The sequence below is a fragment of the Crassostrea angulata genome, chromosome 7 (assembly GCF_025612915.1).
Source record: "Crassostrea angulata isolate pt1a10 chromosome 7, ASM2561291v2, whole genome shotgun sequence".
Lineage (NCBI taxonomy): Eukaryota > Metazoa > Mollusca > Bivalvia > Ostreida > Ostreidae > Magallana > Magallana angulata.
Window position 1 is genome coordinate 29,339,944 of NC_069117.1, and position 72,089 is coordinate 29,412,032.

General features: G+C 32.5%; 3 protein-coding genes and 3 pseudogenes across 3 annotated transcripts; 3 read left to right on the forward strand and 3 right to left on the reverse strand.

Moving 5' to 3' along the window:
* Positions 1–4,817: 4,817 nt before the first annotated feature.
* Positions 4,818–9,638, reverse strand: LOC128156952 (uncharacterized; annotated as a pseudogene).
* A 15,594-nt stretch (positions 9,639–25,232) lies between these two features.
* Positions 25,233–25,995, reverse strand: LOC128191287 (uncharacterized). The gene has a single exon (XM_052863370.1). It carries the CDS (start codon positions 25,980–25,982, stop codon positions 25,233–25,235), a length of 750 nt encoding a protein of 249 aa, XP_052719330.1. The 5' UTR covers positions 25,983–25,995.
* Positions 25,996–25,997: 2 nt separating this feature from the next.
* LOC128156951 (nucleolar protein 58-like) lies at positions 25,998–26,894 on the reverse strand (annotated as a pseudogene).
* A 7,723-nt stretch (positions 26,895–34,617) lies between these two features.
* On the forward strand, positions 34,618–40,667 carry LOC128156949 (uncharacterized). Its single transcript, XM_052819292.1, has 6 exons — positions 34,618–34,702; positions 35,875–36,128; positions 36,614–36,694; positions 38,810–38,932; positions 39,015–39,136; positions 39,566–40,667. The coding sequence occupies exons 2-6, from the start codon at positions 35,880–35,882 to the stop codon at positions 40,362–40,364; spliced, it is 1,374 nt and encodes a 457-aa protein (XP_052675252.1). The 5' UTR covers positions 34,618–34,702; positions 35,875–35,879; the 3' UTR covers positions 40,365–40,667.
* Positions 40,668–42,890: 2,223 nt separating this feature from the next.
* On the forward strand, positions 42,891–55,246 carry LOC128156950 (lysosomal thioesterase PPT2-A-like). The gene is made up of 9 exons (XM_052819293.1): positions 42,891–43,071; positions 48,214–48,367; positions 48,659–48,751; positions 48,878–48,932; positions 49,036–49,088; positions 49,885–49,968; positions 50,070–50,154; positions 54,663–54,717; positions 54,827–55,246. The coding sequence occupies exons 1-9, from the start codon at positions 42,910–42,912 to the stop codon at positions 54,968–54,970; spliced, it is 885 nt and encodes a 294-aa protein (XP_052675253.1). The 5' UTR covers positions 42,891–42,909; the 3' UTR covers positions 54,971–55,246.
* A 9,612-nt stretch (positions 55,247–64,858) lies between these two features.
* LOC128155806 (lysosomal thioesterase PPT2-A-like) lies at positions 64,859–70,580 on the forward strand (annotated as a pseudogene).
* The last annotated feature ends 1,509 nt before the right edge of the window (positions 70,581–72,089 follow it).

Here is a 72,089-nt window from a genome sequence, read left to right on the forward strand (position 1 = left end):
TTCACTTAAGTGTATTACATGTACATGCTTGGATAAATCGATTTTCGATAATTTCATTCTTTGAAATGCATATTCTAGAAATAAGTAATTAAAACACACTTTTGGTGGGATATAGTGATTTGTTTAGATAATGGGTTCAGGTAAAGGTGAGAAAGGTAAGTATATAGTATCTGAAATTCAAATCCAATATTTTGCCGCTGTTTAGACATTTGATAAGTGACTCTGGTCATTGATAAAGGCAAACCTCGAGCTCATATTCACCCCTTTTCAAACTTTTTAACCGGGTCTTTCATGCAAATTTATAAATATCCCCTTCCACCTTTGACAGTGAGAGTTTGTTTCTCACCAAAACACTTTACTATCAGAAAGTTTATGCAATTTTACTAAAACTTTTCAAATGTGGTCTTATTGTTCCGGAATATAAAAAAAATATTTTTATAAACGCCACCATTCCCGGCTAAATCACCTTGGAAGAAACTGTTTCTGTAAGGTTTTCATGACTTCTTTCGATTCAAAAGATTTTTGTTCATTCCGAATCATTATATCTAGAAACTGTTATCTCTTTAGGTGCAAAATCATTTAATTAATTTTATCAAATACCAACACACAGAATTATTCTACTTAAGTTGTGACCACACCTATCCCCATGGAAATGAGGAAAATTACACCATATCTCCTTGCAGTCATCTTCAGTGCATCGAAATGCAGGTTTTATCAAAGGAAAAAAAACTCTATTGGTACTTAAAAACTACTTCCTTCACACTGTTTTTTCTTGATGAGGGATGGGTACCCAGGAAATAGCAATCCATTGAGTCATTTCCACACTATGCTAAAAGGATGATGATGATGATGATGATGATGATGATGGAACCTAATTTTCCTAGGTTTTTTCTTTAAGCAATGCCAAATATCTTTTTGTAGATTTTTTGGTTTAGGGTTCTTCACCATTTTTTTTTTAGAAATAGTTAAACATTCAAGCCGAAACTATATTCTTTGGAAATATGGAATTTTAGCATGTGTTCAAATTGAAAATGACAAAAAATCAATTTTTGGGAAACAATCTACTTTTAATATTAGATCGACATTCATAAAAACTTCTGGGTCAGTTGTGCTACAGAGAGATACAATCAAATTTGGCGATATAAACAGTTTCTTTACAACGAGTTGGAAATTGTCGTGTTGTGGCGTACTGTCATAAAAAGTAAAAGTCACGGGGTGTCGAAGCCCTTAAGATAACTGAATAACATGCTTTACATACAATGAAATACGTACATGTACCAATGTTCCTTAGCAGATTAATTTTTCCTGTTTCATTCAAAAAGCCATGAATTCCTAAATCATCAACAAATTTGGCATTTCATATACAGTACACTGGCGTCGGAAGCAAATTGAAAGTGTGTGGGGGGGGGGGGGGGGGGCTACACTAATCCTCAGAAATATTGACAAAAAAGTAATTCCCAAAATCATGGAAATGCTTTTGAATCAAACTTCTCATTCTTTCAAGGTAAATTTAGGAACAATAATCTTTCCTGCGAGAAAAAGTGGGGGGGGGGCTGAACCCTCTGTCATGGTATGTTTCTAATGGTTAGGTATAACTTTGCAAAAAAAGTGGGGGGGGGGGGGGGCTAAGCCCCCCCTAGCCCCACGGTTCCGAAGCCTATGCAGTATAAAAGTGTATCTAACATTTGATCATATTTGAAATTATGAACATTTAAGCCTTTACTGTATTTAAGTTTACACTGTTAAACTTCTTCATGAACTTGTTTCTGCAATAAAATTTCACTATAGTATAATCATGATAACAACTTACTGTAAAGGTTGAACTTTAAAATGTATTACATTAAAAAAGTGCCAGTGTAATAAAGCTCATAGCTAGGGATTATTGAAAACAATATGTACAAAGTAAATGCATTTCATAAATTGTAATTAGGGTGTTAAACTTTAAAAAGACCCTTTGAATTGTTACTCTGTTAATTAAGTATAGCTGGTAACTATGAAGTACATCATCGTCTTATAATAAGACCATAGAATCAAAAGGTATTTACAAGAAATAAATTCTTTTAAGTTATGTTTACTAAACTGATTCTCGACATCGAAAATTAGGTCCTCGGAAAACCAGCAACACAAACAAATTAAAGGCACTTATAAGACTTTGACAGGTATAAACACGCAATCGGGGAAACCAATACACGATTTCAACTTTTTGTAGTTATTCCATGTTAATGAATGAACTCATTCCCACATGGGCATCAGAACAGCAGCAGTGGTCGTCGTCGTAATAAGAAATTTGTTTTACATAAATATAAGATATTTTACAACGACAAGTAACTGTGAAACTGTGGTAAATGAAGCAGAGAAGTGTAGCCATGAATTTTTGAATACATAAGCTCGAGGTGGGGGTAAAGATACAATTACATACGAGGCTAGCGTATGTTGAAAAATTAACATCCTATTTCAGCAAAGATATATCTTTGCTGTAACTGGAAATAAACACGATTCTGTAATTTGATCAGTCAGTCGGATTCTCTTTTTACAGCTTTATAAATGAGTTAAACTTATTTTTCTCTTACTAATAGAAAAGGTAAAACACAAAAACACATTTTAAAGCAAATTTTATTTTATATTATTTATATACTTCTCAAGGTAAGTACATTTTTTTCAAAGGCAAAGGAAAAGAGAAAAAAACCTACCCCAAAACCCCAACCCATCCCATTTTTGTGCTTATTCCTTAGAAATGGTTTGCAACCCCCCACCCCCCACCCCCCCCCCCCCCGGGAAGATCTTTCTAATTAGCTGCTACATGTACTAGATTTCACCCCTCAATTCTGAATACTTTTAGACCCCAGATTGATAATTGTGCATTATTAAAGTAGTCCGAGTATCGCACTACGACATAATACGGATTTTACAATATTGGTTCGACTTTTACAAAGCGTTTTTGATACCCGGTATTGATTTTGCTCTACATCGCTGTTGTAAACAATGGCAATAATAAGCAATTACAACGGTAATTTATGTATTCTACGAGAGGTAGAAATGATTCATGTTGGGAAACTCGATTCTGTTAAAGTAAAATGAAAAAACGAAGTTTCTGATTTATAACCAGGATCTCAGGTATACTTATATCTTCTTTGTTTTGATCCCCCCCCCCCAAAAAATTTCTTTTTCTTTTACTAAAACCGGTTTAAATTTAGAGACAGAAGCTATTTCGAATTTAATCAATCGTCAATTAATAAATGTTTAAACGATACTTAACATTGTTGCCAGATCTAGGCAGAAAACTGTAGCAATATGTGATTTTTACGGATTTTTCCGTCAGGGTCTACTTGGTTTAGAGCTTATAGCGTGAAAAGTAATCCGTCAACATATAATTTATTTTACCAAATATTTTTTATATGATGTCAATCTATAGAATAAACACCATGAATTTAAGTTTAAGTCCATAGAATAGTAAAAAAAATTACCAAACGCGATACTAGCATTGAATTTTTTGTATTCTGTGTTGATACATCAGGTCCATAAAGCGTACTTACTTACAAAAATTTGCCCAAAATTATTGATGAGATATGGCTTAAATAAATATTTATACTCTATTTTGTATGTTCAGTTCTAATTTTCCCAAAATTAGTAATTATTTTTAGGTCTGGCAAATTTCATAATTGTCAATAATTTTCGCAAGGGGGTACACCCGTCTGATAGGTGATAACAAACAAACTAGCATGTAAACATACATATTTTCTTTTATATATGTAATGCTAGAATATATATTTATCATTTAAAGCTAAGCTTTTAATGATTGAGCCCATTTAGTGCCGAGTATAGGACGACCTTAAAATAAACAAAATTTTGACAGTGTATCAAAAAAACATGTCGCGAATGATACATTAATAATTATATTAAGTAAGAATATTTCCATAATTTCCCTTTAGATTTATTGGATTTACTGATTCTAATAAGAGATTGTCGAATCTCACGACCGCGTATAACTTGCTCTCGTAGTTCATACTTACAATTTCATGGGTTCTTTATTTTGACGGACACAGACAGAACCCATGACATTGTGTGTATGCTGTAGTTTGACATTGCATAATTGACCCAGTTTCGTTTTGCTTGATACGGTTTTTTTTCAAAATTGTTTTGCTGTTGAAATATAGTATTCATTGTTTGAAAATTTCATTTCATAATGCAAGCACATATATGTATATTTTGATTGCAACATTACAGACTATATGTACTCAAACCATTTTATTATAATAAATACATTAGATATATACTGTCCTTGGGCCATGACTTAATAAGTTCCACTTCTGGTCATTGGAATTTATCTAACTTAAGAAATTAAGTAGTACTGAGAATTCTATATACTTGTCAAGAATCAGTATTTAGCTAATTAAGTTTTCATCCTCGAAGCTATATAATTTCATTGATTCTATCAACGTATTTTTTTTTTAATTAAGTTAAAGATAAGCAATTATAAAGCTATAAAGGTCCATCATTTACAAGTATGTGTTGAATAGATAAAACTATGTGTTTAAGTTGCCTAATTATCTGTTAGGCACATGTATCATCTATTCAACTCTGCCTAATAAATGTATATATTACTTCATTTCAGATTAATTTTCTTTCTTTTTGAGGGGATGGGGGATCATTATCATGATTGTACGAAAGTACAGGAATAAAGTCCCTAATCAGCATTATATATGGGGGTCTAAAGATCATTTGATGGGATTTTCTGTTCCAGGGGCTAATAAAAAAGCCCAATAGGGTTTTATACGGGAAAATTAACCAAATAAGCATTAACCCCCCACCCCCCCCCCCCCCCCCCCACACACACACACAAAGTTTGGTCTAAACTTTTTTTTGATAATTTGTTTGGAAAGGGGTACGCATCCCCGGAAAATGTTAATTTCCAAGTTGTCCGTCCCTCTGTTCATACAAAATGTTTGAAATTGTGTTGTACTTCGTGCAAACGTCGCCAATAAACATAGCAACAGTTGATATCCATTATGGATACTCAAACAAAACTTTCACTTTATCATAATGCTTCATACTTCCAGCCTTTTTCTGAACCGCATCAAAAGTATCGTTTTGAACATTAAACTTAATCTCAACGGCTGTTATGTCTTCGTGTTATTTCATAAAGAAAGTACATGTATTTGAAACCTTCACATTCTCAATAATCTATCATCTTGGCTTTGTGTCAGTAGTGATGTATAAAATGGCGAAGCATGCATTTCTTTCTTTACATTTTGAAACGTCCAACTATTGAAGTTGGATTTAATCAATCAAACTAATTGTTCTAATTAGGGTGGGAGGAATAACATCAGGTCCGAATGTATCATCAAGTTTCCTCTTGAATGTCCAGGCGCTTTGTTTTAAGGGTACTGGTACATCTGCTCCTCTTCTCAGGTAAGATATTATTTTATCGTAATACCACGCTTGCATTTTGAACCCATTTTCCTTTTCTATTAACTTCTTACAGTTATTGTTAATATCATCTTCAGCTAAAAGCCAATACAATCTAACAACGCGTTGTGAAAACTGCTGATTATTGGTACCGTTCAGATTCAAAGACCTTAGCACATCCTTCTCGCACTTTGTTAAGTGTTTTAAATTAGTCTCAGTGGTGTATTTAACATAAATTTCTTGTAGAATAACACTTTTGAGCTTTTGTTTGACATTTTTTGCTAGTTTTGATACCGTTTTTTTTGGATGGTCAATGATACTGGAAAGTAACGAAAATGTGATCCATTTCACCCCGTAATCTTTTTCATCTTTGGAAAGTTAACGTTTATCATCCAGTTCTTTCAAATCAGACAAGATGCTCTCTGCTTTAAGCCGATCTATAAATGGTGATTTTATACACGCATCTCTTAAGTCAATCCTTTTTAAAGCCTCATATTCATCGCTGTCCTCTGGAAAGTCTGAACAAATCGTACGTGCATCCCATTTTTCGTTTATGGTATCAATAATTTGATTCACTATGAGGAACTTTCTTTTAAATCTATGTTTTCTGACTTCGTCGTCAATGTAAAATTTGATTGTCTCTGATACCCGTTCTCGAAATTTTTCCTGCAGTCTACTTTTCCAGATGAATCTGAAACATTGCAAAACATTTCTTTACAGTAAATTTTTGTCCAGTTTGTTATCAAAACATTTTTTGAACCTTGTTTACTTACCGTTTTTGAGTCTCAAAGACCTCCGGTATTAGAGCTCTGACGTCACCTACTGCAACGGACTTCATCTCGTCTGTAAAAGGACGTTTTGCCTAAAACTCGCCCTCTTTTTTACTGTACTGTATCTACAAGAAAAAAAAGTATTTTATATGAGAAATGCGTTTCAACAAATATTGGTTAATTGTTACCATAAGAAATAATAAACCTTGAGCTGTTCTTTGTAATCTGACACTTTTTTGCTAGAAGAATATTTTTGGCAGAGTTCTTGTAAATCCAATGATGAGACAAGCAAGCGTCCGTTATGCTCTTCTAAGACAGTATCAGCAACCTATATAGAAAACTAAAATGCAGTTTACCGAGTATATAAAGTAAAAAAAAAATACTTGGAATGGTTTTCAGCAACGAATTTTTTGAAATGAAAGGTTCCTCAACCCTTTAGCAATGTTTTTCACATAGAATGGATGAACGCAATACCAATTATCTCCTGTGACATATTTTCGTCTGCTTTTGTACATAATAAAGAGGTTTAGCGGACCAACGTGTACGCGTACTTGTACGTGTAGAATACAAGTTAGAACTACGCGTACCGGCTCCCATTATTTTTCTTGTTAAGCATGCGCAGTTGTAACTTGTACATGTACGTGTAAATGTTTTAATGTATTTCTAGATATCCTCTTCTACTAAGCTGAGAAGTTTAGTCGCAGCCGAAAAATTAAAAATTCAGTATTAATATTTGTTAATTTTATTACAGTATACATCATTGTTTATATATATATATTTTTATTAATCACAGATGAATAAAAAATCAGAGCAATTGCATGATTTGGAGGAAGAGAGACGTGTATTAAAATTCCAATAACATACTGTGAAATCATCATTGTTCGTGGGGAATCAATGTTCGTGGATAACCTTTGCCCACGAATTTACATGTACATCCCCACGAACTTAATATATACACTTATATCTTTTATATTTATTAAAATTATCCCGATTTTACAACCAACGAAATAACATCCCCATGAATCAAGTAAATTTTGGCTACCCATGAACATTGACCCCCACGAAGAAAAATGATTCCGCAGTAATAAGTTTTAATGAATTGTTTTTTTGTTAATATCAGTATTCGCATTAAATATTCAGGCTTAAGAAAAATAAAAACATTTGTTAAAACAAAAAGCCAACAGCTAAGAAACAGAAGCTGCAAGTTCGACCTTACGGGTACTTTGCAATTTACACGTATGTTCATTCGGGTACATACGTGTAGAAATTCGTCATTACACAAACTGATGACGTTATACACATATTTTCCTTTCTACACGTACACTAACGCGCAAACGTTGGTTTGCAAAATATCTCTAATATTAAATTGACGACATAATTAAAAATTTATTCGTATATTCCACAAAATGACATAAGTTATTTTGATGGGAAAATTGTAGCACAGTTAGAAATTTAAACAAACATCATTTATCTCAATGCTGTACTTCTGATTTGATCACAATATCATCATATCATAAAGAATATGAAATAGTAAACATCTTTTTGTGAATGTAATGTAGATCTTTGAAACCAGTGGATAATGGTTACCCACATTTTAAAATATGAATAACTATGCTAAAAAAGAAGTTAATGGCTCAATAGCAAATATTGTCATTAGCCGGAGCTTTATTTTAGCAACATTTTATTAATCATAATCCTACATCAGTGAGTTTTGTCGCCATATAATGGTACCTGGGTGTCAAAAACGTTCTGAAGAGTGACTCCGAACTGGTGATATAAAGCAGCGCTGTCGTACGAACATGCATGTATCACCTACCGGTAAATAAAGAGGTCAACAAATCATAATTTGCTTTAACATGACTCTAGAAATGTTACATAAACATACTTAAGGCTGCTTTGTCCGATTTTATTGTTTCTACAGTTTCAATTTTTCCCCATACAAACCATTTATCTTAGGAAGTTAAGGACTTTCTCCTATTTACACCAGCAGAATCGGTCTCCTTTCAAAGTTTCACATTTTTAAAGTAAATAATAATTTCTTTTTGAGCGAACGAAAAAACAAACCAAAATGCATAATCAAAATATTGAGAAAAGGAAACCGTTTGGGTTCGCCTCCCGAATGATTGGGGTAATTCAAACCGCATGCTATGCTAGGCATCGATTGTAAACAAAGCAAATTTCAGAAATATTAGCGAACAAAACGTACACAGGTTTATTTGTAATATGCCTGAACATTAGACCTTTTTTTATAGCAATGTCAAAGTCGTAATACAACCATATCCGTCTCGATGTAAGGGATGAATTTTAACATGAGGCGGGAAAATACGATACCCTTTTATGTCATTTGTTTTCTTAACAAATTTTGTACATATTATTTTCATTGAAATTTGGCTTAATTGACTCGGAAAACTACTGCAATGTCTATCATTATACATATAGATAGCATAACCATCGTTTAAAAACGTGCACAACATTATATATAAAATCGGACCAAGCAGCTTTAATAAATCTTAACATATGTTCTTTACAAACCATTATATTCATTCCATATTTTGAAATTGTACAATTACATAACTTTAGAATTTCATCGGATTCCAGCACAATTTTTAGGTGCCCTTCAGAAAACAGTTCCCGGTTTTCTTGTACATCAAACAGGTACACGTCACCGCTGTAGGTACAAATTTGTAGAAGAGTCATTGGACCTTCGACCCCAAGCGCAATTCCTTCACAGTCTACCGCCAAGACTGACTCACTTGACAAGATGGAGACAATCTGGCGACATCGACTTGTTTAAACGACAATTTCAACCGCTTGATTTGCCATCTTCATGAACCAAAAATATAATGATTGATATTATAAACTTAATGAAAAATGTATGCATTTTATTTATGAAACATGGTGATAAAGATAAATTTTTACAAGCTTACAATATTAAGTAATTTGTGAAAATGGACAGAATAACAGTAATTTACACAAAAAATACAATAATAATTTACTATAAGTATAACTTTCGCTTTCTCTTTAGTTTCGAGGTTAAAAAAGAACTTTCGTTTTGAAATTGTACGTTTTGTTTCACAGTATGAAGCGAACCTACCATCTGAATGATAATAATGAGGGGTAATAATAACAATTACATTTAACAATGCAAATAGCGATAATATATTTTTCTTCCAATAAAGCTAAGTTAAAGCTACAATATATATTAACAGTGTGAAATAAAAAGTACATGTTTTTTTTATCATAATCCATATATCAATGTTCATGTCTGCAAATTACAACCCCCTTATTTTTTTTATAAAAGGATTTAAAGAACTTTAAAAAGAAGAATAATAAATACTTACATCTTGATTCATTCAATGCGTATATAACTATACTTACTGGCACTTGAGATAGCGTTGATAAAAAAGGAGATAAAAAAGATATTATCACTCCATTTATATATAACCCAGATCTAGTGATCATTGACTGTAATGCATCAAATATCTACGTCGCGTGGTTGCATATGCATGCATAAATGTTTTCATGTAAGGGCACATGTCACAGTGCCTGAAAATAAAAAAGCTTGCGTTATATTGGTTTCTAAATATTATCACCTGCTCTCAGAGATTGCAAGAAAAAAAAGAGGCTTTATAAACTATTTATTGGCGATTATGGGCACGGCTGATATATACATATATGTATATTACAATGTGAGAAAATCTGACCTTGACCCTGGGAGGTGCAGCAGTCAAGGCCAAAGTTTCAAACAACAACAACAACTGTAAGTTAAACAAATGACAGCAATGTGACCTTGTTCCTGTGAGGTGCAAGACTCAAGGTCAAAGTTCAACTCATATACAATTTCAGCATATATAACCTTGACCCAGGGAGGTGCAGCGGTCAAGGCCAAAGTTTTCAAAAAGAACAACTGGGCATATAACAAGTATAAGAGAAGAGCCACTCGATATGCTTCAGGTTTTTAGCCGTCCGATCATGCGTTTAATCGTACGAATGTTCGTACGAGTCAGAGGAGGTATATACAACGCCCTTTTTGACGCCCAAGAGTCAGTAGAAATAGTTGAATGCAGGAGAAGATAGAGCCCAAGAAGATTTCAATAGCAACAGTCTAAATCAAGGTCATTTTGGCATGAAACAGATATTTATTTACAGTGTGTACTGTATAAAGGAATTATTCGCTCTTGTTTTATTTTCGCCATTTCGCTCTATTTGTCAGTAAGCAGATAAAGACTTGGCGAATTTCAATGTCTTATATTAGTATGACGTTACAGGATTACATGAGACATATGTTGAGCAACAAACTCATGGTCGCACAACATATGCATGAACAGCTGAATTTATCTTACGATCTTTACAAATCGTGCATCGCTCTTGTTGGTACACAAAACGTTCGTACTATTATTCGTGCGTTGCATTGCAATAATTTGGATCGAAAAATTGGGAACGGATTGTACCAAAAACAATGGTAGTTCCGCAATGATAAAAATACGATGAGATACGATGACTAAAGCAATAATGCAGATAAATCAATTAATCAAAGTACTGAAAGTACTGTTAGACGGTGGCGTCGTTTGAATGTGGCATATTACATGTATGATAATTATTGTCGTCAAAAATCCGCGGCCTGTATCGCACACATGTCCTTATACTTAACACTTACATGCACAAATGGTCGTGAGTTTCCTAAATGAATAATTATGTGGAAATCGTAGTTGTAATCTCAATCCACACTTTACAAAAGCTACGTCTCTTGGCCGTCATCTTTGGGAGTAGCCTTTGTAGCATAGAAGTTTGTAACTATATGTTTGTGTCAATATCATTTGACATTAAAATCCGTTTTCGGTGTGCATTTTGTTTTCCCCGGAATGCATCGTTTAATATGTTGGTTGGCACCAGATAGTGAATAAATAAATAAAAATCAAAGCGATTTCATCACAGAACGCCCAAATATTTGATTGTATAAAGAAGGGAAATTTGGTTTTTTTTCCTTTTGATTTTTGGGTTGACCCCGCAAAGGGGAATAACTTTTGAAAAGTGTGGATTTGATTATTGTGCTTTAAAGATATAATTGTAGATTTCTGAAAGTAACGACAACAAATAAAGCTTTGGTATGATAAAATACTTATCAGGATTTTACTAGCTATTTGGTCATACAGGTAGTATGTTTATTGTCCCTCTTGACAACAATTTCCCTAAATTTCTTCACGGTGAAAAAGTTGCAGTCTCGTGGTCCTCATAGCCAGTAAATACATGTAGGTGTATAGAAAACGGAATGAGTTTACAGGACCCTGTTAGACAAAACTGGAAAATGCTTTTGGAATACACGTCATCATGAAGCCTTTTCGAGAAACGGGCCCCTTATATATATATTTTAGAATATATTCTACGTTACAATGTACCATACATGTAAAATCACATGAGTTGAACCGATTGTTTTCCCCCACAAAAAGCTAGCTTTGCTGCCAAATGGAGATACACGGGTTGACACTCCGTCAAATTCACAAGACGTTTTACGGCATTTGTCTTCGATTCCTTCTTTGCTTACAACAAATCTGTACTGAAAATCTTTAAAACATCGTCACAAGGTCCGTAATATGACGAAATGAGGTTTGTTTACATACATGTAAAACTGTAAAATGGCGACTCGATTTGCACGTGAATTTTACAATCCGAGGTCGATTAGCGTGTTTGAGACACAATCAGTGTAAGCGTCAATTTCAGAAACCAAATACATTGTATGTGATAATTAAATGCATTGTAGATGATATTGGGGCACAATCAACATATTAATTGAAGAAAGAAATTAACTTCAATGTTCGTGTAAACTTCAAATATTTATAGAATACAAAGACAGGGTACAGTATATATGCCCCAATACGTCTGCAGAATGAGAAGCATGCTTCATATACACTGTAGATTTTTAGACACTTTCAGATGCTGGGATAAGGCTTGATTCTTTTTATCAATTAACTATATTAGTTATAGAAAATAATATGACCATGGGTATAACAGCAACCAACTAAAATCGAAAATATCTACTGTATAAATAACGTTACATGAATCTTGTCCATCCTCTGTTCCAATGTTGAAAGGACGGAAACGATTCTTGATTTTCTGCGATTCAAATAAAAATAGTTTTGAAAGATATTAAGAGGGAATGCCACGAACGATCAAGCTTCATCCCTAAAATTAATTGAAACTACATTTTTTGAAAAACCAATTTCTACACCAGTTGTGGGTCAAGTAAAACAATGCTAATATATCAGACCATTTTTTTGCAATATTGCGCTCCATTCCCATGGTAACCAATAGGGGAAAAAGGGGGGTTGAAATTTGGTGAAAAGTGAAATTTTCTCAAATTTAAGATGTTGCATAATGAAAAGTATGAAAAAAATCAATAGATATACAACTGTTTGCCTCAATTCATTAATTTTCACCTTTTTTCCCATATTTTTTTTTACTGACTATCAGTTTCAAACGGTATAATAACGAATTTTTTTATCTCAATTTTCCCCAATTTCAATGCTATTTTTCTTAAATCTGCAACAACATAATTGATCAAACAGAATATATCCAGAAAGTGCCACACCTAAACAATATAAATCAAAAGATTTATTGAGAAGCCTTTGGACAGAGGCCACGGTGACAGTGATTCTCTGCATGAACTTTCTCAATTGCACCATAGAATTACCTCCCTTGAATCAGCTCTTTAATAGTAAGTGCACAAAAGATAGTACATGTAGCAGAAGACACTTGTCAACAAATCAATGATATGCAGTATCTTCTTTAATGTGGTTTAAGTGTTTTCATGATGTTATTGATGGAGTGCTCTTTTTCCCAGTATTCAAGGATTACTTGTAACACTAACTTTAACACCAAACCATCATCTCAGATATGTTCATTCAATTCTTGTCGTGACAACATTGACGCACATCTTTCTCAAAACAGAATCAACCCATCTTCACTTTGTAATGAACAAGAACTTGTTAAATTTCGTGCTGGACTTTTTGAACATGAGACTGACCAATTCACAATTTGTCCAAACCACCGCTACTATTTGGGGAAAGGATGGAAGGCATCAAAGCTGTGTATGCTGAAACCCCCACTTCAAACTTGTAATGGAAAGAGAAAAATAGAGAAAGCAACTGTTACAGTTCAGCAGTCAAGAGATATTCTTGAACTGGAATTCTTATTCCTGTAAGAGCAGGTAAATGTATTTGATTTATTATTTCATATTTTTATCAGCTGTTTATTTCGTTATAGTACAAGGCCAAAAGTAAAAAATGTATGTCTCACCTGCCTTTTTTTTTTTGGCTATATTTTTTATTATTCTGCCTGGTTAGCTTTTCTAAAGATGCAAAATTGTCTAAAGAAAATTTGTGTATTTGGTCAAAGTTTTGTCTTCAGTTGCTTTTGTTTATGTGAACATTGATAATTTTAGGATAATTTAATTTGTCTGAAAATCATATAGCATATTTCTAAACAAAAAATGATATTTATTTTTATCTGGTGAGAAAATGAAAATGATAAAAAAAACATACATGTATACTAGACCGTTGGTTTTCCCGTTTGAATGGTTTTACAGTAGTAATTTTGGGGCCTTTTATAGCTTGTTATTCGGTATGAGCCAATTAAGGCTCTTTGTTGAAGGCCGTACATTGACCTATAATGTATAAAAAAAGAAGATGTAGTATGATTGCCAATGAGACAACTGTCCACAAGAGACTAAAATGACACAAAATTAACAACTATAGGTCACTGTACAGCCTTCAACAGTGAGCAAAGCCCATACCGCATAGTCAGCTATAAAAGGCCCCGATAAGACAATGTAAAACAATTCAAACGAGAAAACTAACAGCCTTATTTATATATTTAAAAAAATGAGCGGAAAACAAACATGTAACACATAAACAAACGAATTACAGGCTCCTGACTTCGGACAGGCACATACTTAAATAATGTGGCGGGGTTAAACATGTTAGCGGGTTCCCAACCCTCCCCCTAACCTCGGAAAGTGGTATAACAGTACAACATAAAGAACAAACTATAAAAATCAGTTGAAAAAGAAAACTCATCAGATGGACAAAAATACAAGTGGACGTGGCTGGGTACTTGTACATTCCGACATAAAAAGACACTAGGAACAGATCTGAGAGTACTCACAGTTATCTGACTGCTAGTTCAAAGCCACTAATAACTAATAAAAAAATAATGCATCTAAGACTAAATGGTTTACTTTTATCAATTGTTATTTGGATGGAGAGTTGTCTCATTGGCACTAACACCACATCTTCCTATATCTAATAACCAAATAAACCTGTGACAAGCCTGCATCTATTGGTAACACATTGCTTGTACATAATCAAACCACAATTGGTCCAAATGGCCCCAAAATATTTTGTAAAAATGTAGTTTAATTTGTATGAAATATATAGGGAAAATCTCAAGTGACAAATACTTATAATGGCCTGACAATATATGTATGTCAGTATGAATCTATAAATAATATGAAAACACTGAAAATACAACACAGTTCAATGAAAGAATAGATAGTAAACATAGGGGGTTCAAAAAGGGGGGCTGGGGTTCTGGGTCCCCCCTTTGAAGGGAAGAAATTTTGTTAATTATATGGGGAATCAATGAAGCATGACTAGAGCAGTCCCCCTTATGAAAAGTTCTGGATCCCCCACTGGTAAAGAACTATTTTCATGGAAACAGTCCCTAATCAGCTCAAGTGGCAGTATATTAGGTTCAAGTTTGGAATTTGAAATTTTGCAAGTCTTCGTTTGGAATTGGCCTTTTCAGAATCTAAAGGACTCGTTGTTCGTACACCAAAATAAAAATAATGTCATGAATGTTATGTCATTGGTTGCATTTTATTGTTTATCACGTTTTAAACCAATCACAGCGTTTGGGGTACACTTTTCGAAATATTACCTAGAATGAATTACATTCTGAAACCATGAATTAAAAAAAATCAACATGCATGCATGTCAACTTAATATTTGGTCAGTTTGGCGTCCATAGTTAAAGTCAAATCGAAATATACACGTGTGTATATATATATATATATATATATATATATATATATATATAATATATATATATATATATATATATATATATATATATATATATATATATATATATATATATATATATATCTATGACTATAAATAATGAAATATACATGTGCAGTAACAATTCGATTGAAAATATTTTTTAAAAAAGGGAACAAACGAAGACCCTTATTGCATTTTTTTACTTTCGAAACATAATGATAATTATGGTGCTAAATGACTGATGAGTGCTGTCCCCTGTCTTAATACCCACGCTTTACATGTACATTGACCAGATTTGAGACATATTTATCAGTCTACCAAAATAAGTATCCCTGGGGCGGGCTTTAAACCAGGTCGACCAAGTGCCGAATCCAGGGGGCGATATGACCAGGTATATATATATACACAGTATTATTTGTGTAAATTGTATTTGCATGTTCCACAGACTGTCTCTGAAAAATACAAACATATCCACAGAGGAAGACTCAAAACAAATAAGTGTGTTTGTGTATGGGGTTTGTTTTGTCCTAGTGTATAACATGAAACTATCATTTCTATTTTTATTTTCAACCTTCATAAAAGATTTTTGCATTGTCAGTTGAAAAGCAAACTTTAAAAATCAAAAGAAATGAACTGTTGGAATTTTGTACTTTTACAGTTCTGTTGTTTATTTATCTGTACATGTTGTTTTAGTCATATAAACATGTATATATATATAGGCATGATAAAACCTTTGCACTATTAAGCTTGATAAGGGGGGGGGGGGGGGGCATGCATGCAGTTCAAGATCACTTTTACTAAATAGTAAAAAGGGGGGACCTTTAATTATACCTATCAATGCATGTATTTGTGTACCTGCAATTTGTACAATAGTTGAATAGTTAGCTTGTTGCAGGATGAATTAATGCATGTAATGTATGGTTACAGTCAGTCCTATATAATCTAGAGGAAGACCATTCAGTAGTACCTACTTCAGTAGCTCAACCTTTTCTCCAATTAATATATGTGCATATTATATTAAAAATGTCTATAATCTGATGATGAAATTGTATTTTTATTTTGTCATCATAGGAGTCTGTCGAAAATGTAGAAGTGACATGGTACATGCCATCCTGGTCAAAGATAATCCTATAGAAAGCCTACATGCACATGTAAATACATATTCTGAAGATACTACCATTACTACTGTCTCAGAGGAGGTAGGAACTCTTTTACAATAACCATAATAACAGATATGATTGAAATATTACTGCGAGATGTTTGTGAAGGTGAAAACATATATGATAAGAATTTACTTTTGGGAAAGTCAGTACAAATTGTTTTTTAAAATGAGTATTGCAAAGTAGTCATTTCCAAGAAACTGTTTATCTGAAGAACATGTATGCTAACTATAAGATGCAATTGATTTATAGAGAAAAAAGATATAAAAAAAATAATTGTATTACACATTAGCATGGTTATGGAAGAAATATTTTCTAATTTCCTACAATGAAAGTATAAACAGGCTTTTGCAAAAGATATTACCAATTTCAAGTATTTGACCAATTTTAACATCCCTTATAATTGTTTTAGCTATAAATAAGGGATAAACAAGTTGCATCCTTCTGAATACTACTGTCATGACTGTTAAAACTTATATCTAGCAGAAGGAGCAATTTATTTATTGAAGTATTTACTTATAGTTTCTAGTTTATAATTTATTTTGAGTCCTATCTGCAATGTCTGTGTTACATTTCAGCTTGGTCTAAAGTACAAAAAAGCCACATGAGGTCAATAGTACATGTATGTGAAATATTGTAAATTCATTTATATATATAAGTTGATTTGATGTATACAATCTATTTCTTCTATTTTGATACAGAGAGCAAGCCTCGACAAGATACCCTGTGATTTCCAACATAACAAAAATTGTGAATATCAGGAAGAATATGCTGCAAGCTGTAGCACACAGGTAAAATGAAAACATTATATTTCCTAGTTTATCTTTAACGGCAAAATACAAGGATTCTCTTGTTTGTCGAAGGCGAAGGGAACTTTAGGTTTGCACTCTGGTCTGAGTACACAGTTATAGCCCCTAGTGTACATTTGTCCATATTGTGAGTTAGAGCCGATGAAGTTTTATTTAATTTTGTTATGATTTGTCCGAAAAGTAAAACAACACACTGTAAAAATATTATTGAAAAAGCACAGGTGGGATTTTTAATTTATTGTTTAAGAATATGCACTACTAAATAACTGTGCACTCAGACCCTCTGCATGTCCATCTGTCAGTCCAGCAAATCAGTTTTCCACACTTTTTTCTTCATGCTTCAAGATATTGATTCGATATTTGTCGTATCATCCCGAGACACCAATGGGATGACACCAATATCAGCCCAAGGGCCTTTAGGCCCGAGGGATGATATTGGTCGAGGGTGATACGGCATGTGATACGGATTTTGCCATGTTTTATACGCTTTATCATATATTTCAACAGGCGAGTTATATTATATGAACTGTTAACTGGGTTACCTTCAGTTCTACTTTTGTCTTGTTTTAAAAGCCTTAAAAGAACTGCTCAATTACTTATCCAAAGCACCTCGGTTACCTTACAATTTGCGTGCTGTTGTTTTAAAAATATTTTGTTTATTATTGCATTTTTTTGTGTGTTTTGAATTTTTTATAGTTGCAGTTAGTGTGCCAAAAAATATGAAAACTTGACGTTCGTGACGTCACATGTATATACCAAACAATGACGTCATTCAATAAATTGCGTCACACCCGAATGACCGCACCTATTTTGAGGACATTTTTTTCTTAAGCTTACATAAATAAAATCTGACTATGTAAAAAAAAAAAGTAGGGGTGTGATAAAGGGTATGCGATAAAGGGTAGGGGTGTGATAAAGGGTATGCGATAAAGGATGCGCATCAAAGTTGCGCGATATGGATTAAACAGCAGGCTATTTATCAAATATTTAAAACTACTGCATTTACTACTAAACATATGATAAATTGTTTTATCATGACAAGTTACAGGTCAGTTATGATTTTTGTTCTGATCTGATAGTTTTGTGCAGAATTATAATTGGTCTTCAAAAAATTCACTTGAATTTTCAGTTTTCAACATTTTTTTCATCACAACTGATTATATTGACTTGATATTTATTATATGTTGTAAACATGTTAAAAAAAATTGCACTTTTAATTTCAAAATATGCATTATACCATGCAAGGTTGGGCGGTACCTCCCCCTGTATTTACCAGTGCTATTTACCGGTATTTACAGCTCTGGACAATACTCCTCAAGTGGTCAATACTGACAAATACTGGTCGATTGAAATTTTCATGGTTGTTTTCGCTATAAGCATACATTTATTGATGTAAAAGTCAAATCTATTTTAAACTTTTATCTTTATCTTCCTTTTTAAACCCAAAAATATTTTAATTTTTTGCCGAAATTAAATTCTTTAAAATCACAGTTACAGGAACTTTTCTCCTGAACGATTTCAGATATTGGGCTGATTTGTTTTTTGTGAGTTAACCATGATGAGTTACAGATCAAGTATAAGTTTCATTCAGCTTGGCTTATTTTTGCCGAAATTACAGACTTTGATAAATTGTTAAAAATCACAGTTATACAGACCTTTTTTTCTAAACGCTCTCAGATATTGGGCTGATTTTATGTATGTGAGTAAATCATGATGAGTTACATTTTTGGTATGTGAGTAAATCATGATGAGTTACATTTTTGGTATGTGAGTAACTCATGATGAGTTACATTTTTGGTATGTTGGTAACTCATGGTTCAAGTTTAAGTTTCGTTCCGCTCGGCTAATTTTTGCTGTAATTTAGGGCTTTGGACTTTCATAAATTTTTGAAAATCACAGTTATACGGACTTTTTTTTAAATGCTTTCAGATATTGGGATTTATGGTATGTGAGCTAACAATGAAGAGTTACAGATCAAGTTTAAGTTTCATTCCACTCTGCTAATTTTTGCCAAAATTAAGGGTTTACAACTTTTGGTTCTCAAATACACACTAACTCAGTTCCTTTATCTATGCAGGACCTCAAGAGATGATTAAAATCTCAATTTTATCTTAATTATCATAATATTTCTTATCTTTTCAGGTGTCAAATGCTGATTCTCAGGGTAGTTTGTTGTTACCGAATAGCCAGGACACTGGACAACCCAGACATCCCTCATTATGATAATTCAATGAAACGCAAAGCACTTGATAATTTTTTGCAATCCTTTGGTCTTAGTCCTGTGAAGAAACAACTAAAAATCAACTGGGATCTATCATCAGAACGCACCCAATACGACTATTCAATGAAGACCAAACAGATATTTGAACAGGTCGTTAATGTTCTTGCACCACGACAAGGAAGTCATCTCCTTGATTCAGTCATGAATTCAAATCCTTCAACTTCATCTGACAAAACGCTTGAAATTTTATCTACAGCCTATGATTTATCATCTGATTGGGGATCACAGAGACAGATTTTGTCAGTATTTGCAAATAACTTTACTTTCAAAGAAATGAGTACTTGCATTCCAAATTTAACAAACAAGAAATCTGTGAGCCAATGCTCACTAGTAATACCCCCGCTCTGATGTGAATATTCACTCTCATGTGAATAAACACAAATTTTTTAATCATTACTTGATTTTTTCTAGACAGTCAATGTCCAAAGTAACAAAACTTAAGAACTAAAGCATCGTGTTAGAAAGATACTGAGTTTGTTTTTACATCATCATATGATACATGCAAGTACAAACAATATAAATCCATTAAAAGTAAAATCATTCAATTATTGAAAAGATTCTACCTGACAGTTTTTCCTTGGGCCAATGACATCATATTTATGAAAAAAGTTTCATCCAAGGGACAGCCATATGAATATGGAAATGGTCTGAATAATGAACCGGAGTTATACTTGTGATTTCTGATTCATCAAAATATTTATTGATGAAAATACGGTCAAGTGAGCCTCCTTTTCTGTGAGTTGGTGACTGACTATAATCAATAAATCCGTGGTGTCGAATTAATTCATTCAATGATTTGGATTTGGGATCTGTCGGCTTCATGTTGAAGTCACCACATATTATAGTAGGGGCAGCATCTGTAGGAGTATGACTAAATAATCTGTCCAGTTGCTGGAAAAACGACACAGTTTGTGTATTTGGTGGAACATACAGCAGAATAATTAACAGACGTTTACTTGGATTCATCCTACAGGACAACACAAGGCACTGGTACTGCAAATTTACACCTTTACAATGCAATTCCGTTATGACACGAAATGATTTCTTCACATAGGTTGCCACTCCACCTTGTGGTCTTCTGTTTTGAACAGAATAATCTTGACGATACAGATGGTACTCTGGACTCAGTTCAATACTTTCAGTTAATACACTTGAGTAAAGCCAGGTTTCAGACAATGCAATAATGTCACTAGTGGTGATGTACTTGGTCCACTGAAAGGCACTGGAAGTGAGGACAAAGTGAATTAATGTTGAGTACACTGAGTTTAAAGAAACTGTCTGATGGTGCTGTTACAGAGTATGGAATACTCAGTTTAAACTTGCTATCTTTTCGAATTCTCTCCATTTCTTTGACTGTCTTTGTAGCAGAGATGATTTTGGATGATTGAAATTCACCAAGAATATAAAGACCTTCTTTAGTTTTGACTCTGCTTAATGCAGTATACATTTGCCCAGCTTTGAATGTTCCTTTCATCGATATCACTAGATTATCAACAGTTCTACCCTGGGCTTTATGAATGGTAACACCCCATGCAAGGGTTAGAGGAAACTGTGTTCTTTTTGCAGTTATTTTTCTATGTTTAACAGTTACCTCATGAACTGAGATAGGTGTGGATATTTCATCAGATAGAATTCGGTGAAGTTTGGATCTTAGTTTTTCACCAACTCGATGTTCATCAAAGTGGACTAACACATATTTAGGTCTGTAATTATTAAACTGAGGGTTGAATGGATCTGGATGCTGAGGTAGAAAACCAGTCACTGTTCCTGTGGCCGAGTTGGTTAATCCATCACAGGTATCTACATTTGTGGTCATCATAACTCTGGCCCCTATAGCTATTTTCAGTGTTTGCAACATTCCACCTGGTTTCTTCTTTTCATCAAACGTAATGTTTTCTATACGACCAGTTTGTTGATCTGTCTTGGAGTCAATAGCTGACACCTTTATTACTGGTGATTGTATGCTCTCTAACATTTGGTTGTTATGATCATCAACGTCTTTATTGAAAGCAAATATATGCAGTGCTTGTTTAGGATACGTTGATGAGGATACACAAGTTTCTCTAGTTTTAATGAGTTGTATATCATCATCAGTATGCTTCGACAACCTGATTCTGTTGAGAGCATTAGCAAATTCAACATCATCTTTCTGCCGCATTATTTGGTGAAGTTCAAGTACTCTAAAATTCTTCTTCCATAATGAACCATACATTGATGCAATAGAATCAGAAACTGTGTCAAACACTGGTCTTTGGGCAACTGGTGGCAGCTGGGAGAGGTCACCTACTGCTAAAACTGATATCCCACCAAAAGGCTCATCAGATGTCATAATCTCTGACAAACGTCTGTGAACAGTGTACAGGTGATCAGCTCCAACCATGGAAATCTCATCAATTATCAAAAGGCTAAGATTTCCTAGTTTTGCTCGCATACTAGACAGTTGTTCTCCCGATAGTCTGATATAGTCATCACGCTTGGACTGATTAACTGGTAAACTGAATGCAGAATGCAGAGTATGGCCTTCTATGTTGAAAGCAGCCACACCAGTGAAAGCACTAACCATAACAATAATATTATCTTCTCCTTGCCCAAAACGTAACAATTTGTTTGCAGTCTGCACTATGGTTCTGATTAAATGCGATTTGCCAGTACCTGCCCCTCCAGAAATGAAGACATAAAATGGCTTTGGACGTTTCCCTGTTTTATAAGTCATTGACATTTCTATGCACCATTCAACAATGAACTGGTGGATTTCTTGCTGTTCAGTATTGAGAGACACTGTCATACTAAGCCACTGCTGAGTTGATATCTTCCTACTGTCCAGTTCATACTGATAATTAGTCAACCCAAGATCTGATGTTTCATTTCCATGTACAGGAACAATGAATTCAAACTCTGGATCTTGTTGTGCTCCCAAATATCTATCAGCTCTCTCCTGTTGTTCTGTTTGTGGAACTAATAATGCCCAGGCATCCTCAGGAGGCCCATTTTCTTGTAGTTCTTCAACAGCTTGTGTGTACTCTTCATTGTTTGGTTCATAATAGTTCATTCTGTCAGAGAAGGTTGGTCTACAATTGAAGTATTTTGTTTTATATGTACCATCTCCATCCAACAGGTCATTGCTTTCATCTCTCCATGGTTTATAAAGTAACAGTTTGGAGTGATAGTACTGCTCGGGCTGTTTCAAGATGGAGAACTGATGAGATCTGATAATGAATGGTCTTGAACGAATAGTCATAATTGTATATTTATTTTTCAACTTTATGGTTTTAGGAAGATTGTTGATTACAGTGGCTGGATCAAGTGATTCTTCATCTAGCAGGTCGGGATCTGAGTTGGTATTTGTTTTCCGAGCATATGAATAGTTTGCTGCAAAATCTGCAAAGCAAATGTGTTCCAAACAATCGGGTCTAAGTTGATATTTTTCCAGCATGCCTTCCTGATATAAGTTTTCATCATCATCAAGCTCCTGTATAACTTTCATGGGTTTCAAAAGTTTTGTCCTATTCTCAGCTAAATCTGTATGGAGGAAAATGACCTGCCGTGACCCTTTAGTGAGTGGTAATGGCAATAATCGGTACACTGCCTCTTGGGCGCTGACCTCACGATGGGAAAGGAACTTCTTAGATACAGTCTCCATCATCTTCTTTGGACCAGCTGGTGCCGAATTCTTACTAACAGACTTTAAGACATCACCCAATGTTTTCTCTGGTTTGCTAACATATGAAGCCACATACATTATACAGGCATAAACATTAGTGACAAACTGAAGGTCAAGGTTCGCCTACCAAGCTTTCATCAGGGTTGGGCTGTAATTGTTAATAAGGCAGTCAGATGGATTGCGTCTGTACAGTACAGCAGGCTGGCCTTGCTTTGTTTTCATCCACGATAATGCTTTCATATACGTAGCTTCAGGGATTTCAAGTTCTCCTAACAGAGCTTCTAGTGTTACTTCTAGGTCATGTTGTACATCTTCCACTTTACCCATAACTGCTGTCAACAACTCTGTGTAGACTGTCTGCGTTCCTTTGTTTGGTATATCCTCTGGTGGAAGCACTACTGTAGTTTTATGAACAGGTGGTTTTGGAAAGCTGAATCGGCATCTTGTTCCATGGGTTTTGCATGTAAAAGAGTGAATATGGCGTTAAACACTTTGAATCAGAGATGCAAGATGATTATCCTGTGGAATTGTACATCCAACATATTGGTCAATGAAGGCAGCTACATCTTCAGGTGAATTTTGTGATATTGAGGGTGCATTTTTAACCCATAGCAGCATATGGCAGTGGGGTGAACCCCTTTGCTGGAATTCTATTCTGTATTTAAAATCTTGTATTTCTCCTATGGGTTTTGACTTTCCAAGAACTAGTGTTGACATAAAGAGCTGAAGCCTATGATCGAAATGCCTAGCAGCTGTAACATGATTAGTACGTAACCAAGTGCTTTTATGTTCCCAAGTCATGTTTTCTACTTGTTCATCTGACAGTTTCTGATTATGTTGTGCAGCTATTACTTGAATTGTGTCTTTCCACTTCATGTCAGCAGAGGACAATGTCAGGAACCATGTACAGCTTCCAAGTTGTCTTATCATTCCTAAAAGATCATACAATAATTTGTTAAAGAAGGCTGGTGATCCACGAACATTTTGGAGGAAATGGTAGCTAAGGTCAGATCGGGTTAACCGTCTCATTTCTTCAGCATTCTTTATTTGGCCTGCTATTATTTTCTCCACCTGATGTTGTCCTTAACATTTTCTCATCGCAATACTCAGACAGTCAGCAACTTTTTTCGCTTCAGTTCGATATTGAGCATAAAACAAATACTCTGTGGAGGCTGCAAAACGGTTGTCACAATCGAGAATTCTCTGATTGAAGTATTTTACTAATGAAATTGGTCTCTCACGCTGACTATCAAATCCAAAATTTCCCTTACGAAATAATGTAGGAAAGGCCATTTCTTCGCTATGTTTATCTGAAAATAGCCCTATTGGCTTTTTACCTTCTCCTGGTGCTAAATTTAATAAAAAGTCTTTGTCTGCACTAATGTCTCTTGGTTGCAAACAAGAATCAAAAGGTAAACCATTAACTTCTGATCGATCTTCTATTTCATTGTCACTTTCTTCATTGTCTGATTCCTGTCCTGGTTCTGATGGCTGATCTGTCTCAATGGATGCAGTAGGTAGAACGTGTAGTGCACTACCATTGTTTGATGGACTACTGCTTGTAAGAGCCTCCCATAGTTGTGGATTATCTTCACTGCTGTCTTCCGGCCAGTTATCATTGATTATGATATCCTGATAATGAGGATTCTTCTGTTCATTCTTAAGATGTTGTAAGGATTCCATAATTTTCAATGGTCTTATTGACTGAACAATAACATGACCTCTATACTCTATCTTACGTTTCAGTTTAACTGTTATACATGAGGAAGATGATGGAAGACGAGGCAATATGGAACAGGTTTCCTCTGGATTTACTGGCACATTTACAACGCATCCATGTACTGCCTTCTGCTTACCACGGGGCAGAGCAAGGATTTTCATAAAAGGAATCCTTTTGCTTATTAAGGTTGATTCTAATGTTGACAAATCTTTTAAGGTTTCTGGTATATCATCAAGAGATAATGAATTTGTCACAGCCTGCACTGGCATCATATTACGTTTCAAATTCCATGAGCAGGTGGTGCAAATGTACTGTTCCCCATCAATACTTTTTTTATTCGTATTGCATGTTTCTAACAATTCTTTGTCACACGTAAGTAGTAAACACATTTTCATTGTACAAAACAACACATTCTCTGTACATTAGTCTATGGCAAACAGAGCAGATATATGCTGGTCCTTGTTTGATCATCTGAAGAAAGGTTTGTATTGCGTTGTCAGCTTCAGATGTTCTTGCTGCTCTTTGTTCCTTCATTTGATTTCTGGTTTTCTTTCGCGTGTTAGATTTTGCCTCTTCATCAAGAGTTTTTCGTTTTTCTTCCTTTTGTTCTTTGTCTTTCTGTTTAATTTTTGTTTTTGCCTCTTCATCAAGCACTTTCCTTTTCTCCTGCTTTTGTTCTTTGTTTTTCTGTTTTAATCTTATTTTGGCCTCTTCATCAAGCACTTTCCTTTTCTCCTGCTTTTGTTCTTTGTCTTTCTGTTTTAATCTTATTTTGGCCTCTTCATCAAGTGCTTTCCTTTTCTCTTGCTTTTGTTCTTTGTCTTTCTGTTTTAATCTTATTTTGGCCTCTTCATCAAGCACTTTCCTTTTCTCTTGCTTTTGTTCTTTGTTTTTCTGTTTTAATCTTATTTTGGCCTCTTCATCAAGCACTTTCCTTTTCTCTTGCTTTTGTTCTTTGTCTTTCTGTTTAATTTTCAATTTGGCCTCTTCATCAAGCACTTTCCTTTTCTCTTGCTTTTGTTCTTTGTCTTTCTGTTTAATTTTCAATTTGGCCTCTTCATCAAGCACTTTCCTTTTCTCTTGCTTTTGTTCTTTGTCTTTCTGTTTAATTTTCATTTTGGCCTCTTCATCAAGCACTTTCCTTTTCTCTTGCTTTTGTTCTTCTGTTTTAATCTTATTTTGGCCTCTTCATCAAGCACTTTCCTTTTCTTTTGCTTTTGTTTTTTCTCTTTCTCTTTAATTTTTAATTTGGCCTCTTCATCAAGCATTTTCCTTTTCTCTTGCTTTTGTTCTTTGTCTTTCTGTTTAATTTTCAATTTGGCCTCTTCATCAAGTGTTTTCCTTTTTTCTTGCTTTTGTTCTTTGTCTTTCTGTTTAATATTCATTTTGGCCTCTTCATCAAGCAGTTTCCTTTTCTCTTGCTTTCGTTTTTTGTCTTTCTCAATCATTTCAGCTTTTTCATTTTCATCAAGATATTTCCTTTTGTTTGCTTTTCGTTCCTTTTCTTTTAATTTTAAAGCAGTTTTTTTAGCTTCAGGGAAAGTTTTTCTCCAATTGGCTACTCTCACATTACAAGGATTAAAAGATGAACCCTTCTTCACATTATAGATCGGGATGTCAGAACCTTGCTGTGAATCATTATTTTTATCAGATAACTTCCTTTTAACTCCTTTCCTTGATGGCATTTCATGTAAATTACCCATATCATTGTCATTTTTCATCATTTGAAGTTTCCATTGTCTCTGTTTCATTATTTCTCTTTCAATAAAAGCATATTGTTCTTCTTTAATTTCATTTTGATGTTTTGTTTTAAAACTGGCAGGGGGTACTGAATATAATGTTTTTGCATTATCTGTTGATTGACTAGTAGATGGTTTTGAAGTATCGTTCTTCCATCTTTCACCATGTTCACACTTCAGATCATCTTCAGCATTAGCAGAAAGTTCTGGTGCATCTTTAGTTTTTGAAGCCACACCAGGTTTGGATAACTCGAAAGTTTTATCACAATCTGTTGATCTCAACTGATTATTTGTGGAAGGTTTTGGATCATTTTTTTCCTCCTTTTCAAGCTTTCTCCTTTCCCTTATTCTTTGATCTGTAGACTTTTTCTTTCTTGGCATTCTAAAAGGTTAGTCTGAAAATAGGTAGTAACTTTTAATATTTATATACCACATGAAATTTTGATCAGACAACCTGAACACCGTTTTATTTGAAAATTGTTTCAGTATAGAATAAAACATGTAAAAATAAAAGAGGAATTTCATTTGGACTTATTCAATTAATATGATACATTGTAAAGGTGTAATGATACGGCGATATATCGATCATATTGATCGTGAGGGCCCACGATATGTGTATCATATCGTCACATGTGTATTGTGATACACTGTATGAATTAATTTTCATCGACTTTCTAGAATAGTTACATAGTATACATAACATGAAGACATTAAGAAATTTCATTGAAGTTAGAAATAAATTGTTTATTTTATTCTAATCAATTGAATTTTATATCTCTACAGTTTGTTGATTGATTTTGTAAATAGTTGATATATTTCTTCATTCAATACTATTTCTTATAGAGGTAGGCAACATAGATACCAGTTTATTTATAGTTGACAACTATATCGTGATACATGATGTATTGCATTAATGTATCGTGATATGTATCGTATCGTGAGGTAGCTGGTGATACTCAAGCCTAATACATTGTTAATGAAGATATACAGTAACTGTATGAAAAAATGGAAATTAACTATTGTACAAAAATTATTCATAAAACGGTTAAGCATCATTTGTTACGGACAGACACTGAAAACAAAGCTGGAACAAAAAGTCTATTGCTGCAATTTTACTTCAAAAATATTGATATTAAAATCATAGCACAACATGTATGTTAACTTTATAACAGTTACATTTTTTTATTAAGCTAGCTTCCTGTCTAGCTTTCAGATAAAATGTCTGTCTGTAAAAAAGAATCATCAACACAAAGATTTCTAAAATGGCAGAACAAGCTTCTTGCATGTGCAATGAAATGTTTATGTCTTGTCAATATATGTTGTAAACTATGAAAACCACAAAGACATATATGTGTTGTCAGTTATTTCTCCTTTCTGATAGAAAGAAATTTTTTTTTAGCAAAGAAGAATTTTAAATGGAATTTCAAGTGTTAATCTTATGTTCAGGGAATTAAATGTCAGTAATTGAGTTCTGAGAGGAAGGGTTCTCCTGGGTAAAGGTTCCTTGAGTTTCTGCTTCACTCTTCGACATTTGGGGTTTGGCTGGGGAGTCTTCAGAGTCTTGGGATCCTACGATAGGTATATGTGAGGAGATGGATGAATCTGATGGTTCATCAGTTGCAAAATCATCATCAAAAGAGAGGAAAGCTTTATTATAGTTCTCAATTTTGCTCTGAAGATTTGCAATGTGTCTCGACTGGTAGGCTTCTCTTTTCTCTAACCCGTTAATTTTCTGGTTGAGAGCAGAAATTTCAAAGTTAATTTCGTTCAGTTTAACACATGTTTTGAGTTACTAGCTTTCATCAACCTCCTCACTTTTACAAGTATCCGTGTGGCTTGAGCCACATCCTTTTTCCCCAAATGATAGAGACATGAAGTGATCTGCATGTCAAGGTCATCTCCTGTGGATGTTATTAAATCAGTCAAACTATCCACGCGACGCTTCTTAGCAGGAGTACATGTAGGAGAGGTCATTTTAGCAGGGCTAGGGGTTGCCATTTTAAAAGAGCTAGGGGATGCCACTTCTATATTATGTAATTAAGACGTAACAATTTCCTTGAAAACCTCACCTGTCATGAAAATTGTGAAAATAAAAGCTTTTTAAACATGCATTTGTAAATACACTAAAGTAAAACAAACATATAGTACAGTTCAAGAGACAACGCATTTATTTTAATAGAAGTTCCGTTTTTAATGTCAGGGGGTTTTTTTCATTGTAATTTACCACTAAAATGAAAGATATAGGTTTATCAACGCCACACACAAAAAATTTAATCAAATACTTATTGAAATGATCTTTAAAGAAATGTCTGACACAATCATATATTCATATATATATAAATTTGTTTGCTTACTTTACTCAATAAATTCTCAGGCCAGGCTGATTCAAATTACGAAGGTTTATTTCCGGTGCGTTCAATTTTGGCCAACTCATTCTTCGGCGATTTCGATTTTTAAATGAGTTTAATTTGAATGTACAGTTATTATCACTTATACATTATGACTATAACTTTACTATACAAGCGTGATATATTCATTAATTTTCCAGGTCGATTTTGCGTTCAAAGGCCAATTTCCAACCGTTCTTTCTTAAAGTAAAATTCAGTTTAAGTTTGGCCTTACCAAACACCGCGATTTGGTCCTTGTGTATTGTTTATTGTTTAGCAACTTAAATCAAATACTTGATGAAATAATTTATGAAAAAAATTCTGACACACTCATATAAATATATATATATATATATATATATATATATATATATATATATATATATATATATATATATATATATATATATATATATATACTTGCTTACCTACTTTACACACTAAATTCTCAGAAGCAGTTTCAAATCATGTAATCACGTATATCACGAACTTAAGGTATATTTCCGGTGCGTTCATTTTTGGCTAACTCATTCCTAAGATTTAAATTTTTAATGAGTTTAAGTCCCATGTGCACTGTCATTCTCACTTACATATTTATATTGATGAATTAATTTATGACACAATCACATACAAGATATCTGTGAGCCAATGCTCACTAGTGATATCCCCGGTCTGATGTAAATATGCAAAATAAGCAAAGTCGTCATTTAACAGGAAGTTGACGTCTGATTGGTACAAAAATATATCCCACGATATGGCATGCCTATACAAATACTGTGTAAAAATTTCAAGCATCTGCGATAAACAGTTGCTGAGAATTCTTTGACAAAAATTTGTCTGCTAAAAATAAACAAAGTCGTCATTTAACAGGAAGTTGACGTCTGATTGGTACAAAAATATATCCCACGGTATGGCATGCCTATACAAACACTGTGTAAAAATTTCAAGCATCTGCGATAAACAGTTGCTGAGAATTCTTTGACGAAAATTTGTTTGAAAATTTTGGTTAAAAAATAAACAAAGTCGTCATTTAACAGGAAGTTGACGTCTGATTGGTACAAAAATATATCCCACGGTATGGCATGCCTTAACAAACACTGTGTAAAAATTTCAAGCATCTGCAATAAATAGTTGCTGAGATAAATGCGACAGAAAATTTTGTTACGGACGGACAGACAGACGGACAGACAGACAGACAGACGGACAGACAGACACACAAGGGTAAAACAGTATACCCCCTCTCCTTCGGAGCGGGGGTATAAATATAGATATACAGCTGCCAGAAAACATGTTTCAGAAAAAGGACAAGGACAGCCTGTACAAATTTTACCATATAACCGCGAAGGGTTGTCTGAATATCAAATTAAATGTTTTATTGATTTTATGTCTCCAAGCGTAATGACTGATTTACCATTTCTGGAAACAAAATTAAGACTATCAAATGGAGAACTGTATCAAGTACCTCAAATAATTTTGAATAGTGTTCGCTCTCGAGTTGTAGAACAGTACCAGACTTTTTGTAGGGAATCGGGAATAAGTGATGTGGCAAGTGACAGATCATATATGAGAATATTACAGGCCATTGAACCTTATATCAGAAAAAGTATAAAAGGTCTAGATAAGTAACATCTTTTCACCTTATTCCTCATTGATTCTTATATATGAATAAACAATAAATTCATTGTCGAGATTGTTACGTGCGTTACGCTGATTAACCACAATTTTAACCATTTATCAAGAATGGAAATTGTGTAAAAAAAAAATCATTCTGTATTGGAAGGTACAGTACCGATCAGACCCAACCTAACATAAAGTAAACCCCAACTAAACCCTGGGTTTACTTTCTGGATTTACTCTGGGGTTACTAAAGTGGACCCAGAGTAAACCCTAAGTAAACCCAGAGTGGACACAGAGAGTAAACCCCGATCAGAAATATACCCTGAAAGCAGATGCTACATGTGTATTCGGATGTTAAGATGTTAAGATAAAATACAGGTCTGCTTCACACTTCAGTGCGTATAGTTGACTATAGACTATAGTTGAGTAAACCCAAAGTAAACCCCGAGTAAACCCAAAGTAAACCCCGAGTGGACCCAAATTTTCAAAAAGTAAACCCAAAGTAAATTCAGAAAGTAAAACCGGGGTTAAGTTGGGGTTTACTCTGGTGTTAGGTTGGGTCTGATCGGAACTGTATCTCGAGGATAACAATTTATTGGCAAAGTTTGAAGAGAGAGTTGAAGACGAAATCTTTTACTATATTGACCATAGCTTCAAACAAAAAACGAGAGACAAAGTCAATGCCAATGAGAAAAAAATATTAAGAAATATAGATGCTACGTACTCCAGCAACGCCAGCATAGTTAATTTCAATTAAGATGGCGACGAATACCGCGCTCTGAAGCGAATACATTTCAGGGAAACCGCCGATGTGTCAGTTCTTATTAATCGTTTGAAAACCGAGCTTGTTAAGAAAGATTTAACTGATCTCTTGGAAAATCTTGAACAAGAGGGTGAAGACTTTGTCCTAATGAGATCAAAAGTCCCATCTCTTTGACTACGAAAAGCATCCAGATAAGCTTATTGCAGACACCGCAAAGATTGTCACTAGGAAATAAAGTGATATCGCCTTAAAGGATGTGCGTACCAAATATGATGTGAATCCAAGCTTGTTTTCTTGAGTCAAATTGAGTAGGAAGCCCTTCGATCGATGAGACCAAGTGGATTCGCAAAAGAAGTTTGACGAGTTTAAAGAAACTCAAAGAAGCTTTAAGATGGCAGAAGGTTACTACAAGAAAATGAAGTTTTATACTGCAAGAAGAACAAGAGTACCCGAAAGCCTTAAACGAAAGGCACGGATGTTAAAAAATGAATTAGATCGAACATTGGGACGTGATGTTGTTCCGTCTGGAAATCCCTTTACAAATGCCTGTCTTTTTTAAAATATGGATCACATTTTATATTTTCTTTTCTTTAACAATTTTTACACCTTTTCCCTCTGTCAAAACTGTTATGTTTTATATGCTTTACATTGTAGATACTAGACTTAGTATACCCATGTAGCGTTTTTCATTGTTTTTTTTTTCATTCGTGAAACTCAAAATTCACTGATTTTTATTTGTGATGGATGTGATACATGTAATTTTATTACAATTGATTAAAGCTATCAATCTTTCAAAATTCTGGTTGTCTTTTCCAAGACCCTGACAAAGGGTGACTGCAGAGCAGTTTCTTTTCAGGAAAAGTTCTTCTTGACTGGTCGTTTCGCTAAAGTTTCTTAAAGGCATGCATATTACTCACATATATCGTATATACACCCAAGAAAAAAAGGGCTAGATTTGCATCTATTGTCTCATTTCCTATCAAATTGGGAAAATATTTCATGCCCGTTTTGTTTTTGACATTTTACTTAAAATTTCTTTTTTCTCTTGATATCTTTACCCAAAAACATCAGACTGATACTAATTCCAGAAAAAGGTACGAGTTTTGGTAAGAGAAGCGGCACTTTAAGTGACCATATTAGTTGAAGAATGTTTTTATATTCAACTGTCTTAAAGTTTCAGGGCGATTTCATTTGGGTAAAACACCCAAAACCAGCTTCAGCTTCTTTGATTTTTGTTTATCTTAATAATTTGCATGTTTGCACTGAATCTATGGTTTGTTACCTTGTTCACTGTTTTGTATTATGATCAGTGGTACAACTTTTGAAATTATTTTATACTAAAAAAAAAGGTAGATTATGCCCTTTCATTATTTATTTGTTGGTATAAACGCACTTGGAAAAATTATGCTAAGAACTTTGTCAAATCTAGTCGTTCTGTTATGTTTTACACTCAAGATTCTCCTTTATTGCTTGAATTTGAAAGGGAACTACGTAATATTTTTTTAAATCATGTTCATAGCCATTAAGCGAATTCAGATTCAGCCAAAACTTCCAGTCAGCGTACATGTATATAGTTTAAAGCTGAACATTACTCGTAAATAGGCACTGTCCGCCATTTTTCTCTTTTATCACCTCTGTATTTGAATGGTTTAAAAAATTTCGCTGTAGACGTCTCACCTGTGTGGACTTTCATATTCTCAGTGTTAATCGGTCGCAATGAAATCATAGTCTGTGCTTAGATATTTATAGTGCACATTGAACGATATTTAGTGAAAGAAGTGCAACTCAAATCGATGAAAGGGAAAATATATAAGATATCTTCACTGGCACATTATCATTTTTCACGCGGAAAAATTTACAGGAACATATTACTTACAGTGATTTATAATGAGACATGATTACATCTTTCTTCATTCGGAAGTCACTCTGAATACCTCACACAGTTTTTCAACGTTATCATCCGGGTGTTTTCATCTCTTTTGTAATGCAAATCCCAGTTGACTATTTTGTTTTTAGTCGTGTATTCAAACCTGAGAAGCTAGAGAAGACGTTTCAGAAGGGAAAACTTGGGAATTTGTCATATTATTAAATGAACTTTGTTTGAACCCAGAGGTATAAATAAATATAAAATGATTTAAAAAAACATTTTAAAGTTAAGTTAATCATTTCCGTGCCATTAGACACATGAAGTTGGTGCTTTTCCCCGGTTTCCGTGTTGCTAAGCGGATGAGAGTCATTGACTGCAGTCCGTCGTATGGGACACCAGTCCATCGCAGGTTTACTCTCAGCGTAAGCCGGTACTCAATTTTAGCTGGGTGGACTGACACAAAACTCTGACCACTGAGCCATGTGCTCCACACTATCTTGCGATAGACTATACAAACTTTTACGCACTTTTCAAACCAGGAGAATACTTGCTTCAAATCAACAAGTCTTTGCATTATATATGCACGTATCATAAGAAATAAATACAAAGACCACGAAAGGAATACAATCGGCTGTAACGATATCAAATGGTTAATATATTTGTGTGACGGTGTCTTTATCCAAGCAGTGCTGAGCTTAAAACCCAAAATAATAGAAAAAAAATTAAATATGACCTTGAAAATTCGAAAAATTGGTCAACTAAAACATTCTGGTAGGATTAAGTTACGTTTTATATCTTCAATTAGTGGTACAAGATTGAAGTCCATAATTTTAAGGATTTTCATGTTATGGCAAGGATTTTTTTTTTCGAAAGTTGTGTGACCTTCAGTTGAGATTCAGAACAAGTGAAGATCAAAAATGCATTTTATTGATAAATTAGGGTCCAAGTTTCAAATTGTTCAGCCATAGGATTTCGAAGTTCTGGATTTCGCCATTAACAGACAGGTTAACAAATCTTAATATATAAGCTTCAAATTTGGAAAATTCGGAAACATGAATCAGAGGGTACGGAGACAGAGAAGCACCAAAGCCGTCATAATTTCTTTGATTTTAGTTTATATGAATTAACCTACCTAGGTGAAAACCCGATTTTTCATTGGTTCATTCAAACTTCAGAATCAGCGCCATTCAAAAATTTTCTCCGTTTTTTGAAACTATTGATTTACGTTACTGTAAACAATGAAACATTTTCACATTTAAGAGCATGAACAAACGTTATTCAATGTTTAGCGACTGCTAATGAATAATAAAGTTGGTTTTGTGCTAAACATAGAACACGTTTTCAAAAAATAATAAACTGAGGAAATTCCTGTTCTATATTTAGATTTTTGTAACAAGGAGATCGTTATTTAATTGCGCATTTACACTGATTTCGTAATTAAGAAGGTTTGGTCGATAAAAAAGGTACGTACGGTCATATAATTCATCATACACGCTTTAAGAAATTGCTACTTCTATTTGTACAAGTCTATTAGATGTGCATGACAAATTTTACTTCATCTGATATCATAATATTATTAATAATTTACAATTTGTATCGGACTTGCACTCGCATTAAAAGATTTTTTTCATGTATGATTAAATAATTATCAGCACGTATGTTTGTACCAATTATTAATGGATGCAGCTTTCTTTCTGTAATCTGAACGTTATTGAATATCAAAGAAGGTATTACCGATTTGGTTTTATGTCACTTTGAATCAATTTTATCAGCACTGAATTAACATTTTTTATGTTGACTGCCCTCTACTTTTCCTAAAGTTAAAAGTCTAAAAAGTCAGCAGTTTATTAAAAAAATATTTTGTTTTAATTTGTTTTTTCATACAAAAGTTGCACTACTCCCTTTCCTGGGCCTCCATTTTGTTGCATAACTAATTGTTCATTAAATAACAAATAAAGAAAGAAAGAATCCACACATAGTTAATATACTTCCCTGATACACATAGTTAATATACTTCCCTGATAGAATTTCGAAATAGTTCATGTGCATGCAATAGAGGTTTTTGTTGTTGTGTAACTATGCACATTCTTGTTATCTGATATGGAAATCACGGATATCAGAATAGACTAGAAAAACAACTGACTAATCTGTAATATCTTTGCCAACACATAAACCATTCTAATCTCCGTAAGTAAAATATTTCAAAAGTATTGCAATGATATGGCGATTACATTAACCATAATACACGTCAAAATTCAATTGCATATTTGATCAACCCAGTAAAGCTCGTAGTAACGATAGTACTATCGAAGTCCTGTTATGACACCCGCCAGGGTTGGAGTCAGAGTTGTTAACCAAAGAACATTTTACCTATTAGTTTATACCCAAATCAGAATAAATGGATGCTAAACCATTGATTTCATTTAATATCACCTCAACACTAAATGATAGCACACTATTTTCTTCAATTTGCATCACAACAAAAATAACATCAAAACTGTTTCAAAACGTCTTTGTAAAATGTTACTTAAGTTCCAGTTTGACTCACCTAAATGGGTGTTAGCTTGCATATAGTAAAAACACAATATTTTTCCTTCAGGTCATATCTTATAGAATGTTGCTTAATCTATCTTAGAAAGAATGGCAAGACAGTTACCGGAGGTAATTGAAGATGTTGGCCGATGTAAACAGGTGGTTGATGTGTTGGAACGTGAGCGGGTTTTGGCCGTAGACTGTGAGGGGGTCTCACTTGGAGTAGATGGCCCCTTGACTTTGGTACAGGTCGGCAATTATTCAGGAGAGGTTTATTTGTTCGACATACTTCGAAACAAAGACCTGCTAAGTCGGGGGAGACTTGGATCTCTTTTGGAGTCACCCAATATTATCAAAGTAAGAACTCTTTTTAGCTTTTTTCTTGAAATTTAATCAGTAATATTAACATACACTTTACTGATTACCTTTGGTCTACTTCATTCGTATTCAAATGGGGTGACCTCTTCATAAAATGTCAAAGCTTTAACAAATTAGACACTGGTGGGCCAATGCTCACTAGTGATAACCCCGTTCTGATTTGCAAATAGATACCTCCATTGACAGGCAGACACTCAGACAGACACACAAGGGTAAGACATTATACCCCAATAGCCTTAGAGCGGGGATATTTATAAAGTAACTTAATAAGCATTAGCGAGTTTGGTATAAGTATAAAGAAATCTTTGAATGATTTAAGAAATCTAACACAAACGTATCAAAATTGTGTTGCATGACAGTACACAAGTGGATAATATTTTTCAGCCGTATTTGTCTCTTCGCTTGAATTTGTTGTGTGTAGAACCATTTAACTGTTATTGTTTTGCATTTATTTTTGTATATAGGTAATACAATCGTGTTCCAACGACAGTGCTGCACTGTACCACCAATTCAAAGTAACCCTTAAGAATGTCTTTGACACGCAGGTATTTTTTTTTCAAACTGATACAATTGTTGACTAGCCATCCTCTAGAAATCAAATTGAGAAAAAACAAGTATATACTGCTTTTGACTTTAGGCGAAAATTAAACCATCCTATTGATTTTTTTTTGGGGGGGGGGGCATACCTTGCTTTCAAATATAGTTTGTATGCTATTTGTCAATGATGAATAGTCAACAAAACTATTTACAAGTAGCATTCTGTAGACTTTCACTAGTCGTTTTGTTGTATTCTAACCATGATGTTAGTTTCAAAGATCGTTAATCCAACATGTTGTACATGAACAACATAGCCTGCCTCTATAAAGTAAACACTATGTTTTAATTGTTTATTGATTTCTGGATATTGCAAATTCATTGTCTTCCAAGACAAGAACTTTCCTTCAAAGCACATGGTACTGTGGTTTCATCAATATTTGTTCAATACCAATTTTCGTGGATTTCGTTGGTAAGTTGATCCACAAAATTAAATGTTCATTGAAGTTCAATTTCAAGTAACATTTTGTATTGATAGGATCATTGGCCACGAAATTACGTGTCCTTGAAACTGTGGTTTTCAGAAAATCCAAGAAAATTGATACACACGAAAATTAATGAAACCACACAGTATACAAAGGGAACTTGCAGCTTTTCTCACAGCAAATCTATATTTAGAATTATAATAACATATTGAGCCACAACAGCCATGAAATTTCCTTTTAATATCTGTAGGTCGCTTAGAATTGAACAATCCAAATTTATTCACACCTTGCATTTTATGTTAAATTTTATATTTGAAATGACAAAGAAAATAATGTTATCTCTCCCCCCCCCCCCCCCCCCCAATCCGTCATAACAGTTACATAATATTGTGAATACCGTCCCATTATGTTCTATTAAGATATGCAGATCAAATTCGAGGTTGCCACAAATGATAACTCTGAACAGAAATTGGAGAATGGTTCTTTTACCAATAAAATTCCTAAATTCAAATTTTCATGCATTATTCATACATGTCGTTTGCATTGAGCTGAATTTATCTCGATAAGTCAATTTATTTAGATAAATCAAGTTACAGTATCTCTGTTTGCTTGGGCCAAAAACAAATAGGGTAGGTAGGGAAAAAAATTTATTTAAAAAAATGATTATTTTTTAAAAACTTAGAGCATGTGAGTAATAATGAGAGAAAGAAGTATATTCACAGTTTATGATACGTTAATGAAGATTTTAAATTTCCAAATGTCTTTGTGTTAATGATGCGTGTAATGGATGACGTTAGTCAACAACAGACAATGAAAAAAAAAATTAATGAAAAATAAAAACCTATATTATTTTTAAAATGTAATCTACATGTGTATGAATGTATTGATGCATTTTATGGATAAATATTTCTTTATTATGTTACTTGACTTAAAGGGTCTGTTTAATTCACAAGATAATGTAGAAAACAGATTTATGGCAATTTAATATTTATTGCAGCGTGATTAACTATGAACAGGTTATTAACTCACTTTAGTTTTAGGATTTAATAAAAGTTATGAACATCGTTTTTGTTATTTCCAATGAACAGTATGCTGTTGCATCACCTGTATTAATAACCTCTGAAGATAAGATAGTACAGGTTATTATCCTCATGTCTGGTTAATTTATGCAGTAAAAATGTCTGCGATTAGTTTACTATCATTTTCTTTTTGCCAATGCGGTTAATTTACACGATTGTGAACTCAGAAGACTGACAAAATTCACTTCTCATTCTGAGGAAATTCTGCCGAAGTTACCGATCACCATCATGATCACAAAAAAAAAACCTTTTGGGTCGGAGGGTAAAAAATAGGGTCGGTCGGGCGACAGGAAACAGGAATATTTATTTATTTTTTTTTGGCCTTGTCAACTTGCATTTCACTATGAAATTAGGTGCTTTGAACAAATTCATGCTGTGTGACTCTTGAATATTTCTTTCTCAAGTATGTTATACTTTTTCACTTGGCTACCAGGCATGTGTAATGATGTAGAAAATATTCACAAATCGCCGAACATTATACAGGTTCATGATTGAATGCAGTTATTAAACTATATCAGAGTTAATATGTATATGTATTTCTTTTTTTTCACTCGTTTTTCAGGTGGCCAATTTAGTCATTCAAGAACACCAAGGACGTAGATTAGCGCCTCTTCTTAAACTTGCTGCAATTTGTGAAGAGTATGGAGGAAAGAAGTTTTCAACAGAACTCAAAGATGACGTACAGGTATAATTGATATTTTTTTAGATGTTAGTTTGAAAGAAAAAATACAAAACTATTTTTTAAACTGTATTCAATCGTGTATAAGGCTGAGTGGATGACAGTGACAGGTGATTTATGGGCCAAACGACCAATGACAGACGAAATGATTCTGTATGCGGCAGGTGACGTCAAGGCCATTATTCCGGAAGTTTATGAAAACCAGAAAAGGTATCGATTGAAAACTTCTTAAGAAAGTAAATAACCATCAAAGAAAAGGGCCTATTTCTGCTTAATCCTTGCATACATTTTGCACGCCATATTTTAGAATGTTTAAATCGTCAACTAAAATAAGTATTATTTTATTAATCTTGATTAAACCACATAATATTTTTATCGTTTTATAATGATTTCTAGTAATAGATACTACGGACACACTAATGTACATATTAACGTTTGGCTTTGATTTATCATTATTATTAACATAACAATATTTAAAGTCAATTCAATTAGTTCAGATAATATCCGGCACAGTGTAATATGTAAATATTTATGTAAATCAAATCATTTTTAATTTTTTCAAGTTTGAGAAAAAAAAGTTATTTCAATCGGAGTAAGACTATATTTGTTAAATCTTAATCAAACGTGACTTTTCAAAAGGTATCTTGAGGACAACAATTTATTGAAAAAATTTGAAGAGAGGGTACTAGAAGAGATCTTTTACTTTATCGATCCAAGCTTTAAACAAAAAAGAAAAGAGAGAGTTGATTCCATTGCCAGAGAAATCATTAGGGACATAAAAGCTAAATGCACTAGCAACACTAGACTCACTGATTTCAAAGAAGATGGCGATGAATTCCGGGCTCTTCAAAGAATCCATTTCAAAGATGCTGCTCACGAATCGGAGCTTGTTGGCCGCTTAAAAACTGAGCTTATAAGAAAGGAATTATCTGAACTTTCTGAACAGCTTGACCAAAATAAGGAGAGCTCTTTCCTTAACTGGAGATCAAAGGCTCGTCTCTTCGATTACGAAAAACACGATGATCCTCAAATCAGAGACACTGCAAAGAGGGTTATTAAAAGGATGAACGATATTGCATTGAAGACCATTTGTACCAAATATAATATGGAGACCAAGCTAAACTTTTTGCGTCCGATTGAGAAGGAAACTCTACGGTCTCTTAGACCAGATGGAACCGACGATCCTAACATTCCCCGGGTGGCTCTCCGTCTTCATTGGTTGCTGATGGATGAAGATCTGCAGAATAAAATCGACGAATTCAACAGAAATCCTCGAGGTTTTAAAATGGCGGAGGGGTATTACAGGAAGATGAAGTTTTATATTGCAAGAAGAACAAGAGTTCCCGACAACCTCAAACAAAAGGCTCAAAGGTTCAAAAATGACTTAGACCGAACATTTGGACGTGATATCGTTCCATCTGGGAATGCTGGTTTCTAAATGAAATGCATGTTCTTTAATTAAGATTGACAACTTTGAAAATTTTCTGTACTCTTACATCTAACAATATTCACTTATTAAGATGTTCATATTTGTAAATATTCATGTAGTGTTTCTTATCTTCACAGTAAAAAAAAAATCATAGGATTCCCATGAATGCATTATATACATTACTTATAACTACATGTACATTGTCATTGAAAGTAATTAGAATATTTTTAAAGCAGAGAAAGAAACTAACACTATCTTTTGTATCAAAAAACTTTAGAAACATCACACGTAGCTTATCAATTAAAGGGAAAGGGAATCGGAATTAGTTTGATAAAATCCAATAAAGCCCTTAGACCCATAGATTTGATTACGCCGACCACAACTGTCATCTCATATATTCAAAGAATGAATTCTTCTTACTTATATTTGTTTTCAAAAACTGTACGACAATATTATTGTTGTTAATATTGACGTTATTCCCCTTTCGTAAAATTAATCAAAACCCGCCTGCGCCCAATTGCAAACTACGTTACTGTGCCATTAATGAAACTTATTGGACTATATCTACAATTTTAATTCATTGTTTTACATGTATCGCATACAAAGAAAATTGAAATTGTAAATATTTGGGATTTATGAAACAAATCATGTCTTATCGATTGTCTCTGAGTAAATGTACTTCTGTGACATACGGAAATAGTTAGAGGAAATATCGGTAATGCTGTTAAAACCAGAGTTTTTAATCTTTATATATGATGGACCAGAAACCAATAGTTTTATTGTTGTAAAAAAAAAGATTTCCTTTAATGTCTGCTAATAGCGCTAAATATGAGCATTGGTCGTGCAGTTGTTAGACTTATTTTCAATCGTATTCAATAAAAACATTTTAACAATTTTATTTTTATTTTCTGACTTCCTGTTCGTTATTTTCTTACTTGTCTCATCTTTAAGAAACAAACAAACACACCAAAAGACAAAAAACCAACTCGCTAATCCCGGAAAAAATTAGAGCACAGGTGAAGGTCGAACCAAGTAAAATAGTTACACAAGTGGTAAAATGTTTTTCACACAATGTACAATCGTATTTCATGTTTGAATTGAGTACATGGTTAAAAAAAACTAGCGCACACAGGCTAACTTTTAAAAAGCTAAATGAATTATTATTTACGTATATTGATTAGGTCAACTTAGTCATACATGTAATATCCCTTGTTACACATCATGGAGGTTTTATCCCTTAGACATAATGTCGACAATATTAGATTTCCTTATGTTGAAAAATAAAGGTTACAGGTACCTATAGTATGTGTTTAATGGTATACATTTGGTCCCAGGATAACCTCGTTCTTAAGTTTCTAAAAACCCAAGTAGAACTCGTTGCCATAAAAGTATCTATATATAAACTAGTCCGAGTAATGTTTTTTGGGTTTATTTATTATTTGCTTCTTTGTTTTGGAGTGGGGTTGGTGGGTCCAGAACATATAGCATGTTATGCTACATTCAGTATTTTGTCGTAGTATTCATTGCGTCATTGGGAGACCTCCAGAAAGCATGTGAAGGCATGTGTGCCATCCATATTACCAATGTGAGAAGGTTTATGCTGGTGATTGTACAATCTTGTTGTGATTTTCAATAACTGTACTAAATACAATGTATGGTTGAAAGTGAATATAATGATCATTATGTTGTAATAGAACCATTTTAACAAGAGCTTTGACTTTGGGTAGTTGGGGTCAAACTGCGATGTGACGTAGGTCCGTCTATTTCTGCCATGGCTCTTTGAAATCAACAAGATTTGTCTGGCTTTTGAGCTAAGACTACTCAATCGGTGTATATTTCACCTGAAACCAGCGTCATTTTTAACTTGTTTAGACGCAAGAAATAGAGTTACGTCCTACTTAAAGTCCAAGGCCTTGTTAAAATGGTTCTAATTATCCATGCAGTCAACCCGAAGTAATTCTTAATGTTTTTAAGTTTATGCTGGTGTTTTATGCATAATGTATGTAAATTTTGTTTTTTAATTTTTTTTTTTATATAACCAAAAACATCCATAAACTCGGAAGTAAAACCAGCTTCCTTTACCGTTTTCACACAAGACTTGTTCCCATTTGGCGGTTGATATATTGCTGCTTTCCTATATGTAATGCCACAAATAATCATTACTTGATGGTTGTTCGGTTGGTTTATTTTTTATTTCTTTTATGATAATAGACGAATAACTTGTACACAAGCAATATTATAAATGAAGATGTTTATATTTCATCGAGCGTTTCAATTTTATTTCATCTAGAGGCTAGTTTTTAACTGCTTTTCGACCAAAGAACAATTGAATTGTCTTGGATTTCATATAACTAACTATATATGATAAAGTAAACAAATATGTTCTGTGTAAATAGTTTGTTAACTTTCGAGTGTTTAAAAAACTATCATTTTTAATGAGACGGACAGGCTGTATATAAAGAAGAACCTTCCGGGTTTTGTGACGTGTACTTAATTAAAAGTACTTAAAGGCCGACCAAAAGGAAGAATTAAAAACTAAGTAGATTCAGTTTTAATGATGCATAGATTCAGTAGGTCGACCTTTTCTTGCGGTTTGATTTTGTGGACTTGTGTACTCGGACACGTTATCGCCCAGTCCCACAAGGCGGTTGTATTCATGCATGGAATCTTTGGGAGCACTAAGGAATCGACCATGTTAGAATCCTTCATTAAACAGGTTAGCTTGGCATATTCAAGTAGAGGCGAACTGATGCAGTTTAATTTGTTTAGTTTAATAGTTAATTGAAAGCCATGGAATAATCACAGCACAAATTTATAGAGATACTAGACTTTGTATGAATTACGAAATTGTGTGTAATATAGGCACTTCGAATCTCAGCTGCTTTTTTCGTTAAAAGCAAAATTTATTTCATTTCATAGAAGAAAGTTGTTCACGTAATTTGGAATGTGATACATCGTTTAATTATCATACTACGGGAACATCTTTATTTGTTGCAGAATCAAGTGTGATTTATAGTCAATGTTCTTGCGAGCTTCTTTGGATTTATTTTCTCAAAGTAACACTACGATCACATACAGGTTATAAATATACAGATATTGACTATCCTTCATAAGAAAATATAGGAGTCACAGAAAACACTTTGATTTGTTTAATTAATGCAGCAAAAAAAAAAACCCAGTTAATCTTCCTTTTTTCTCTATTTTATAAGGTAACCGTTACAGTAATTGCAGTTTTAATCTGTACATGTAACAGCTATATTAAAATTAGTACTACATTATATCTGTGTCATAATTACATATTACATGTAAATAAAACCCATCTAACATTCAACCCCCATCTCAACCCCTGAGTAATCTTTTTCAGTGGATTGTTTAACTTCCTTAAGTTGATGTATAGTCAACAAATGTCGAGAGGTCCTTATACAGTGGTTCCTTTTTATCTGTTATCTAAACATTCTTGATATAAAATGCATCTGCGTAAGATACACGTATTGCTTTGATGCTAACAGAGTTTCTGATTTGTATTAAAACCTATTCAAAGTGGTCAGAAGCAAATTCGTACAACTTTCGAGTTCCTCTTATACGTCTCAAACGTCTGTCTGATACACACTACAAATGCTAGAAATATGATCTATTTCTAAGTACATGGTTTGTTTTTTTTTTGTGTGAAACAGGACATTGCTATATAAATACAGCCTAACTGTGAGTGTTATAATCCTTGTAGGTATTGATGATCATGTACTTTCAGGAACAAAATATACATTACGGGTATATACAAATAATAATCAAAAATAATTAACAATTAATTAAGTAATATGACATCCTTTGAGATGAAATAAGAAAATCGAGTATCTTAATGCTAATTGATTTTTTATCATAAACCAGTATGCATGTATCCTACACATTTTACAGATTTTCATTTTCAATATTACTACATATGATTAATGTAATAATGGAATGCGATTATCTTTATTATCAATTCGGCTGATTTTATCTCCTGTCAAGAGTGTTTTGATCTGACACTCAAGTATGTATAAGTTTGTTGGAGATATATGGCGGATAAAAAAACCATTCATTTTACAGTCCAATATCTTTTGTACTTCCTTAATTGATTATTATAATAAACGAAGCAATGTATTTGCCTAAAGTTTAGAGACCTTCCTGATTAGGAAAATGTGTTGAAGTGTCCACGATATTAATTACAACTTGAATTAATTGTACAAATATTATATGAAATAAACACCACAGTGATTTTACAATTTCTTAATATTGAGGCGATTTTATCTTACATTTTTTACTATTCTATATTAAATTAGTGTAGTAAACGGAAAAATTGTAACTTTATGAATGGTGTTAGGTTCTAGCTTCCAAATGAAATAACATGCGAGAAAATTTTATTATGCAACGATACACATATATTTCATTAAGTAGATATAATGTACATGTATACATTGTATGTAGATAAGTAAGTTTCTGAGGAAGTGATTTTTAATATAATATAATGCGTTAATTTCAAGTTTAAAAATAAAACTGTTACCCTGAAAGCTTTTTTTTTTTGGGGGGGGGGGGGGTAGGCATTGCTTGCCAGGAAATATTTTTTGTAATTTCCACTCCCTCTGAAACCGGTATCTGTTATATATAATTTATCAAAACTCCAAAAACTTATATTATTATAACATAAAATGCACACAACAATGAGGGCCTTGACCGTCGCATCCCAACTACCGAATAATTGATCATGGCCAACAATTCTATAGATCAATTATTGATAACAAAACATAGTTTTCACAATAGCGAATAATAATTTAATAAGTACTAAATGGAATGTTAGAGTTACTTCAATTAACGGATCTGAGAGTCATGTAAGAGGGTGTCCAGATCAAAGTCACTCAACGCCACTGACAGGGGAGAAGGTGTCATGTTCAAGGGGAACATTTCACACGGCGATAATTATCATTAACTTATACTCTTTTAAATTATTGTACTTTTTTTAATTGGCGAGGTCATGGATGTCTGTATGTCTATGAGTGTGAATGAAATGTTTGCGTAATTGCATAATCATGTTGTAATAACACGTTGTTTTAATATATTTTGTAAAGTTAAAATATATGAATATTTAATTATCCCTTATGTACTCCATTTTGTTATCAATAATAACAGTCTATAATCCAAAACAATATTCTCTAGAAATATTTTGTACAGGTATATATCCTCTCTCATAGAGAAAACTATTAAGGCTATTTTTGCCTGCTGTTCAATCTATTTAAATACTTGTAATTATGTATATTTTTTAATATTTCTCATAGTCAAGAAGTGCATTTTTTTTTACATGTATGGGTAATTAAATCCACTTCTTGACATTGTATTTGAGAGGGTGGTTTATGTAGCCTATACATGTTACCCAATCAATTTGAGTATTATAAATAGAGTAAATTATAATTAAATTAGAAATACTGCTTTATGTATAATTATATAAAAATAAATTTCAACTAGCAGAAAAAAACATTAATTTTGTGTTTACCCTCAATTAAGATAGGCGCATTTAGGTTGAAATGATCCGTTGATAAGCCAAATTACTATGCAAAATCGTAATTCGATTTATGTAATGCCAAATAGCATAATACTTATTCATTTATTCAAAAGACATCTTTTGGCAAAACAGCCCATCAGTTTACAATAATCCACACATTATACATGTAATATAATGTTTAACATATGACTTTTAGGAGTCTAACATGGGAGGGGGGGGGTGTGAAAAAAAGACCACATGGGGATCAATAAAAGTTGGGATAATTTTATTAACCCACACTTGCTCAAAACACGCATGTCAATTAACAGTTCTATTGTTAATAGAATAAAGGTCGTGTAATTGTGAACAAATGGAATCATGAAAAGATATCCTTGACATTTTGTAATAAATCCGGTAATCATCAAAATGATATAATCCACACTGGCGCGCACGTGAAGTGTATGTATACGTTATCCGCGTACATATTTGTATCTAGTATTATCTACATAAGGAACTACCAGCGATAAAGTCAGTCTGATCGTTGATTTGTTTCACACCTTCTATAGAAGATATTTATGTTTATTTACCAACCATCGCATTGCTAATCTGAGCACAGTGACCCGATCAAAGTTTCCCCCAAAAGATTACGGCTCAGAGTTAGATGTACATGTGACACACTGGGGTACAGTCGCATCATGCTCTTGATTTCTCTTCTGCAATTCTCTATCCTGTCTGTGTTGCTGGCAGCAGCAAATCTCAAGTTTTCAAATGGCCCAAAAGCGATAGTTTTCATACATGGAATTCTGGGAAATTATCAAGAAGGTTCAAATATTCAGCAATGGGTATCGGAGGTAAGTCTCTTTATGTGCTCACGTGATGACTTGAACAGCAATTTTCCGGATTTACGTTTCTACCATGTGACGTAGGAAAATGTCTTAATTGTGTTCCACAATCACACGCTAGCTACATTTATTTCCCTAATTCACCACAGGTTATATCATTCATAATAATTATGTAACCAAGCGAAATTGATTATGCCAATTTGCAACATATAATAACATGACATGTTATTTAGAGTAATAGAATGTTGACATATCAGTTATTATGTATTTACATGTGATTTATGGTAAACTACTGCCGACATGTGATATCATCCAACATACGCGATCCCTTCTTATTTATATAAATATTCAAGTTTACTGGTATTACGTATGTAACGCGCAATTCAATTATTCATCACAATACATGTACATGTAGTATCTTGACATGCGTTTGAAGAAAATATTTGATTTTTATGAGACAGAAAAAATTCTCAACCACATGTACAATCTTTGTTTATCTTCACAATACTGATAAGCCTGAAATCGGCTCACAAAGATGCATGTAAGTTTAATTATAAAATACATGTACCTGTTAAGATGAGAAGAAAGGGAGGGAAAATGAATTTTATGCGAAGGAGAAGTGAGAAAATGAATTACATTTGGATATAAATAGAATGCAGCAGCGTTATTGTCCGGTACAGTGTTATTTGTCTTACAATCTACATGTTGTGTTTTTATTTCTTTTAACCCAATGAAAAACTTTCTATTATATGTTTTTATGTAGGGTATGCGACGGTATAAAGAAAAATATCCCCATCTAAAGGAGAAAGGGAAAGAGTGGTTATAATCAACACAAATGTAATTGAATTCCATATTTTAAAAAAATATCCCCGTGATCAAAACCAAATCTTATGAGCGGATTAATCTTCAAGGTCCACGTCCGTAATGTAAACTTGTCATCTGTTTTGAACACTCATTTATCCTTCGATGTTTATCGAGACGTGTTCAACAAACCATCCGGAAGTTTTAGAATGCTCTAACAAAAGAAATGTACATGTACATGCATGAAATAAATTTTGATAGTCACCAATATTTTCCTGGTGTTTGTCGTTTGGGATTTCGAGGGGGGGGGATACATGTATGATATGTCTCTTAAAAGTATCTGTAATATTAGTACAACGTATTACAAAAATGTATTCAATTCAAAATTTAAATGAATATCATCACACTTTTAATTTCTAACAGGAATTAATTGGCAATGCTTATATTAAACTTGTTTTATTTATACATGTACACAGAAACATTAATGTATCTATAATTCATATAGGTATGAAAAATATAGAAAAAAACATACACTTTATACGTACATCTTTAATACCTTGTGGTTTTTGTTTGTAAGGTGGAAGGGTGTTCGTTATTTCCTTTAATTCCGACACGAAATACAATTATATAACACGTACAAGGAAATAGAGAAGACATTTTGGGTGCATCATTTGTAATCTGATTACATTGCCCCTGTGTCATTTAGGTCCACCCAGACACGCCTTTTTACTCCATAGCCCTGTATCAGCGAATCAGCAGTCTCGTCCCCATGTGGAAACAAGTAGAAGCCATCAAAAAGGAGGTGGAAGGCATCATGAGCAACCATACCAATGGCATCCATCTTATCTGTTTCTCTCAGGGTATAATTAACTATCGTAATCTGTTAAATATTGTTGTAATATGACTCTCAACAGAAAAACTTCATTTTCGTTGCGTCATAAATTACCCAGTTGATGATTGATGACGCAAATGTAGAGAAGAGAAACTTCTTTTTTCAATAAATCAATTTCATTAAACAAATTATAATCAAATATAATCGCTCGCTCTTTTTCATGTTCATTTATATTGAATTCTATCTCTTTTCTTCGATAAATATGCTTACTATATAATATATGTGCATGGTCCATGCTTACTTACTACAATATTTTCAGGAGGCCTCATCTGTCGGGGCATATTGTCGACAACACAACATAACGTGGACACATTTATAGCTCTCAGTTCTCCACTAGCTGGGCAATATGGCGGTGAGTTCTAGAATAGATAATGTAAAGTTTCAAAGCTCAATCATGCAAAAATGTATGTGTTTACTAAACTCGACATGTCTTGCCACACCACTCAATATTTTCTAACGTTTGGTTCACAAATTGTAGATACAAGTTATCTGAGGCATTTTTTTCCGAATTTCCTCAAATCTGAACTCTACAGGTAAAAGAATTGATTTAAATCATCTTTTTTCATCTTACCTTTCATACATGTAGTGATATAATGGCTGTTTCTGTATTGCTGAATCATAACATTTAATATTTAGAGTGCTGTATACGAAAACTGGACAGGACATATCAATCGGAAATTATTGGAAGGGTAACGAGATAACTGAATATTTACATTTTCCAGTGTCTTTGCCTGTGATTACACTACGTATCAATTTTGTACTATATAACCCATAATACAAATGACGCCAAATCGAGGCGCCAGCGGGGTTTGCTTATTCATATTTAAATATTTATCCGTACGATGGCTTAAAATTATATAAATATAAGTAATAAGGAATCATTCTTTGAATACTATTAGGTGATAATTTCGGTCGGGCGTGATCAAATCGACCATTAAGCCCTTCGGGCTTTATTTGATTTGATCACGCCCCGACCAAAATTATCACCTCATAATGATATCGTCACACTGTTATATTATTACTAACTTGTCGATAGAAAACTTATTTCTCTTTTAAAAACATTAAATGATGATGATATAAAAAAAAAGTACATGAATATTGACAACTAGAGGTTACAAGATGTACATTTTTGGGAAGTTTGCCAACGCAAAAGCTAACAGTAATATTTATATCACGATACAAAGTATATCTTGGAAAACATTGAACATCAATAACACACCAAGTGAATACCATACTTATCATCCCATATTACATGTATTATAACATACATTAACTGAAGCATACAATAGTCATGTACAGTGAATTTAAGAGAAATTTCTTCAAATATAATAACAGAAATTATATTCCATTGATACTAATGAGATGATCTCGTTTTGAATTATGCTTAGTGAACCTTCGAGAGATAAAGATGTTCAACGGAAAAAAAATTCGATGTTACTTTTTCGTTTACACGCTTGCTTTGTAATTTTTATGTTCATATTTCAGATCCTCATCATCTGGAGAACTACCAAAAGCACTCCAATTTCCTAGCTCCCTTAAACAACGACACCTATACTCCACAAATCAATGGTTTTTATATTTAATTTCTATATCAAAATGTCGCTATGTTAAATGGTTACAAAAGATTATTTTTTAATCTAAAATAAAACTTAAATTACATCTTTTTCAAGATTACAAAAAGAACTTTCTGAGACTTAGTCGGATTGTTTTGATTGGTGGACCTGATGATGGCGTCATCACACCGTGGGAATCCAGGTATTGTTTCCATATTATTAATGAAATTATCTATAAAAAAACACCTATGATGGTAGCCTAACGTCAGATTTTAAATTTTTCCAGAAAACCTTACTTGGTTTGAGCATTAGTTAGGTTTTATATTGTTACTTTATAAGAATATATATAGTTTTTGTGCGACAAATAAATCTAGCGTGCTCAATTGTTAAAGGTTTCCATACGCACTAAAGAAGATGGGCGAATAAGGAGTGTAAATTGCCCATATGGGGATAGATATGATACTATAAAATTAAAATATGAACAAATCTCAAAAATTCTTTCAAATTATTGAAAACAATGTTTATTTACCATAACATCGATTTATAACCTTCAAAAATGTTAGATGTTGAAAATAGGTTGATTTTATCTGGCGTATGCGTATCAAAATCTCCAAATAGTGACATTTTTAGAACTTCGATGCCTTTTCTTCTATAGAGTGGGTCTGGGCTCCATACTTTTGTCAGATTCTATATAAGGTTTAATGGAAATCAAACCGATTTCAATCAACAAAAACGTGGAGAGATGACCCACTTTACTTAAAAAATGCCTTTTTGTGTCCCAACAATTGAACGTTTTAGAGAAATACTACAAGTCCGTAAATTCGTGGTTGAAGTTCCATTTAGCACTTCACATTGAAGTTTGTTATGACTGAGTGGTTAGAGCACCAGACATTATTAGGTAACATTATAGAGCTAGGGTTTTTAGGTTGTGGGTTCAATACCACCAAAACTTTAAATTTTATTTTTTGTCTTATCGTTTGTTAAAATATTCAAAACTGAATATAGTTAGAAATTGTGCTTTTGTAAACTTGTAATATAACATCATCTGGTATTTTTGGTTGAAAAAAAAATTAATTTGAAATTGTTTTTTACGATAAAACCAAATGGGCATTTGCGCTATCTTGTTCCCCCATCTTCAAATTTTAATGTTCTAGTGACAAAAGTACATGTAATAATTGCTTTTTAATGATTCTCTTACCCAGGTGTAAATTGGTAAGAGAATCATTATATGCAACTTAACGTGCGTCACGTTGGACGATTGACACCTTTTGTGCGTCGGAATAAACAGAAGAAACTGATACTGCTGATCAAAATAAAACTTAACTAGTACATTGTATATGTGTTAAAGAAATTTGACATTCCAATAGTGTATGGTAACCTGAGATGTGACAATAATGTATACATGTACGTATGGCTTTGTAACACCTGCAGTATAATAAGCTTAAGGTGCTTTGTTTTCTATTCCTTGTTTTCTATTCCTTCCTTGTGTGTTACTCAACAAATGTATTTCTTTTATCTTTTTCTAACCTTAAGGATTGACGTTTACTCAGAATGAAAAAAAAAATCAACTGATGACAATGAAAATTCAACTAATGTGTGTTATAGACCTTACATGGTATTGTTATTCTTCACTTTCAAAAAAGTATGTCAATGACCTACTTTTTTAGTTATTGGCCATTGAATAATTTTTGAAAATTTAAGAAAAATTCCTAAAATTTTTAAACTATGATTGAGATATTCTTAATCATGAAAATAATGGAAATTGCTAAACTCTCTAACAAATGAAATACAGTTTATGAATGGTAGTGACATGAAATAGATACAAAGCAATAAGTTTTCATTCACAATTTTTTATGATATTCAATCCGAATTTCCTCTATCAGTTTTTAAATCCCTACCCATTTTTGATTCAATATAACAAAAAAACTGAATAATGATAATGCTAAAACATTTATAGTATTAAACTAAGTATATTGACTTTTCTCTGCTGGCATAAATTTATGTGAGGTCAATGATCAAAATTTTGAGATATGGTGCCTTTTATAATTTTTTATAATTTTTCAATATTTTTGTAGTGTGTGCCATACAATTATCTAAACGAAAAAGCGAGGAGAAAAAACAACAGAAAATATGCAAAATTATGTTGACACACAAACAAAATCTTAACTCTAAATATCATAGTACAACCAAAAATATTTCAGTGAAAAACAAAATCTGAAAAATAGAGTCCGAATTTCCTCTGTTTTGCTAAAAGTCAAACTTTGTTTGAGCCTAATTCCATAATATAGTTAAATAACGAATGTTATGTCAATAATTCATTTCATAAATACTTTTTGTATTTAAAACAAATTTTACTCATGACATTGAACTTTTAACAATCCGGAATTGAGAACTCAAACCCTGAGTTAACAAAGTCCTCAAGGTCAAGATCTAGTAAATGATTCCAAAGAGTCTTTTTGGAGCTAGAACCATTATGACGTCCTAATTGATTTGAAGAATCTATCTTTCTTCTGTACTTTACGGCTTTAAAGGAATTATGTAGAAAATTGAACAATTCTTGACATTCTATGTTAAATCATGAGAAAGTAATCCCGATACCTATATTCAATTTGACATCATTTTAAAGAGGTGTTCAATAGCTTATTTAATTACGTTTTGGGGGAGACAGTGGGCATTCTAGATATATTTTATCAGTCAAAAATGGACAAAACTCTGAAATTTGTTCTTTATTTCCTTCATATTTCAATGAAAATGACGGTTTAAAACATGATTTTTTTTTGTGTTTACCAAAATTTCAGCCCCAGTACACCCTATCAAACAAAGCTATTGTCATGAAGCATCATTGAAAGAATTTATATTTTAAATCTTATAAATCTGTAGGCACCTCTCATTAACTTGATCTTGATCTTAAACGAGCGGACGTTAGTCTCGGTGTCTTTGATTATACAAAAGGTTTTATTTCCATGCGACAAAACCTTTTGAACAAAGCTTTTTGAAAAAGATTTACTTTAGAAATCTGGAGAAAATGACTTCAAACCATTACTTGGCTCCACAAATTGTATAAGAATAACATTTATCAAAATCTTTCCTGATTATCTTCAACGTTAAAAAGGTTTTTATTTGCTATTCTCTACCGATGAACCCGATTAAATTACATAATCTGTGTATTTTCTATACATTTATGATAAAAGGATAGGTTGACTGGTATTAAAATTGTCCTGTGTTTTTTTTACTATTAATAATAAAAGCTTCTGAGATCAATATTCTCAGTTTTATCTTGCCATATTCATGGTTCACATTTAAAATTGCTTCCAAAGTTTGATCAATATTTTTTTAGGTCTTCCGTTTCTAAAGGAAGACCTTAGAGTGATTGTAATGGTTTTTTTTTTATTAAGGAAGACCTTATAGTGTTTGTGGTGTTTTTTGTTTCTTTCTTTCTGATTATCATTTTTTTCTCCTTTTCTTGTCGGCAGAATTTCTCAGAAATGTCTTGATAGATTTCGAGGCGTTTTTTTTTTTGTCATTTTTTTTAGAAATCAGTTCCGGTCGTCCGTTTCCTGTCCCGGGTCAAAAAACCTTGTTCCCTCGAGATCTCAAAAACGGCAAATACTTGAACATCCAGACTTTGTGGGATTATTGACCTATAGTTATAGATGTGTTTAATCTATTTTGTTTTGTTCGCCGTTACCGTCACCGGAAGTACTTTAAAATGTATATTATTTACATATATAATTTATTTTACATAGAATGAATATGATAGTATAAATCCTTACGTACGTCATCTATGCAATGTTAAATAAACAAAAACAATCTTCTTCCGGTGAGATATTTCGATTATCTCAAGAAGCTTTTTTAAAACATATTTTGTACCCGCAAGATCTCAAAAACTGTAAGTGATCAAGATACAAAACTTATATGGATGATAGACATTTGATTAAACATGTGTTAAACGGGTTTTTATTTGATCGTCTGTCACTTCCGGTTCTCATTCGAAACGTTCAAGCAAAAGAAGTTTTTTAAAAATTTGTATTTTTTAAACATTTTACTCAGTGTGATAAACAGTAACGTACCGTAAGTAAATGTACAAAAATATCTCCTTTAAATTTCTTTAATCACTTTCGTTTGTCCGTTTCCGGTCTCGAGACAAAACCTTTCTCTATGAGATCTCATAACTAACAAAATCTTGATTGTCTAAACTTTTAGGAAAAAAAAACAATTTATGAATATATTTACTATGTTCTGTATGATACGGTAACAAATTTGAAGTGCTTCCGGTGATGACCCAGGAGATCTCAAAAACTGTAAGAGATCAAGATACCAAACTTATGTACAAAAATATATACTTAAATTTCTTTAATCACTCGCGTTTGTCCATATCTGGTCCCGAGACAAAACCTTTTCTCTACGAGATCTTGTAATTAAAAACACTTGAACATCCTACTTTGAGGAAAAACAAAACAATTTATGAAGATATGCTTACTTTGTTCTGTATGATACGGCGTAACTTCCGGTAGACACAGAAAGTACTCAGAAATTGACATTTTGTCTTTTTGTTTTGTTTATCTCTTGGAAATTTCTTTACAGAATATAATTTATCAATTTACTGTTTACAAGAGAAATGGATTTTTTGTACAGATTAATACATGAGGAACGAAAGACTTTTTTGTTGCTATAACAACAAGATTCTAGTTATCTTTTAATATTTTTTAGCCATTTTGCCTTTTATGACTCCAACGAGAAAGTTGTTGAGTTCGAACAACAGCGGGTAAGTACTACACTAAACTTCACGTTAAAATAATTAAACTCCATCGTTAACATTAACTTTGTAAACTTATTTCTATTATGCTTTGTAAATATTTCTCGTTTCTTTTCAGTACTTTTTGGAAGATTCGTTTGGTTTAAAGACATTGTTCAGTGAAGGGAAGATCAAGATATATGTTATTCCTGGTGTGCAGCACGTCCATTGGCACAGCAACCGTACCGTGTTCAACAGTGCCATTTTACCCTGGCTGATTTAGAGGATATAGATGGAATCCAATATGAAATATTCTCCTAAGCATGCAGTTAATTACAATGATCAAAAATTAGATCTATTGACGCAAATTAACAAGCACAGGGGGAAATCATTTTTGTAGAACGTTTACTTAATAAATTGATATTAAAGTGAAATTCAATGCATTTACGATTGACTCCATCAGTATGAATCATTGAAATATTTCCATTGTACAAATTCATAATTTTTCACTCTGTTCATTTCTTACACTCATATCTTATGAATAAATAGGATTGACATATATGAGTTTATTCTCTGTCAAAAAAAGCTGCTAGAATTGTTGCATTACTCTACCATAAATATAAAAGGAAACTACATTACTGACCATATCAGACCAAAGCATCTATAATTATAAATGTAAAATTTTAATGAACCTGACGAAAGGTTAACATTTGAAATTTATCAACGTTACATGTACACTGTATAATATTATCTATCACGACAATATGTCAATTTAAACACGAAAGTTCCTAAACTAATAAAATGGTACTAGAACAAATAATTATCAAAATATTTTGAACTATGTAAAGTTACAAAATATATCGGTAGAAAAGACATGATCCTTCTATCCTAACGATCAAACTGTTTAGGAAGTCTACTCTTTATAAGATTATAAAACTTAAAACATCTGATTTATTCCCTGATGCATCAGTAATTTCTGTGAAAAAAATCGTCATCGGTAAAGGCAAAATTTGTTCATTGTTGTAAACGGACCACAAACGAAACCTGAAAAAAAACGTTGATGGTGATCCTTACAATAATACAGCTGTATATATTATAATAACTGTTACAGTCACTTGACTCCAAAGGGTCAGACCACGTCCAGTTTCAAGGCGCTTCGCATCTCGTTTTATTTGATGATTCACGCCTGGCAACTCGACGTGGTTCGACTCTTTGGATCAAATTTCTGTTACAATGACAAATTTATTATATATACGTACTTTTGTCCATTGAAATATTGTATTGCAAACCATCTTTTAAAGATCAATTTGATGGCCTTTTCTTATTTACCAAAGCTATTTTTAAACACGCTACAACACAAGTGTTATTAGTCCCCTACCGGTTTTCACCGGAGGGGACTATAGCTTTCCTCTGCGTCCGTCAGTCAATCTGTCCGTTCGTCCGTCCGTCCGTCTGTCTGTCCCACTTCAGTTTTCCACACTTTTTTTCTTTATGCGTTTGAGGAATTATATGAAATTTGCTGAACAGCTTCAAAATGTCAAACTACAGATCAAGTTTACACTTTTATAGCGTCTGGTTGAGATATTTTCGAGAAAATTGATTTTTTATATTCAAATTGTTTAATGTTCGGGTTCGATATTCTGCATAACAGTGCATTGTTTTAACAATTTCCACAAACCGGTAAGGGACGTGTATTGTTTATGCAATACTCTCAGAATGCTTGTTTAATCTGTACAAAGTCTTCAATTTCAGAGAGTGGTGATAAAAATTGGAAAATCAGCAGTGTGAAAATTCGAAAAATCGGATCACACACTGTAAAACTAAGAGTATCAAGAAAGAAAAAAAATGATGGGTATATAATGAAAATAAAAACTCGCGTCATATGCCCTGAATTCCTCGTATATGCTTACAGTATCAATTGTATCAAGGTAGATCCAGCGCTTTATAAATTTGTGTCAAACCAAACTTTCTTTTAATCTGAACAGTTAAAACAATTTATAGACTTACTTTAAATGCCAACATACATTAACATTGGCGTTTTTGTTTTCCTACAGTCAGCTTTAGTTCATATGATCGAAATAATTAACAGCAAAACTTTAACACTATATTAAATGCATGATTTCATAATTTATAAAATAATGCATCAAAGTGCCTGATATAATTACGTTACGCTATGATTTAAGATAATCGAATGATGGTCATTGATTTAAAAAGTGTTATTTGCTGTCAACAGAAAATACAAAAAATACCTTCCAAAAATTCATAAAATTGCACATTTTTGGAAAATGTTCAAAAATTATATTGTTGTCATAACAATTTTATTAAAGATTTATCATTACTTATATATTTCAATTACAAAAACATAGTTTATCATATGATAGTTTTAGTCTTTTGATCATGTATACCCCCATATGGTTGGTTATAGTTTTTAAAGTTTGGTTTTTTTGCAATCATTGGAAAAAATTGAAGTGTACCAAGGAGACACAATATAAACAGTTACAAACTGTTACATACTCAATCAAAGTAGATTATGCAAGTCATTTTAAAATTTTAGTCGTAGATGTCAAAACCGTAGAAATGAGTGCTTAAGTAACACAACACCCCCCCCCCCTTTTTCTGTCAAGTAATTTTCCACAAGGTTATTCATTTGGTTATGACTTTTCTCTCATTTTCAAATAAATGATCTATAGGTTTGTACTGAAGCCACTAAACAATACATGTACTTGTACAATACTTTTAAAAATCAATACTTATGATGAAACTAAAACCGAAAATTCATAGGATCACTTAAACTTTGCATCCTTATCGAATTCCACGCTTTAAAAAAGTGTATGACACCTTCGTATGATTGTGATTTTCTTTCTTTCAATCCACCTAAACATACATCTATAACTAAACGTACTCTTTGCAGATAAGATTAAATTCAAATACACAATGGATTACTTTTCTTTTTTACTTACAGAATCACGAGACAGTTTTAAATGTCATTTGATTTTTCAATAAAAAAAAATCAAACCAAATATACCTTAAATCCTCATCTATAAAGACTGTATGTCATTTGTAATTGGTGTCTGATAGTTTTCAGGTCACATATAAATATTTATGAGATGAATTATATATAAACAAGGGGAGTATAAACGTCACATATAAATATTTATGAGATAATCTATATATAAACAAGGGGAGTATAAACAAGCTCCCCCAACGGTATACTAGTCGTTGGTTATGGTTCAACACACAGCTTATAAAAGCCTTAAATTACTGACCAGTGTTCAATCGATTATTTGCAGAATGCTCGCAATGTCCATTTATTCCTAGCGTTAATAACTTACATTAATATCATAGAAAATTACAATATAACACCTATAAACCATTAGTATCAAATTGATCTGACACTATGTGAAATAAAACAAAATGATTTAGTTCGACCTGTTCACGTGAGGCAGTTAAGGACTGCATGGTGATGTATTATTTCGAACACACAAACAATTTCTCATTTTCCAAGTTTTGATGAGTTCTTCGAACCTTCCACAAAATACGTCATTGGGTGAAATTGAATATTGTGGTATCCGATTTAAACCAATATTTAACAAGGAGAGGAAATTAGTACTTCACATCCACAGGTAACAAGAAGTAATTAGGTCGAATTTCATATCTGAGAATATAATGTAACACTACAGGTGATTAATGATATTTGTTTCTATCATTTCTTTTCAGAACAAAAAATCGGGCATATATGTTATATTTATGGACAAGAAAGGTTTGGGGGTTTTCTCTAAACCATGAAATAATTTATCTTTGGCCATATTATTTCTGCCAAAAAATGGCTGAAAACAATTCGACGACACCACCAATTATAGGAGACGAAATAGTGATACCTGCGGGGATACTCATAACTTTGGAAAATGTTATTTCTTTTTCCATTTTGTACCGTTGTACCCGTGTCAATTATCAAATTCGCATCTTGTCAATCAATTTGTGTTTATCTGATCTGATTACTGGCATTTCGCTTTGCTTTCCAATTGAGGCTTACACTTTTGGACACAAATGTGGTTTGAAGAAGTATTTCAATACCACTTTCGTGACCATTTCTCTGCTCACTGTGACAATGATGGATATAGACAGGTGTCTTGTCATCCACTATGGAATACAGTATTACAACTATATAAGCCGGAGACTCCTTACAATCGTATGTATTTGTTTCTGGTTTGTCAGTTTGCTGATCGGCTACATGATGTATTTCGACTATGATGGTAAATTTGGAATACACTGTGAACCAATTTATCATGCTCCTAAGAACGCCATAACAATTTTTGCAAGTACATTTCTTTTAGTATCAATATTGTCAAATATTGTCATGTTCATATTCCTGGTGCTCAAAATACGCCGGGGCTATCATAAAAGGAAGGACGTTAATTTTCCTGCGCAAATGAACATGCGATTCACAGAACAGGCCATGGTGATCAAGAAACTTATGGTTATAACTGGATGCTTTATTTTCTGCGCATCGCCTTACATCATAACTACTTTCCCTGTTCTAGACTACAAATCTCCTGTTGGAAAGAGAATCCACATGATCACTGCTGTAACGCTGCTTGCCAACAGTGCTATCAACCCCATTCTTTATGTTTGGCGCTTTCGAGAGGCCAGATATCACATGAAACGATTGCTATGCTTTTGGAATGAAAAGTACATCGAGCAACTCCAAAGTAAACACAACGAGGAAAATGCAACGTATATAATAAGCGGGACAAGTCCCTCTAGAATTTCACCAATTCAGTAATTTTACCGTTGAAAGGTATATCAAAAACCATGCTTAGTATTTGCACTAAGAAAGCTGGATGGTCAAGAATTTATCCATCAGATCTACCTAAAGGTTTAAAAAAATAAATCTGTTTAGCTATAAACTATTGACTTCGTTAAGTAAAATCCATATATTTTAGCTTTTAAATATGGGTATAATGTATATTATTATATAGAGAGCTCCTCTTCCAAGGGAGACCAATACTGTTTAAAAATGACCACGACAACTAGGCTTTCTTGATTAATATTTAAAAATGCAGTTTTGTTGATTTCACGCGGTCTCATTGCTGTTCGCTGAGGTACATGTACTTACTCTAGTATTTCTTAAATAATGATATTGTGCATGCGTTTACCACAGTGGCGTAAGTCTCAAAACAAAACGTTCTCTAAGTTACAGAGACAAAAGAATACAGCAAATGGTTAAATTTTTTTCCTCACACGATGTTAATCTAAGGTAACAATAATTAGACATAAAAAAAAGTAATTTATCATGCATAACTTTTCTATATCAATATGTCAATTATTGGTTTGTTTATAAAAACCACATATTAAATCTAATATAATTGGGTAATATAGAGCTCAGTATGACAAACGGTCGGAAAATCTATAGGCAATAAATGAAGGATAATTTCTTTCGGTTCCATTATGGTTACTGGTTTCTAACCAAATAAGAAACAATATTAAGAACTTTGTTAACAAGCCGCAATTTAGAGGTAGATTGTCTTGGTAGGATGCTATTAACAATCTGATCTTGTTATTTAATGTCAATAATCTCACCCTTTTTTGTCTAGAACGGAAGTGGAAACATTCCTTGAAACTCTACCAAGATGTGTTTTATATAGAATCTGAAATTGATTTTATTTTATCAGCTTGCTTGTGGGTATGTTTTACATCTCAAACTTATTTTACTTTTTGGATTTGATGACCATGTTTTATCGTACATAAACATCGAAAGAGTTTCTAATTTGATGATTGCAAAGAAAATATTTTTAAAATATATATTGTTTTCCCATTAGGTACTGGTTTTTAGACGGTTTTGTCTTAATCTTTTGATACAGTCTGAATTTTGTGTTGCTTCCAAAGAAATGGTTGAGTTCGAACAACAGCGGGTGAAAAATTTCCAAAACTGAAATTATCATAATAAAGCATGTATGGGTTATTTTAATGCTTATAAATATATATGAAATATGTTCAAGAATGTGAAATTAGTCATACAATGTAACTGTTTATCAATGATTTAATTTTCATTTATTTTAAAATTTTAATTTCTTAGTATACATGTATGTTAGAAATGTTACATGTAGAAACATAAGGGAAATGAATAGTTGCTAATAACGTATCCTTTAAAATAATTAATTACAGAAATTATATCATCATCTGATTTTTTATTATCTTACGATGTGACGGTTTTTTGACACAACTATAAAAAGATCTTACGAAAGTTTTTGAACTTAGGACGGATGTAAGTCCTCAGATACGTTTATGAAAATGTCCCCAAATTTATTGGTTTTCAATATTCTTTGGAGGATTTATATGGTTGTTAAAGATTATGAAGGGAAGTAAAAGTCAATGTGCATTTCAACAGCATTTAGCATGTTCATTAACGTAGCAACCAAACGATTTTGATATATGTGTACCGCCATTTTACCATATTTTTGTTTTAAAGAATACAAGATGTATAATCCTATTTGATTAATTAGTATTTTTTCGTAATTCATCCAACGAACTTTCACAGTAAAAATTTAAGGTAAATGAATTATTTATTGAGACTGAGATTTTCAGTATATGAAAATATTCTTTTGACTGTATTATGTAAAGATAGATGTTTTTCGTGTATCTGGTTATTACATTTACATGTACATGTAACTTGGGTTTTGTCTAAACGTGAATGTTTCTCCGACATCTTACCATCAATTTTTGCAACATACCAGCAATTAGTAAAAATGTATGATCATCAAATGACAGTATCATTCGTTTTATCTTTTAAGAATTGCGTACCAGGTTTTATATGACCTCTCCTTATTGGATATACATTGCATAATTACCAAGCTTAAGATACTCAATGTTTTAATCTGTCTTATTTTTCTCGTTTTAACGTCGTTTTTGCTTCTATGGAAGAAAACGTGTTAGCCTCAAGTTTGTTCAGTCTATTTTTGTAAAATGTCTTTGAAATTAGGCAAACAGTTCATGCCCTCTTAGTCTTTTTCAATTTTAAATTGGTAAGAACAATAAATGACCGATCGTGGCATGCAGGTTCATTTATTAATTATTATTTCTAGAGCTTTTTTGGAGGCATGTCAACAGTTAGCTCTGAGGAGACCGATGTTCAACAAAATACCACTTTTGCAATTAAAAAAAATTAAAGTTTATATTTTAATCGATATTTTTTTTAATTTGTTTAGAACATTTCATTTACTGTAGATTAAAAAACTTAAATGACTACAATCATTGATGAGGCGTTTTCATAGAGTCTCATAAGTGAAACAGAAATTCTTTTTTTCCTAATAAGTTGGTAACACGCAATGGTCAGGATGTAATTTTTATAAATTTCCGACACTACGTGCTGTATTTTCTTCAATAAGGACAAGAAAAACCATGGAAATCAGTAAATAAATCTGTTGATGTGAAGTATTTTTTTTCACGACCACGTTCACTGATTTGAACGATGTGCACTCGTAAATGGTCTTTAAAAGTGCTATTATTTATAATGTTGTAAAAATTGTATTGTTGTACCAATAATAATAATGTAATATAAGATACATGTACATCATCATCGTTTTTATCCATATAATTCATATATTATAATATATATTTATTTTTATAATATATTCCAGGAGAGAAGAGATTTCAACTGAATAGTGTTGCAATCAAAATGTGATTTTTGGTGATTGTGTACATGCACTCTACATTAACTTAACTCTACAGTTTAGATGTAAAAAAAAAAACACGCTTGCAAATCACTTTCCAGGAATTTCAGTATTTTGATTATGTCACATACAAATTGCATATCACTGTGACAATGTTTTAATTACATTGTATGTTTTCTTTCTGTTCTCATGTCGATTGCTTTAGAATGCAAATAGCTACGGAATTAATATAATTGCACAATATGTTATGTAATCCCAATGAGTTGTGCAACTCAATTAAAATATCTAATCGAATTGAATGGAATTTCAGCTCATTCTACAGAAATGTATTTTTGTGTTCAGTGCAGAGACAGATATTGGTGTGGCATGGTTTCTCAATAAAACTCTTGGGAGTCCCTTGCGTACACAGGATACCTTTGGTGAACATTTCAGTATTTTTTTCAAATAACAAACCATAGGTAAAGAGTTTCTGGAAATGCTGATCAAAAGTGTTATTTACATGTCGTGCAGACAGAAAACATGGAAGAATAGAAGGACATATACATTATGTGTCCAATCTTCCATCTTTTGGGGTATACATATATTCATCCCGACACAAGCAAATTACAAATTTTCTATCTCTTTTTTACCCCATTTGATAAATTAGTAATATCCTGATACGGTTGAATTATGTCGCATGTGCTTTTAACCGCATTATTAATGTACATCCTTCTACTGCTATTAGAATGATGTCGGTCAAATATATAATACATGCTTGTAATATGATGCAAGATATATTTTTATATTATCTTCGTGATAAACCTGAAGTCTGTTCTATCAACAGGTGATGTTTCACATGTATAAAAAATATATTAAACACAGCTTCAACGCTTCATATTTTTTGTTTCATATTCCACACGAATTTATCTACCACAAAAAAACTCATAAAAAGATTTTGATGAAGAAATAAACATTAAAAAGTGGAAAACAAACAGGTACTTGTATGCACTTGATTAAACTGAAAATCACGTTAACTATCAAAAAGTCCTCTAATCTCGAAGATGCGGCAAACACAGACCGATTTGGTTGTGTTTCTACACCTACACAAAACCTTGCTGATCTATTAATGCCTCCCAAGATTTTTAATTCAGCATTACTCATCATTCCCATTTGAGTCAATGTTTTTTGTTGTATTAAACTTTAACAATTGTTTCTTGTTGGAGTCAATTCAAACAAACGAGCAACTGCAATTTTTAATATTTTACCATGCAAACAGACTCCACAATTCAAGTCTTCAGTATTTTCATTTACTTTACTAGGTTCTAAGAGAAAAATGATCTTTTAGATTAAAGTTGAATTATGCCTCTGTGAATTTTTTCTATGTAAAATCCCAACGAATAAACATGTTTTTCTATCTAACCGTGAAAAAGTTTCCGTGCTATCTGCCTATTATGAAAAGTCATCGAAACTATTCACCAATGGCTTTCGATTTCCCATTTATTTTAAACTCGCAACTTATTTGGTGTAACCAGAGTATCTACGTTAAACGAAGTCCGATAACTCTAATTTCTTTACTTTCAAGAACATTTGCATCGCAGACAATTAAAAGTATTACACCGGTAATTGTTTTCATTATATAACACTATAGGGGGGATCTAAAATATCAGTTTGTATTTCTCATGACAAAATATTCTAAGGAAATGTTTTTGCTACCTATCTCATCAGCTAACACCAGAAAGGGCACACGATATGGCATTTTCTCACAACAGGTATACCCTAAAACCACTTGTTTTCCGTATGTATGTTAACAGACTGCAACTGCACAGGAATCTGCTGCATGTGCCCTGCATCATCTAACAAAATACATGAAATACACTTCTCAGGGGTACAAAAAAAAATTTAAAAAAGAAAAAATGATTCGGAAGTATATATGGAACTACAATTGACTAAATTCATTTTGATTGGTCGATTACTGGTGTGATACCTCGAGGTTCCTTCGGTATACTAAAATGTCTATTTACTGACTATTTGGACGATAGCAAGATATCGCACAATAAACAGCAAATTTATTTCCTGATAAACTTGTTATATTCCTCTTAGCCAGTAAATTAGTATGTATCTGCGAAATTACGTACTTAATGAAATTGCTTAATTTCACAATAAACGCAAAATACAATGTTGCATCATCGATTAAAGTAAAAACAAAAGATATTGTTATTTAAGTGCTGTCTTAAAAGCTGTATATCAATTTTTTTGTGAGATAAATAGAACATATCTAATTGTTTGATTTTAAATTTGCTTTATCCAACTTGTTAAAATGCCATTTATATTCGCTCGACAAGCCTTGTGAATAAATATGCATTTCAGCTCGTTGGAGAAGGCGAATAAAAAAATTACACAAAATAGATGTCATCAGTCTATATTTAGGATGAAATATTCAAAAATCTCATTCTTCCTTGACAAGGATCAAGTGTTATTCAATTATATCCTTTTGATAGGAACAATAAATAGTGCGTATTTCTTCCGCTTAAATAATTCGATCTCTTCCTTTTTATAGTGGTCTGAAAACCGCAGAAATTATCAGCATCATGGGAAAAACACGAATGTTTTGGTTTTTGTTTTTCGTAGGGTTTTGCGCGGCATATAAACCTGTTGTTTTTATTCATGGTTTTAATGGTACCCCAGAAGATGGCAACCTCATCAAAGATATCATTCAAAAGGTAAATAAATCAAATGCAATTTTCATTTCATGTATTTTCTTGAGGGAATAATTTATTATTGTTTACAATAATAGATATGTGCTAATCTTTTACATCTGCTAGATGGACAAATAACCCATCATACCTATATTAAAACGCTTTTTAATGTATTTTTAGCCATAAACAATTAAGAAGTAATGAAATTTTACATCTTTTTTTCATTTAAGGTAGGCAGAACTTCAAAAAATGTGTGCCTTACAATACTATCTTTTATTTGAACTGTTCAATCAGTACCTACACTTCATAGAACGAGTTGGTCATTTTATACCACAACAAAGAATGATCTCGTAATTTATTAAAATCTGCACCAAATTCATCATGTTAAGTTAAAATTTAAGAAAATTGAATGATAATCATTAAATAAAGAAAAGTCCTAGATTTTCTACAAAAAATATTTTTAAAATACTTCTTCACAAGACCTTCCTAAAAATTGTATATTTGTGGAGGTTTCTTAAAACTGTTATTGTCTACATGTTATTTTAATTTGTTAACAAAACCATCTGAACTGACCAGCTAGCTTTTGGGTGATATTATCTTTAAACAGATATACATATACCCCTATATTGTTGATATAAGGTTTTACAATTTCTATGTTGCTGCAAACTTTTGGACAAATCAACACTATTTAACAATTACTTGACATTATGTACTCCATCAAACTATATCGCACATATGCATATCAAAACGCTGGTCATAATATAAATATCAAAACAGATAGAAATTAGTGCACTAGCATTTCTTTCCAATTTCTGTCAAGTGCCTTCTCCCATCCCCCAGACTTTATTCATATTTATGGCTTAAAATATACATGTAGCCTTAAATGGCCTCAACCATCTAGTCCTTTGAAAGGAAAACTTCAATGCTTTATGAAGAGACTTAAAGCTTGTCATGATACTTACTGTAGAAGCAGAAATATTCGTTGAGGATTTAATTTCGTTATTTTCGTTGGCAGTATAAATCAACGAAATTAAATCCATGACGAATTTTTAACCAAAGTATTAATGAATACAAAAAGATAAAAATATAACGAAATTAAATGCCAACGGAATTTTATTTGGTTAAAAAAACACGAAATTTTGACCCAACGAAAATATGTGTTTCTACAGTAATTATTAATTAAATTATATCAATTTAATTAAATAGTTAAATATTTTGTATGCTGTCCAGATGCATCCAGGGACCCTTTACTACACAGCGAATGCTTTTAATAGAACCGATACGGTTAAACCATTATGGGAAGAGGTGGCGATCGTAAAACCACAGCTTGTGAAATACATGGAGGCCCATCCTGATGGAATCCATTTGATATGTTACTCACAAGGTACCTTTTGCGAAAAACAAGCGGCCCATGGGCCACATCGCTCACTTAAAGAACAGTTTCTTGTATCATTTTATATTAGTTTTTTAAACATTTTACCAATATCTTGCTGTTAAAATTTGAATTTCTCATGAAGCCGGCCTCAGTGATATTCCGGCCGTCACGATTTTAACAATTTAGAATGTACATCATTTGATACTGCTTGCATAGTAAGAAATTGTAGCATTGTAGTTCTTTTAAATCCTATGATTACTGTTATTTTTTTATTTAATTTGTTTTAGAGTCTGTAGTTTCAACATAACACACATATACACGTTACATATATAATGTTGTCAAAATACTTGTTTCCTTATTGTGTTTAATGATACTTACAAACTTCAATAGGTCGCTTACTTAATATATTAAGAACTTTATGAGTGCTTGAATTTTAGATGATGAAATCGGAACTTATCCTTTAAGGACGTTGTTCACTCAAGGTTTGAGTTTTCAAATCAGGATTGTTAAAAAGTTCAATTAAATGAGTAAAATTTGTTTTAAATACAAAAAGTATTTATAAAATGAACTATTATTGACATAACAATCGATATTTTTACTAAATTATGGAATTAGGCTCTGACAAAGTTTGACTTTTAGCAAAGCAGAGGAAATTCGGATTAAATTTTTCAGATTTTGGTTTCCACTGAAATATTTTTTATAGTACTATAATATTTAGAGTTTAGATTTTATTTGTTAGTCAACATAATTTTGCATATTTTTTGTTGTTTTATCTTGCTTTTACGTTTAGATAATCGTATGGCACACACTACAAAAATATTGAAAAATGCTTTAATTTGAGTAATTTGAAAACTGATAGAGGAAATTCGGACTAGAATACCCTAAAAAATTGTAAATGAAAACTTAGTTCCTTGTATCTATTTAATGTCACTACCATTCATAAACTGTATTTCATTTGTCAAAGAGTTAAGCAATTTGTATTATTTTCACAATTCAGAAAATCTCAATCATAATGTAAATTTTTTATGGATTTTTCTTAATTTTTTTTAAAATATTCAATGGCCATTAACTCAAAAAGTAGGTCATTGACCTACTTATTTGAAAGTGAAGAATAACATTACCATATAAGGTCTATAACACACAGTAGTTGGTTTTTTATTATCATCAGTGAAATTTTTTTTCATTCTGAGTAAATGTCATCCTTAACCTTAAACATTATACATATTTCGTGATGTAAAAAGCATACTTACGACATTCAAATGAAAGGAAACAGAAAATCCTTATAGTTCATATTTTCCCAAATTTTGGATCCCATGGGAAAAAGGTACATACCAAGTCCCTGTAAAATTCAGCACTGCACATTGCACCATTTCAAAACATCTACAGGTGCCTTCCTTGCTTTATATCTAACAGATCAGGATGTCTTTCAATTGATGACATCAATTTATGCAAGGGAAATTACTCCTTTTTAGTAACATGTAAAAATCGATAGTTCATACTAGGTGGTATTCTGTATCACTTAAATAGGAATTTCAATGTACAATGACTGATTGTGACTTTTTAACTCATTCTAATCATAATAACACTGAAATGAATTAGAAAAAAAACTATATTTACAAATTTTATCTAACTTGCATTGGCCTTTAACTGAAAAACTTGCAAACTATACATTTCGTTAGAATAAAACGTCGTCAATAATCGATTTTTTAATCAAAGGGTTTTTTAAACCACAATCAATGGACCTTTCACTTTTAATAACAAATTTTTAAATTAGACATAACAACTTTTTCACCTCAATAATGAAAACTGAACAAAAAGATGTCTTTAAAATTTTGATATTTTAATAAAGAGACGCGTATGAAAATTTTACTCTTATGATAAGGTACGGACATTTTTCATTAATGATAAGTCACATTTTACAGGTGGGTTAGTATGCCGAGGCTTACTCTCCACGATACCAGATCATAACGTGGACACTCTGATCGCAGTCAGTTCCCCGATGGCGGGAATCTATGGAGGTTTGTATGCAATGTTACACGACAACACAATTGTAAAACTAGGATATATACTTGTCTCTTTAAAGATTATTTATGCAAGCAGTTTTGCATATTAAGAGGCTGTCCAAGCAAAATTCAGGCAGGGCTTTGCACATGCTATGTCTTGGATTTCAATAAATTTTTGTGTATCACTTCATTTTAACATGATTGCAATACATGTGAAAGAAAAAGTTCATTGTATGCCTAACTAGGCAGAAAAATGTCTATTTTTGAATTTGGAACATGTTTAGTGCAAAAAGGTCACAGAAGTTGTAAAAATATTGTGAAGTTTGATAAGTTGTAAAACTACTTAATCCTATTTAACCTTTTTAAAAATTTTATTATTTAGTTTAAACACATTTAACTCTTCAACTTAGACTGCTTTTAAAGTATAAATATATTTCAAACAAAAATATATGCCTTATCAAAGTTGATGCATATTTTGTAAACAAAAATTATGGTATTTTAATGTTAATTTGAAATTTCAATAAAATTTAAATTGGTAGCAATTTCATAATATGAATTTAATCTAGGTTTCAAAGGTCTTCCATAATGTATAAGGCGCAATTTATATAGGTAAGATTGACCTACAAGTATAAATGTACGTTAGTAACGGATAACTATGTATTTTATCAATAATCTTTCGTAAATTTCGATTTGTTATTGACATTCATTTGGTTTTACAAAAACATGCACCTTATTTTTTATAGATTGCTTTACAGTAAAATGGGACAAAGAAATTTTCTAGGAAATTACTGGAAAGGTTTACAAGAACATAATTCAAAACATACGCGCTTTCCTGTATTTGATTTAGAAATATTGTATAATCATAATGAATATTACATATATACAATTTTGTTTTGTTGTAGACCCTCATCATTTAGAACTCTATGAAAAATTTTCCGATTTTCTGGCTCCGCTGAACAACGATTCAATTTCTCCACACATAACAGGCATAATTTTAAATTAGTACTAATGGTAAATGCAAAAACAAACAAGTAATTTTTTTATGAATTCATTATGGATCGAAAAATGACTTGTCCCTACAATTAACACCATGCATAATGAATGCATGACAAAATTATATATAGCTAACATAAAATATGTTACAGTTATTAATTACCAGTTTTTGGCTTTTAGAATTTAAACACAACTTCCTGCGGATAAAGCGGATGGTTTTGATCGGGGGTCCGAATGACGGTCTCATAAGACCATGGCAATCCAGGTTTGGTCATTCATTTGTTTGGTTTAATTTTATTCTCATCTTTGTATAGAACAAATGTTTATAGATATTATCATGATAATTCAAATTTGGTCATCCTTCTGTATGATGTGGTTTTGTGACATTTCTTGCATAAATGTAGTATCATTCAATGATAGTAAGAGTTTGAAATAAATCGGAAAAAACTTTTTCAGTCTCTTTGGGTTCTACGATGAAAATGAAATTGTTCAAGACATGAAGAAGCAACAGGTAACAGATTCCTACTTTGTCAAGTAGATTCTATTGTTCTATTCTTAAGAACTAAGTAAATCCAATAAACATCTTTAGTAGTTTTTTAGACATCACTTCTTTAATATATAAAACTATTTATTTTAAATTAGAATAAAGAATATTGTTTCAAACTACATATTATCCTTAAACAAATTCAAGTCAAAGACTCTTTCAGTATTGTTTTCTTAAGCTTTCATTTTTAAAAAAAGTATTTTTATTGATGATCGGGAAAAAAATATTGTTTCAAACTACGTATTCATCAACAAATTCAAGACAATAACACTGGTTTTCTCCTTATTTCAGTACTTTATAAAGGATTCCTTCGGACTTCGTACTATGTACGAACAGAACAGGCTATTTATGTACAACATTAAGGGTATCGTTCACAAACAGTCGGTCAGGAACCCGGATGTAATCAAAGGTGTCTTCATGAAGTGGTTTAACTAACTATTCTGAAATGTCAATTAAAGATGTGTAACGTCTCTGATTGATCTAAATAAAAACATGTCACGAAGAAGTATTTTTATCATGTATAAGTCAAGATAAATGCCAAACGTCAGGATGATTTCTCATACATGGAGCTATATAAATATGGTGGAGGATGTGTAGTGGTTATAGTATTATCTACTAGTACAGAGTCTTATTTAAGGAATAAGGAATCATTATTTGAGTATTATGAGGTGATAATTTTGGTCGCGGCGTGATCAAATCCAATAAAGTCCAAAGGGTTAGATTTAAACACGCCCCGACCGAAATTATCACCTTATAATATTCAAAGAATGATTCCTTATTACTTATATCAAAAAATAATTAAGCCATTGTACGATTAAAATTTTAAATATAAATAAGCAAACCCCACTGGCGCCGCAATTTGACGTTATGGGTTATTTAGTACAAAATCGATACGTAGTGTTATCACAGGCAAGGACACTGGAAAATGTAAATATAGTATTTTAAAATAAATTAAAATGGTACATTATTCTGGGGGGTTTTTTCTTCATCAAATTTGTGTGATGAATATTAAAATGTACGTTTTACAAACTCCTTTACCCTCTGAAAGTTTACAAAGACATTTTTCAAATCCGAATTTTAAAGTTTTTGGGTCCATATATGTAAATTATAACAAGTTAAAAATTTTAATAAATTGTTATGTTTAATTTTTTAAATATAATAATACATGATACAACGTTTTATAAGGTTCCTCTTAATGTTGATTAGTAAAACAAGCATTCTGAGAGTATTGCATAAGCAATACACGTCCCCTACCGGTTTGTAGAAATTTGTGAAAACAATGCACTGTTATACAGAATATCATTCTTACCGTCTTCTGTACCCCGATTCAACAGACCAACCCGATAACGAACCCGATTGTAATTATACAAAAAACCCTGTCGATTAAATTAACAACACAATGCTTGAAACTATTTTGTAGAACTTATTTTTTGTTAGAAACAATAAAAGGAATGGTCCAAGTAATGCACAATATTATTACTGACTACATACTTTCCTCGTTTATTCAATACACACCGAACCCGATACCGAACCCGAACAGTAAAGAATAGGAATATAAAAAATTAATTTTCTCGAAAATATGTCAATCAGACGCTACAAAAATGTAAACTTGATCTGTAGTTTGACATTTTGAAGCTGTTCAGTAAAGGACTATGCGCGGTATGATCAAATATCTGCCCCCGATTTCAGCCAATTTTTAAATAGTATCGTATAAAAATAAAATCTTTACAAATCATTGTAAAGAGGATGCCTATAGCTTTAATAATGATTTTAGTCATCTCATTGCTCATTCGCTGTGTATCTATGACGTCACCTAAATGGCCCAAATCTTGCAAATTTGCAAACAAATGAAAATATTCTCATTTTTGCTATATATTTTGCATTCGGAAGTATAGAGCGCAGGTCTGCTCAAGTGCGATTTTAACATATGTTTTTCTTCAGATAGTTATACACATTATACTAAAATATGGTACTTGAGCAAGCCTGCGCTCGATGTTTCCCAGTCGAAAAACCATCGGAAAACACCCATATTTCGCTACAAAACATCAATTTATCAAAATAATGCAATCTTCATGACGTCATATCTACATTATGACGTCACTGTGGTGATAACCTTTTACACCTTTATTTCCAATATGATTT

Coding starts and splice junctions, on each gene's coding strand:
- LOC128191287 (XM_052863370.1), bottom strand. CDS start 25,982: ATGAAAATTAAACAGAAAGACAAAGAACAAAAGCAAGAGAAAAGGAAA.
- LOC128156949 (XM_052819292.1), top strand. CDS start 35,880: ATGGCAAGACAGTTACCGGAGGTAATTGAAGATGTTGGCCGATGTAAA. Junction 36,129..36,613: donor AGTCACCCAATATTATCAAA/GTAAGAACTCTT, acceptor TTTTGTATATAG/GTAATACAATCGTGTTCCAA. Junction 38,933..39,014: donor AACTCAAAGATGACGTACAG/GTATAATTGATA, acceptor ATCGTGTATAAG/GCTGAGTGGATGACAGTGAC.
- LOC128156950 (XM_052819293.1), top strand. CDS start 42,910: ATGATGCATAGATTCAGTAGGTCGACCTTTTCTTGCGGTTTGATTTTG. Junction 48,752..48,877: donor ACTAGCTGGGCAATATGGCG/GTGAGTTCTAGA, acceptor CACAAATTGTAG/ATACAAGTTATCTGAGGCAT. Junction 48,933..49,035: donor CTCAAATCTGAACTCTACAG/GTAAAAGAATTG, acceptor TTTAATATTTAG/AGTGCTGTATACGAAAACTG.